Raw genomic sequence first — 72,089 nt, 5'->3', positions numbered from 1 at the left:
TTTTCAGTGTTCTCTTTGTGGACATTAAGCAGAATAGAGTCTTTCAGACACAATCTGATTAGACCCTTCACTTTTTGGTCCATTGTATCATACTGAGCAACTGTAGTAGGATCTGCAGGTCTTGAGACATTCACATCAACAACATCCCACAGATTTTGATCTATTAACAGATCTTCCATATTCAACTTCCACATCTCAAAATTACTTCTGTAGACGTATAAATCATACCACTTTCCTAAGTGAATATTTAATATTCATTTTAACCTCATTCCTCTATTTAATTAAATTCTTTATATTCATTTATTTGATTAAATGAATTACTTAATTTATTTAATTAAGTTCACTTAAACCTTTTTCTAGCCTTTGATTAAATAAATCACTTTATTTAATTAATTTCCCTTTCTCCCCTTTTAATTAAATTTACATTTAAATTGATCATTGCAAGTAAATAAATCTAATTTATTTATTTAGATTCCCCACTTTTATTTATGCAAGTTGCATCTATTTTTGTTGAAATAAAGTAATTTATTTTAATTAAAATTCCCCTCCATCCACTTGCATTTTTCTACATCTCCCACTTGCCTCCCTAAAACCCTTCTAAATTCTTCTAATCACTTCTAATTTATCCTAATCCATCTCCTAAATATTGTCACATCCCTAAGAAAAGAGAAGTCACTTCTCAAACCATCAAAGTCTTCAAGAATTATGTCTTCAACAAGTTAACCTTCAAAGTCTTCATAACCATTAATGGTTAACTCAACCTTATTGCATGATAATAGACTTTCTCTCTAACTCAATTCCCATCTAACCCAAGGGTCTCATCAAGCATTCATGGCTTTAACCTTGGTTATCCTATTAACCCTTGCACAAGAGCTTATCCCTTGGGTAAAAACTTTATCCAATGGATAACCCTAACTTAACCTTAACCCTTACCTCCTAGGGTAACCATCATTTCTTCTCAAGTATTTAATGCTTCTTTCATCTCCTCTCAAGAAACCTCTTGTTGACAATTGTCACTATTTCATTGGTGAGAATTGTAAACATGGATTGATAACTTTCAATCTTGACACTTGTTAAGATTATCCAATCTTGACCATCCATTGCCCTGTTTTTCCTATAAATAGAGCTCTCATTCTCTCATTTTGATATATCCAAGTTTCATGTATCTAATTTATAGTCATTTTACTAAGCATTTAGCCTCTCTTTGATAAAAATCATCTTAATAGCATTTATAAGTAATTTTGAATATCATAACATATCCATGTTAGACTAGTATATATTGTTAGGATATGATTAGTAATCTTTATCATAACATCATATTCATGCTAAATTAATCAAACATCACTCCTAAGTCACTTTGCTCAGTGATCTGAGAGCAAAGGCATTGACTTGAGGGATCCTGTGAGATAGAGAACAATGGAACCTCCCTTGGAAAGTTGAGCTATTCAATATAGCTCCAAAACTTGCACCAAGAGTCCCATTAGTGTGTGGATCTTTTTGAAACTGAATTTTACATTTATGTACCCCACATTTCCCGTACACATTTATGGTGCCCACCGTGGGGCTCAACCCCATTAATCTTATCGTTTTTGATACAGGAACAATTTTGCAAGCATGTAGAAAAGCCGAGTTAGCGCATTGGACCCTTTATTTAGTGCATACAACCCTTTTAGTAGCGCTTCTGGTATACTGTTTAGCATGTAAGACTCATTCATTAGTGCATTTAGGCTTTTTGTTAGCGCCTAACAATTATGGTTTATTCTGTATCATCATAGCGCATTTGGCAAACATAGTAGTGCATTAGGTAATCAACTTAGTGCATAGGAGTTATTCTGTAGTGCCTTTGTGGCTTTTTGTAGCACATCTGTGCAGAAGTCTAACGCGTGACTCTGGAAGAAGTAAAAACACAATTTGTAATTGAGGCAAAAAGTTAGGCTTGTATAAGCTCACATCAGATCTAAATCTTTTACTAACGAGTATTTTTGCTTCAGGTTACTAATCTTTATTTGTAGGTTGGAGGAGTTTCATTTTAAACATTTAATTATTTTTGTTTCTAACTTTTTCAAGTTAGTTTTAAAAATAGTTCATTTTCTTGTTAGTTAAAAAGAACAACCTCATTTTTATTTGATGTTGCTTTATAAAGAACAACAAACTTTAAAAGTTTTGCAAAAAGAGTAAAAAGAACAACCTCATTTTCATTTGGTGTTGCTTTAAAAGGAACAACAAACTTTCAAGGTTTTGCAGAGGAGTAAACATAACAACCTCATTTTCATTTGGTGTTTCTTAAAAATAACTTCACTTTCTTTTGGTGCATAAAAGGATCCATTTTCAATTTTCTTTACAAAGGGATAAAAAGAACCTCATAGTTATTTTGTGCAAAGCAAAAGAGATTTTTCCGTTTGCAACTTCCTTTTTGTTGACCAATATCAAAATTTCATTTGTTGACCAGGATTTCTTTTACTTAGATAGAAAATCATTGCTATAAAGGGGTAAAAAGAACACCATGCTTTTTGGAGCAAAATCTCCAAGTAGAAATTAGAAAATCACTAATTTGAAGGTTAAAAAGAACACTTGTGTGCCTTGTCTCGAAAGTGGAAGGTATATGCTCTCCCCTTAATTGGGTGACCAAAAAGCCAAACCACTCGTATGCTTTCTTCATTTCAAGCATTTAAATCCTTTAGCAAGTTTACTCTCCCGAGTTGCTCTTAGAGCACCATTTAAATGGTCAGTGAGAGGGGAATGACCTAAGTGGGAAACAACTTTATTGCCAAGTGTTCCAACCCACTATAATCAAAAGTGGAAGCTAATGAAATTGCCCTTCAATGGTTTTTCTCAACGATTAGCCTTCCCCCAGTATCTTTAAGATATGTAAAGCCTTTGTTCTAAAGGTTGGGAAGCCTCCCGAGGGAGTTTATCACTAAAGACTGAATGAAAGCCTGATTAAGAACCTTAGAACTAGAAACTTTGAGCCGAGTCAGTATCCAAACATCTTCAATATCATAGTGCAAGGGTGGGGAATAATCGCCCCCCAAGATCACTCACCACATATCTCCCAAGATAACTACTCAATTGTGAAGCAATTCACTCTAAGTTAATTTCTGACAAAAGGCAAAGAAACGAGCACCCTCTAGGGGGTGAAAAGGTTGTTTGAGTTGATGGAGTATCAAGAATAGTGGGCTATGACATTATTGATGACCCTTGAATAAAGAGTCTATCTGATTTGTCTTACTTGTTATCTAAACCTATGAAAACATTGGGGATTTGAACACATCCTCATCGAACATAAACTATTTGTCTAGCATAGGCAAAATTTATTATCTCATTTGTGTGCCATGTTTGCAATTTATTTTTCAGAAAATCATCCATAAAAAATACAAGTTAAAATCCCAAAATGACAGAAAATAAAGAAATCAGGTCAGCTTAGCGCATAGGAGAAACTTCCTAGCGCGTATCAATCATTTTGTAGCTCATCTACACCAAAACTTAGCGCTCTCAGCCTTCACTTTAGTGCATAACCGGTTTCAGATTAAGAAAATTTTCAGTAGCGCTTTGTGATACCATTTTAGCGCATTCGCACATCAGCTTAGCTCACAGGAGGCATACTATAGTGCTTTCAACTTAAACAGTAGCGCTTTTTTAGGAACATATTAGTGCGTAATCTTTCAATCAAAATAGTTTCAAACAAATCTCAATCAACGCATATAAGAGATAACTTAGCACATAGAGAACTTTCTGTGGTGCATCTAGACCATTGGTTAGCGCATCCAGTCTCTGCTTTAGCGCATGGTAAAAACCCAGAAAAATAGAGAGCAAACCAGACCTTTCGAGAAATAATTATCATCAGTTGTAAGTACCCTTTTTGGTCCTCTGTTAAAATCACCAGTCAAAACCTGAACCATATTAGAGAAAACAATTCCAAAATCAAACAAGCATCCTCAGAATAAATTTTTTGAATCTTAAAATAGCTCGAGATAAGACTTCATTCAACCAAAATCAGGCAATACCATCACATTGATCAAAGTTTTACCATCTAACGGATCCTATCACAAACATAATACCAAGTTTAATCCTTAGGTTGTCAAATCAAGTTTTCATATCAGGAGACTCTTATCCATATCATTTGACACACTTTGTCGTGGGGGCGAATCTAACTAAACCTCTACTTGATGAAGTAAGCTTGAGTTTTTCAAACAAAGTATCACAATCCAACATCAAAGAAAACCATTGATCATTCGTGTATGACCACTCCTCATATTTTGAGAAGAACAAGTCTTCATCACAAAACTAAGTTGAAGAAGAGACAACCTAGTTCTAAGACACTTGCAAAAAGGAATAAGTTTCTCTATATCAATTGCTAACTTTTTAAATCACATCGCGCATTCTTGCATCACATGTGATTGTATATTCAAGGCAAATCAAATGAGTTTGACAAAGAACCTTTAAGAAGCAGATCTTATATTCAGAAAGCAACATTCAACCAATGCTTAAATCGTGAAGAAAGGATCAACCTCGCTTTATTCCCACAGTTCTGTATCATATATAATGAAGCTCGACCTGAACCACCAACCCCTGAGAGAGAAGAAGAAGAAGAAACTCCCTTTGTAACCGAAAGTTTTTATTGAGGAACATATTCTATCCACCAAACACCACTAGGAACTCCAGTAGAAATAAATGCCTGTTGTCACTCGCTCTCAAAGAAACAAGAAAAGCGAATCATAACTAGAGTCAAGTATGGGTTGTAGATTATCCAACCCTTTCGAGTATACTAATCTGGGAGATACAGAGATCACTGAGGAACTTCTCCAAGAATGTCAAGAAAACCCCTCATTCCAAAGGCTCATGGAAAGACTTATTGAAGCCGACAAGGAAAAATATATACTCATGCTAACTAGAAAAGGAGTTAGAATTCTTGAAGATATATGATACCGAAAACTTAAGGAATGTAGAGAAAAGAATTTTTAGAACAAGGTCTATAAATTACGCCTATCAAGACCAACAAAGAGAAGAAGAAACACATGGCCCAGAAATCATACATGAATAAAATAACACACCCGAACACAACCATGCCCGAACTCAGGATAATCTTAATGAAAGGGAAGAAGCTTTCCCTCGATGTACAAATGCACCCATGGTCGCTCTTACACAATAAATTCAAATGCTACAAAGGCAAATGTAGGACATACAACAAGGGACCACAGTGCGATACTCCTTGGATGAGATTTGTCCTTATCCCTTTGATAGGAGATTAAACATGATACCTTTTCCCTTGAATTTGGATATACCAAAATACGACAAAAACGATGATAAAAGTGATCCCCACGATCATGTTCGAGAATTTTGTACCATAAGCCTAGATTTTGCTTAGGATGACACTTACTTAATCAAGGCACTAACACTTATCCACAAAATACCAATCAAGGACCTTCAATTTCAAACATCAACAACAATAGCCAAGGCAACAAAAATAACCAAGGCAACAATGCTAGCCGAGGGAATAATACAAACCAAAGAGGTAACACCAACACTTTCCCAAATAGACGCATCTACACACCATTGGGGCAAACCTTAGAATCAATGTTTCAAGAACTCTTGACAAACAAGATTATCACATTGCCGGTCATAAACAACTTTGAACCCCAAATCAAACCACCTTGGTGGAATGACTTGCATTTCTATGATTTTCATCGAAACAAAGGACATCACACAAATGATTGCATGAGGCTTAAGAATATTATTCAGGATATGATCGATAGAGGTTATTTAAAGGTTGATGGTCTCAAAACAAATGGTGACAATGCTGCCTTTAAAAATCCTCTTCCGAATTAGAATAAGGAAGGAACTTCATCATCAAACGATACAAGGGGAGCTCATATAAATCATTTGTACAACAACACCATCAATCACATATCAATAGATGTAAACCAAATAAATGTCATAAAAATTAAGGACAAACAAGACCATGCATCAATCAATGTGACAACCAGAGCTCAAAAATACATCTTGAAAGGGCATACATACACATCCACCACTATCCCCAAGACTCAATATGATTTGGTTAATCAACTATGAAGAACTCTCGCTCAAATATCCATACTCAAGTTACTCAAACTCTCGCCAAAACATAAAGACATCTTAGAACAAGAACTAGTTGAAACAATTGTTCCTCAAGATCTGGACATTGATAAATTCCAAGCCATGGTGGCTCATATGATAGGGCCTCATAATCTCACCTTTTCCAAACATGATAATGTCTCTTTGAGTCATCCACATAACAATCCCCTTCATATTGAAGTCTTAGTCTACAAACATCGAGTTAAAAGAGTATTAATAGATGGAGGAGATGGTCTCAATATCTGTACTTTAAAAATTATCCATGCATTAGGCTTCTCTGAACAATCTAATGATCCACACAAAAAGATCACCATCAAGGCCTATGATGATGAAGAAAGGTCATCCAAAGGAACAGTGATACTACCTATTCAGGTACGACTGATACAAAGGGACACTATGTGCCAAGTCTTAGACATAGACTTAACATACAATATTCTATTGGGTTGTCCTTGGATACATGAAATGCAAGAAGTACCTTCAACATACCATCAGTGTGTCAAATTCCCGTATAATGGACAAGAACTTTCCATATCTGCCGATAATAATCCTTTTCAAGATTGCAATGCTATGGGGGCAACTCAAGACAACTTGGTTCCACACAATAGGGAAGCTCCAACTTCCTTAGCATTAGATCATCATCAAGAAAATCTCAAGTCTTTATCCATGGATTTCAACACAAAAGATGAAAATCAAAGAGCAAGGCATGGGAGAATACTCTTTCGAACCCATGTGTCTATCCAAATTGCCAACATCACCAAAATCTCATGGACAACCTTCTGCATCGACACATCAAAGAACACAGCCCATCACCAAGTTTGATGGCAAATTTATCCAATTGGGCACACTAGCAAATGAATTAGAAGAGAAAGACATCCTTAGTTGGCTATACAAGGATTAGGAAGAGGTCAGAGCTGCTACTTTGGAGGTGGCCATACCAACACAACAATATGGAAAATGATTCCTGATCATGAAACGGATGGGATACAACAAAAAAGGACCTATAGGCAAGAGTCAAGAAGGCATTACAAAACCGCTAGAACCTCCTTCACAATTTTCTCAAGACAAAACATGACTGGGATATGGACATAGCATACCACCTAGGCACAAAAAAAAAAAGTATTAAAAACCTCAGTGGAAAGCAAAGAAGAAATACAACGAGAACTCATGGCAAGAGGCACTACACCAAGAAACAAAAACAACAAGGAAAGAGCGAGAACACTAGGAAAAATAGAAACGACAAGAGGAACTAGCCATTCAAAGGGAAGAAACATCTTATGAGAAAGTGCATCATGTATAGGAACCTATTCAAGACAAGGCAGAGTCATCACCCGAAGAAATCACTGCTCCCCAAGGAGAAACACTATATGAACAAATACAAAGGGTACAAGAAGGCTCTGATTCTGAATCAGAAAAAACTACAAGAATGGTATCAATTATCAGAGATATTTTCTCACCCTACAACATACCTATCAGCAATATTGAGAGACTCTGGGATAGTACTTCTAAAACTGATTCTAATGACTATGAATGGGGTAGTTGTTCAAATATTACCAAGGATGTCAAGGAAGGTACTATCCTTTAGCACACACCCCTTTCTCAGGAGGGACAAGGCATAGAGTCTCGATTACTTGAATTCGGACCACGACATATCTACGAGGCTAAGGAAAATGAGCATTGAGACTATGAACAAGTCTACACCGAAGATGATACCATCAAAGATCTTGACAATATCATTAACCTAGCCAACGTCCCAGACAAATTTAATGCTACCTCTATCATGACACCTACCACAGCTGATCTTGACCCACTAAATGACTCTCTACTGCTCATATTTCCTGATTTGATAGACTAGGAAGAACGTGAACACCTTGATATACCTATTTTCCCAGATGATGAATCTATTGTCTAGTATCTATGTACAGTCAACCCAGAAACAAACTCTATTAGCGAACAAAATAACAATATCTGCAATCGAGAGAGTGCCAAGTCTCTTAGTCGCGAAAATGAAAGAAACAAAGATCTAATGCTGAAAACTAGTCAATGGCAGCATTAGATCACAAAAAAGTCAAAATAAAGGACGCATCTGAGGGTGCAAACCTTTTTAAGGCACCTAAGGAGAGGAGACTTGACACTCTTCCTGAACACTATCAAGAGCGGTCACCCATATTGATTGAGCCAACTCAATCAATAAACATCAGTACAAAATCAATAGCTAAAAACATACACCTAGCAGAATCACTGACAAAAGAGGAACAACCAGATTTTATTAGATTCTTCAAAGAAAAGCAAATCAATTTTTCTTAGTCCTATGCTGATATGCCTGGAATAGATCAAACCTAATCATGCATCATTTATCTATTGCTCCATGAGCTAAGCCAGTCAAACAAAAGTTAAGAAAGATGAATCCACATGTGGCATTAATGATCAAAGCTGAACTAAAGAAGTTATTAGACATCCGATTCATTCGACCTATAGACTATGCTGAATTGATTTCAAACATTGTACCCATTTCAAAACTAGATGGAAGCATTAGAATATGAATTTTTTTAGAGATGTCAACAAAGCCTATCCAAAGGATGACTTTCCTTTGCCTAGCATCGACATAATCGTGGACCTTACAACAGGCAATGCAATACTATCATTAATGGACGGTTTCTCTGGCTATAATCAAATCAAAATTTCCCCAGAGGATCAAGATAAAACTATGTTCACATGTCCTTGGGGAACGTATTGTTGGAACGTCATGCCTTTTGGCTTAAAGAATGCTGGGGCAACTTATCAAAGAGAAATGATGACAAACTTTCATGATATGATGCATACCTTCATGGAGGACTATGTGGATGATTTGCTAGCTAATTCATTCACTCGGGCACAACATCTGAGCATATTAGATAAAATCTTTCAAAGATTGGAGCAATTCCAAGTTAGGCTAAACCCTAAGAAGTGTGTCTTCCAGGTGACATTAGGTAAACTATTAGGTTACATTGTATCTGCAAAAGGCATTGAAGTAGATCCAATGAAGGTACAGGCCATCATGGAGATGCCACCTCCCAGTAACATTAGTCAACGCAGATCTCTACAAGGACGACTATAGTCTATCAGGTGATTCATAGCACAACTAGCAGATAAAAGTCTACCATTCAATCATCTACTACATAAGAACATACCATTCCGATGAGAAGCCAACTGTGCAAAATCATTCTATCAAATCAAGCAATATCTAATGAATCCACCAGTTCTGGTACCACCAATAGCAGGGAAGCCGTTCATTCTCTACATATCAACAATGAAAGTATCATTGGGGGCACTGTTAGCACACGAAGATCAAGTTGGCAAGGAACAAGCTATATATTACATCAACAAAATATTAAATGGATATGAGCTAAATTATACATTCATTGAGAAGGCTTGTTTAGCTATGGTATTCACCTCTCAAAAGTTACGCCATTACATGCTAGCTCACACAATCAAGCTAGTAACAAAAATTGATCCTCTCAAGTATTTACTCAGGAAAGCAACTCTTACAGGTCGACTGGCTAAATGGGTCATGATTCTCAGTGAATTTGATATCCAATACACAGAGCGTCGGGCTATCAAGGGACATGTAATTGCAGATCAATTAGTTGAAGCAACACTACCAGATAAACAAACAATATAGGTGGAATTTATAGACATGGATGTCCTTACTATTACACTCAAGCGATGGAACTTGTAGTTTGACAGTTCCTATACCCAACATGAATCGGGTGTTGGCATCTTGCTTGTCACTCCTGAAGGACACACAATTCCAAGATCATATAGACTCATGTTTCCATGAAATAATAACATCACTGAGTATGAAGCCCTAGTCACAGGAATCAAAATGGCAGTGGAATGGAGAATCACAAAATTAAGAGTCTGTGGAGATTCCCAACTAGTTATAAATCAAATCGACAATGAATATCAGACAAAGGATGACAAGCTGCTTCCATACAAAAGAATGGTGGATGAATTCAAACAATACTTTGTACACATCACCTTTGAGAAAATACCAAGGTTGGACAACAGAACGACCGATGCAATGGCCACTATTGCTTCACTGCTACAAATTCCAGAGCAACAAAGTTGTTATGAGTTCCTGATAGAGAAACTGTTTTCCCCGGCCTATGACAATTTTGCATCCCATGTAATCTATGACTTAACCGGTTCAGACTCCCCTCTATACGGGACAATCTATGAATATCTTAAAACCAATACCCTACCACTTGACCTATCTCGTAATAAAAAATGCATCTTTATCGGGCAAGCCGCCCGTTATACCTTAACCATTGACACACTTACCATCAAGGTCTAGATGGTACTCTTCTTCATTGCCTTGATCATAATGAATGTGACTTTGCTTTACACAAGCTTCACGAGGGTATCTGTGGCACACATTCAAGTGGTCTTACTCTTGCTAAAAAACTTCTAAGAATGGGATATTACTTGCCGACAATGGAGAAAGACTCTTATCAATTTGTAAAGAAGTGTCCTAAGTGCCAAATTCATGGCAATCTTATCCATGCACCGGCACAAGAGTTGCAACCATTTACAACATCTTGGCCTTTTTGTCAGTGGGGACTTGATTTAGTAGGGAAAATCCATCCTTGCTCTTCCAATGGACACGAGTTTATTATCACTGCAACAAAGTATTTCACAAAATGGATTGAAGCAGTCCCAATGACCACAGTAACTAGAAAATAGATTGCCTCATTTATTCTCAATTATCTAATTTGCAGATATGACATTCCAAGTTCCATCATCATAGACAATGGGCATCCCTTAAAAAATAAAGACGTATGAGAGCTATGTGAGCGATTCAAAATCCAACATCGCTTCTCTACACCTTACTACCCACAGGGGAATGGTCAAGCATAGGCATCAAATAAAACAATCTTGAAAATCCTAAATAAAATAGTAAATGATGCAGGTAAGGATTGGCATGTACAACTCAATTCAACACTCTGGGCATATAGGACTAGCATTCAGACACCTACAGGGGCTACTCCATATTCATTGGTGTATGGATCAGAAGCAATTCTACCTCTTGAGGTAGAAATTCTATCACTCATTTGAAAGGCCTCATACTAGATGAGGAGTATCGAGTAAACAGATTGCATGAACTAGAGCTTCTGGATGAAAAATGACAACATGCCTATTATCATCTCAAAGCATACCAGTAGCACATGTGCATAAGCTACAACCACATAGTCATCCCTAGTATTTTTAAAGTCGGTGATCTTGTACTCAAAGAAAATCCTAGAAATCAATAGGATCGAGAAAAGAAGGGAAAGTTTGAACCTAATTGGTTAGGTCCCTATGTCATCATATCAACCTATGGATCAGGGGCCTATCAGCTAATAGCTTCAGAAGGAGATGTACTTGATGAACCAACTAACAACATCCATCTAAAGAAATTATACACTTGAGTGGTCTAATGCATGGAACAAGTGAAAAATACAAAAAATTAAAAAAATAGAAAAATACAAAAAATAAAAAACACAACAAAAAAGTGCAATAAAAATAAGTGGTGAAAACTTGGCAATAGGTGCTATTTGTGAGAGAATAGCTCCTCTATCTATCACTACTCATATCTTTTACATCCATCCAAAGTCAAAGCTAATGGCCATCGCCCAACACTTTTCACGCAACATTATCCTGGACATACTTGGCATAGTCACTGTCCTTGATTATCTATAGATAAGTTCATTATATCGCACCATGGCTTGGTAATCACCATGTATATCCACATCAATAGATATCTATAACTAGGGGCAACATTCCTCTCACTTCAAGCATTCCAACAACGAACAAACAAAAATCACAGCACGCTAAGGAAATCTTGTCAACAACAACTCATCAGGCAAGAAAACAAGACAATTCTCCAACTAAAAACTTTAACACACACATGATGGATGATTTTCTGAATTATAAATTGTTTACATCTAGCATGAAGTTTTGAATATTTTGTATCTTAAAATTTTTGAATCATTAGATCTCTTGAATTTCTCAACAATGCATCAAGCTACAGAAAAGCAAAAGGGGAATCTGATAATTTTTTTGGTTTTCTGTCTGTGAGGCGATCACTTGTACGATGCAAATTTATCTTGAGACATGATTGAAAACATATCATTGAAAACATTGTTCCACTTTGTGCATACAAATGGTTAACTCTTGTCTATTTTATGCAAGCAACACTCAGGTCGTCTTGGTTCAATTATACCTTGATGCTTGTGTCGTCTTGCACTATCAAAATCTTTGTAAGTATTAATCAGGTCATTATGGTTCAATTATACCATTATGCTTGTATAAAATTCCAACATATCAAAATCTCAATGATGACAAACCAAAACAAAGCAAAAAAAAGTGACTAAACATGAATGACAACGACAGAATGAAGGTGATCATTTAGTTGCATATCATTTTAATCTTGCATTTAGTTGTATATCATTTTAATCTTGCATTTAGTTGCATATCATTTTAGAACTTGCATTTAGTAGCATATCATTTAAATCTTGCATTAAGTATCATTTCATTATCATTACCATACATCTCATTTTCAAGATACATCTCACATCATTATCATTATCATACATCTCATTTTCCAGATACATCTCACATCATTATCATATCATACATCAAAGAAATAAAGATAACAAAGCATCATCATATTCTCATTTCATCATGGCCCATACATCATAATCAAAATCAAAAGCATTACTATCTAAATATTACATCATCATCATCATAGAAACATCATATCAATGCATATCATAAATCATCATCCATAACACATCACATGTGGATCAGAGAAATTAGTGCCATATATATATATATATATATATATATCTCAAAAATGATTGAAATGTACAAGGGATATCATGCCTATCAAAATACAATAGAGACACGTCTCTCAGGTACGACTATCTCCTAAGGCTGAAGGTCTCGCAGTAGATGTCCCAGCTCCTAGATCTCCACCAGGTGGATCATGTCAGGGAGGCCCCATAACACCTATGCTCTCTGTCCCCATCTGACTACGAGCAGATTGATTGGCTGCATAGCTAGGAGTTTTGTGCTCTCTAGGGGCTAGCTCCTCATATAACCGCTTGTAGTACTCGACCTCCTTGGTCTTGTATCGTATCTCCCTTAGTGTATCCCACATCAGGGCACCACCTATCTCTCTCTCCAATCTCTCTGCAAGCTCCTCTGCTCGTCCCTGACCCTCTCTCTTTGTATCCCGCTCTGCAATAATCTATGTAATCTGGCGCTTCTTTGCTAGCACCTGTGCCTGTAGCTGATGCACTATGACCTGTAGGGCTCTAATCTATGAGTCTTGTCGATGGGTGGGTACCCTAATCTAAATGCGTACCTGTGTCATGGTCCCACCCATACCTGTCGTTGTTTGAGGCATCGATGGAGGTAGAACATTCGATCTCCTCCTCTGGGTGGGTCACCTAGCATCCTCTATCGCCTCACTGCTACTAACACTGTACCTACCCTACCAGCACCACCAAAACCAAAAAGAAGTCCTCCTCCTCTCCCTCCATCACCCCCTCATCCTCTATCTCCTCCTTTATCTCTCCCACCGTCACCCCCTCCTCCTCTATCTCTAGCTCCTCCACCACCTCCTCCCCCACCTCCATATCCTACCTCCTCTCCCTCCGCATCTCTTTGTGTAACTCCCCCTCACCTCTCTGGATGCTCATCCTCCTCATCATCAAAAGCAGGTAACATCTCAGCTGCATCCAATATCTGTGCCACTGCATGTGCGACAAAGTAGGTAGAGAACTCCTTTGTCATCCTAGCATCAACAAACCCAACTCCATAATCCTAGATTTGTCATTCTAATGTCATATACTCCTCTACCGTTGCTACACTATCCATCGTGGCTCCCCACTCGGGCACATCTTGTCTCCAACGAGCATATAAACACCCTCCCTATGGCATCCCCTGTTGTCTCCCATATTGCCGCTGAACATGTCTATGCAAAAATCACTCAATGATAAAGGGTGCTCGCCTGATCAAATATCTCGACATATACACATAGGGCATCTCTAGCCCGTCCTCAACCCACACCTCACAATCCATATACGGTCTCCAAATGGCTATATCAATATCATCCAATGCTCTCCGTCAGTGCTCTAGTTTGCCCAGCTTACACTGGACAACTATACTTGTGTACCAATAAGCATATGCTTGACCAATTGGCCTATCCCTATCTGCAAGTGGTCTCGACACAAGAATGTGCTCCTAGGCCCACACCTGTAATAATGTCACCCCTGCACACAAACACTATATCCTAGATACACCACTTGGTGAAGCTCTCTATAAAGGTGGGCTAACATACATGACCCCCATGCAAACCTGCGTCCCTACATAACCATATCCTCCAAAACCAATCCCATCCCACAACTAGTACCTTCGACCTATGATTAGGACATAGAAATCCACCAATAAACCCCGCTAGTACCAAAGGCAAGGGAGCATAATCCAGATCCACAAACTCCTGCCATGGGATCTCATATCCACAGATTTGATCATCCTGGAAGATGCGACGAAGAGCCTCTGTCCCACCCTCATCAATCTGCTCATATGGCAACAAGGCCCCCACATTAATGCGATAACAATCCTCAGGTGTGACTGTTATCTCGCTAGTAGCCAAATGGAAGGTGTTCATGTCACTATGCCACCTCTCTGCCAAAGCTGTCAACAAACCTCGATTAATGATATACCAAGGAATGTCTAGTACGGACGATAAACCACATTTCTCAATCACATCCCTATTAGCCTGTGATAATCACATAATCAATGACCACGGTCGTGGAAATTGCTCTCGTGACTGAAATACACCAAGCTGTGCCTGCAAAACAACAAATGTCTATCATCAATTCCCACATCTATCTGATACAACGACACATCAAATCAAAGCACAATATCAAAAATCAAAGCACCATATCAAAAATTAAAGTATCATATCAAAAATCAAAGACCCATATCAAAAATCCGAGACCCATATCAAAAATCAAAGACCCATATCGACAATCAGACTCATATCGAGAAATCATATCAAAGACCCATAACACAAGCAATTCAAAATCCATAACGCAAGCATCACATCAGGAATGATATCAGAAATCAAGAATCAGAACTCATATCAGACATCAAATTCATATCGCAAGGCAAAAATCAAAGATCCATATCAAAAGAAAATCAGGATCCTCATTCAAACAATCAATCAGCTTGGCACTCCATATCGAAAGCAATTTCAACAGACTCCAAATCATCATATCATAAATCAGACAACATCATAACAGGCAAAAATGTTGGCTCATAACCCATCTTGAAACACTCAGTAGGAACCTATCCACTTCTAAGCCATCTACTTCATCTATTCTCCTCACGACGCATTCTTCCAAGTCGTTTCTACCCATTTTTTGGCCCCACACACCAAAACATACCTCCTATGTGCTAAGCTGCTAACTATGCACTATCTTTTTTCACCAATGCGCTAGACACTTTACTCTACGCGCTAAAATCCTATATGCGCTAACTGGTTTTTCCATTGCGCTACCCTGCTCACCCAAAGCACTAATCTACCCGACGTGCTACTCTATCTACACTATGCGCTGATCTGTCTGCCCTATGCGCTAAAACACCCTACGCGTAACCTTAACCTGCTGAAGCGCTGTAGAATGCAACCTAAACGCTAACCTATCTAGGGTAACCCTATGCGCTATTGTTCCTATTGTATGCACTAAAAATATACCCCTATGCACTAAAATGACAAATTTTCAACTAAAAAATGAAAAACGTGATAAAAAAAGCAAAATCAATAAAAAACGTGGCAAAAATTAGATGACTTACAAGTGGGCCATACGCGGTGGGCCTCTGGTATCGACACACGCGCTCGAATCGATGCGAAGCATAGGGAACTGACATTTTCATCAGAGCTCAAATGTCACAATCACAAAGAGACAAATGTGCAAATGATAAAAATAAAATCATTTTTTCATGTCTTTTGGTTTGGTATCTATGGTTTGTGTACAACTTATATTCTTGGAGTTTGGAGTTGTTATACTTGATTTTTATGATAATGGGTCTGTATCTTTGGGTGCAAATGACTCTGTCCCATTCTGGTAATTAAGGAATATGCATCAGTAAATGAATAATTAACTTGAAAGGATCCAAGTTATAGCCGAACTACATAGGGGCCTACTGTAGATTAAAATCAATTAATACAATGTACTAACATATATAGATAAAAAACACTATAAATCACAACTAATATATAAAAATAAATTAATATTATAAAAATAATATAAATCAGAACTAATAATATTATACTTATAAAAATAATATAAATCACAACTAATAATATTATATTAGTTTAATTAATTTATAAATATATTTATTATATTATTAATAATATAAATAATTGCTGAATAATATTATTAATTAATAATATTTATAGGGTAAAAGCCAACACGATTAGTAAGTGGGGCATGCATTTTCCTCATTTTTCTCACTTTTAACCTTATCAACATCATTTTCAGGAGATGAATCATTTCCAAAGCATTCAACACATTCGAAATAATCAAAATGCAATTAATTCAAAAATGCTCATCAAATTAGTAAAATTTTCAAAATCCTTGATTCATCTCTCGAGGGGTCATCATCAATATCGTTAATCAAATCTGGGGCATCATATTGACATCTCGACACACGACATCATATCGATCAAATTTTGACAACATATTCGACAAATTTTCTTTGAATCAACATGTGCACACACGTCACTTCAAAGGGGGGCAAAATGTAGATGTATAAATCAGACCACTTTCCTAAGTGAATATTTAATATTCATTTTAACCTCATTCCTCTATTAAATTAAATTCTTTATATTCATCTATTTGATTAAATGAATTACTTAATTTATTTAATTAAGTTCACCTAAGCCTTTTTCTAGCCTTTGATTAAATAAATCACTTTATTTAATTAATTTCTCTTTCCCCCCTTTTAATTAAATTTACATTTAATTAAATTGATCCTTGCAAGTAAATAAATCTAATTTATTTATTTAGATCCCCCACTTGTATTTATGCAAGTTGCATCTATTTTTGTTGAAATAAAGTAATTTATTTTAATTAAAATTCCCCTCCATCCACTTGCATTTTCCTACATCTCCCACTTGCCTCCCTAAAACCCTTTTAGATTCTTCTAATCACTTCTAATTTAGCCTAATCCATCTCCTAAATATTGTCACATACCTAAGCAAAGGGAAGTCACTTATCAAACCCTCAAAGTCTTCAATAACCATTAAAGGCCTTATGTCTTCAACAAGTTAACCTTCAAAGTCTTCATAACTATTAATGGTTAACTCAACCTTCTTGCATGATTAGAGACTTTCTCTCTAACTCAACTCCCATCCAACCCAAGGGTCTCATCAAGAATTCATGGCTTTAACCTTGGTTATCCTATTAACCCTTGCACAAGAGTTTATCCCTTGGGTAAAAGATTTATCCAATGGATAACCCTAACTTAACCTTAACCCTTACCTCCTAGGGTAACTGTCATGTCTTCTCAAGCATTTAATTCTTCTTTCATCTCCTCTCAAGCAACCTCTTGTTGACAATTGTCACCATTTCATAGGTGAGAATTGTAAACATGGATTGATAACTTTCAATCCCGATCCTTGTTAAGATTATCCAATCTTGACCATCCATTGCCCTGTTTTTCCTATAAATAGAGCTCTCATTCTCTCATTTTGATATATCCAAGTTTCATGTATCTAATATATAGTCATTTTACTAAGCATTTAGGCTCTCTTTGATAAAAATAGTCTTAATAGCATTTAGAAGTAATTTCAAATATCATAGCATATCCATGTTAGACTAGTATATATTGTTAGGATAGGATTACTAATCTTTATCATAACATCATATTCATGCTAAATTAATCAAACATCACTCATTCTTGGAGTTCTCATTCCTAAGTCACTTTGCTTAGTGATCTGAGAGAAAAGGCATTGACTTGAGGGATCTTGTGAGATAGAGAACAATGGAACATCCCTTGGGAAGTTGAGGTATTCAATATAACTCCACAACTTGCACCAAGAGTCCCATTGGTGTGTGGATCTTTTGGAAACTAAATTTTACGTTTCTGTACCCCACATTTCCCACACACAACTTCCATTAAATTTCTTCACCTTTATTCTCCCTGACGAACTTGCCATCTGAAAATTCCTGCAACAAGATCAAGAAGTGTCTTCTACACAAGCTCCCGCTCAAATCTAGATTAGCTTAAAAAACCCAACAACCCACAATTGAAACCAAAGGTGATCAGGCTCTAATACCACTTGTAAGGAAGTTAAGTAGCAGAACAAATTCCTACACTAACCTTGAGAGGAGGGTAATGCAATTTTTTTTAATAGATTGTTACGACAATTAGAGAAACTTAACAAAAATAGACACAATAGCATGCATACCACAACATAGTGATTTACGTGGGGAAAACCCTTTTGGGAGAAAAACCCCACACTCCAAAAGCTGCCCAATATATTATTCAATAATCAATAATACATTACAATATACTTGCAGAGCAAGCTCTTCACAAGAGTACCACTAATGAGAGACTCAGAGGTAACTCAATCACCATAAGACTTTGACACACAACCTTTATCTCATGCACCTCATATACAAGAGATACAATACAAGAAACCGTCAAATGGTATCACAAAACAATGGGATAAAACCACCCAATAAAGTAGAGCCAACCTTATCTCCATTATAGATGCCCTATGACATGTCAAAACACAAATCAACATGTGTCCCTCCCTTTTACAACTCATTTATGTGTTCGATGCATTTTTTATTTCCTATTTTAGGAGTACAAACTTCCGGAGGCCATAACTTGTGAACCGTGTGTCCTATTGATGAACCGTTTGAAGTGTCATAAAGCTCACAAAGTGCTCTATCAAATCGCAGCCCGCTACACTAGTTAGGCCCACTTTTTAGGGCATTTTGAGGCCTTTAAATTCCTCAAAATTAAATTTAAACCTTTCATCATACCCTCCAAAAACATAAACTTTAATACCTTCAAAACTAGATGTGATCTTGCGACGTAACTTTACTAGAATGCTTATCTAGCCAACCAGAAGCTTCGAGGAGAATTTCGCACCATTTCTTTCTCAAATGAAAACTTACTATAAATAGTAACCTCATCTAAATGCAAGGTTGAGGCACCATTTTTCCCATACCCTTGATGCCACAACTGCCACCATTAAGACAAGGATAGAGAGGGAACATAAATACAAGAAAGATTCTAAGGCTCAGTTGTGATAGTACAAGGAACTCCTTATGTAAGTGGCTAGACCACAAGACTCAAGACCTAGAGATGTCCAAAATTCTACATCCACATTGACACAAGAAGTCAAGGCACTCTATGAAATGAAAAAGAAGACAACTGTTGTGGACACTTGGACTAAGGATCAATCGAGTAAAATAAGAATGTTCTTGTAGGAGACCATGGATATTTATGAGGATTCTCATTTCCTTGAAAGAGGTGTGATCCTTCACTCCATCCAATGGGATACTCAGTTTGTTGGATTTGTAAAACAAATTAAAATGCTAAAAATGATTAAAAACCTAGGAGAAGACACAATTAAGAAAGAATATTTGTTGGGAGGTGAAGAGTTCACTACTTTGCAAGCTTCCATTGATGCTTTGGAGTTCAAAAGGGAAGTGATAGGTCAATGTAGAACCAAGGTATTAAAGGGGCATCCTTCTCTCTTGAACCTACTTGAAGAATATCAACAATATGTTGTGAAGATATTGAGTAAGTATGGATTAGAAGTCCTTTGGATAGGCTTGCTGAAACATGAATAAGTACACAAGTAATGGGAAGCATATGTGTCAAAAAATTTCTTTCCCACTATTGAGTTTGATACTAGAGTAATGGAAAGGTACATGTACCTTATTCTTCAATCCTGCCAAGCAACATAGATGGTAGACAATTTGGTTGATAAGATAGAAGAGGTAAGGGAAACACTGAGAGTCTCTAAATTCAGAATTGAGTACGTGCTTGACCCATCATTCACTTCAATAGATTGCTACATAGGAAACTACCAAATTTATAAGAACAAATAGTAAACACGTGGGTGACTTTGAATATACTTCCAGTTATCATGAAGAAGACATGAGCTGGGCAAGAACAATAGTTTTGAAATGAGATCCAGGACATGCTTGTCATGCATGCACACCACCGCTAGGAAAGCACAACATATATGGGAGGTGTAGACACCATTGAATCAAAGAAGACTTACTGCTCTCTTGTGTTTTGTATAAGTTAACTAAGGCTCAAAAGCAGTGAATTGCATGTCAACCACAATCTCCACCATTTTGTAACTAAGTCATAGGCTGTAGTTACTACAAGATTTTAAAGATTAAGACAATATAAATATAAGGATTCAAGTCATTTTGAGGGTTGGAGAATTGATGATTCAAGGTCAATAACTATTACCTTTTATGCAATTTTACTTAAAATACTATTTATTACAGTTGAAACACTTTCAGTACCAGTTATTGTTGGTACCCATTTTCTCAAATTAATACAAGCAACTTGTGGATTGCATGATCTGCAAAACATGTCTTCGTAATTGGTCTCTCTTGCAATTTGATATCTTCTTTCATTTTGATTAGCAATTGAGTATTTAAGCATTACCATCTTGTGAATCATATTGTGCATGTGAATGGTATGAGGGTTAAGTGGTAGTGTGACAGTGTGATCTTTGATATCTTGTTTCGTTTGCATGTAAGTTGATGGCTTTACATGTTTACTATAAATGATGATTTATTGTTGTTCTAAATGTCATTAAAAATATTATGCTATGTGATGTATCAATTTCGTAGTTCATTAAATTTCTTATGATAAATTTCATTATCACTTGTTACCCCATCCTATCTTTTGATCTTTATTTCTTAAGTGAAAACCCCCACAAAAGAGATTCATACGTTTTGTCTAAAAAACCAACAGACCCCTTGATTGCAAAAGACCACGTGAACACTGAGTTTCTACGCATCGTTGTGACCCAACAAAAGAGACCTTGGGAGGTGAGGGGATTTTAAATTCTTTATCCTCTTTCAAGAGAAGATTTGTCTCACAAAGCTTGCATGTTAGGTGTGCCAAAAGGCCCATCAACACTACCTCCATGAACTCATCCAAAATACCTCAATATCATTCCTATCCATCCTTGAATTCCTATGCCCTTGGAAGCAATTTGGATGCTAAGCGTAAACTTAGTAAGTCCAAAAATTCAAATATGTCCAATGATCAACATGTCCCATCTAAGAGACATGTAAATACAAAAAAAATTGATCCAAAATTAAAAAGAAAAGCCACAAAGGCCTATCAAGAAAAAAGAAAAATAAAAAATGATGTGGATTCCTAAGGTTCTTATATAAGCAACACATTCTAAAGAACTAGAAAGGAAAGAAAAATAAAAAACCATGTGGATTCCTAAGATGCTCATTGAAGAACTACATCCTAAGGAAAAATGAAAATTGACATCCAAGATTGGTAGTCTAAAGGCTTCCTTCACTCTTCCCTCTAAAAATCTCCCACCTTTCAAATCTCTATGTCCCAAAATTTAGTATCATAAATCCTCCATAATTTACTTCATCCATTTTTCATCCTTATGTCCCAAAATCCAAATCCACTTGTCCATTAAAATATAAAACTTCAAATTCCATTTTTCTCCATCACTTTACCACCCCTCAAGGTGTGTGCCAAAGTTGACCTTTCTGACATTTCCATCCACCTATTTACACAAATCTTCCAACACCTATTCTCTACCATTTCATCCATATCATCCAATCATTTGCATAAATCCTTGCCACATTCCACCTTATCATTTATTTCATCCCCCATTACAATCACCCTACCAATGTCTTTGAGCATACCTTCAATATCCATGGTCCATTGTAGCACATATTTCAGGGGTACTATCTAAAGAATGATATTCTCAAGTCCTTCCTTCATCTTCTATCATGCATCCATTATCTTTCAAAAAAAATGAAAAAAAAAAGAAAAAAATTGAAAAGGAAAAAGATTAAAGAGAAATAATTCATCCAATAGTAAAAATCACTTTTTGTTGCGCCTTGGGCAAGCACCATGGTGAAACCTAGCAAACATGCATCACGTATAATCCATTTTCCTCTTGCATTATACACTTGATGACAAGTTTCATCCATGCTATCCTATCCACCTCATTCTCCATTATTCCCCATCCTTCATTATCCTTCATTCACCTTATCTACATGCATATTCTCTTTTCCACCTTTGATCTTAACAAGGTTAAGGATCTTCATAAGCCTCATGCATCTTATTTTCTTCACCTTGTCCACACCTTTCAATCCATTTTCATTATCTTATCCATTTATTGCTTCTACCATCCATTATCATCTTTGATCTTGCTTATCTTATCTCTATCCTATACTAAATCCATCCCTAGATTTTGATCAAAACTATGGACATAAAAGGGAAAAACTGCTTTTAGAAAACCTCTTGACATGTCTATTCCTATGGACCACATGCCATTTAATGCACCATGTTCCATCACCTTATATTGTCATATCGAATCCCTTAGCTTGGTAAAATATGTTATCCCATCATGAGATAGTCCTTGAAAATCAAATCAACCTTGATTCTATAATAAGTTGCCTCCATTCTTCACTTATCCATTTCCATCCCATTAGTTCATTCATTCACTCATAATACTTTTATGCCTTGCTAGACACTAGGGGAAATTGAATACATCTTGCTTGAGAATAAATCTTGATATATGTCTTATACCTAGCTCAATCAATGATCAAGACAACTTTTATAAAATTCTAAAATGAAAAAAATTCAAAAAAATTTAAAATCCAAAAAAATAAAAAAACTTTTAAAATCTCAAAAGAAAAATTTTTAAAATCCAAAAAAAACTTAAAAAATCCAACAAAATTAATTTTTTAAAAAAATAAAATTAAAAAAACTTTTAAAATTAAAAAAATAAATTTAAAATCCAAAAAAATCCAAATATTTTTTAGAAAAATCAAAATCCATAATAAAATTTCTCTTGCTAAGACATTGACACTTTGAACAAACATGATCAAAACATCACACAAAACACCGAGCTTAACAAATCATGAATCAACAGATAAACTATTGAGCTATTCTACAACCTTACCAATCAACTTCTTATCAGTTTTAGCATCTTTATCTAGCAATGTGCCTCTATGGATACGTCCTTCCTAGAACAAACAACCTATTAGATATTGTAAGGAAGTTAAGTAGCATAACAACTTCCTACACTAACCTTGAGAGGAGGGTAATGCAAAAACTTTTACAGATCATTACAATAGTTACACAAACTTAATAGAAATAAACAAAATATCATGCATACCACAACACAACAACACAATGATTTACGTGGGGAAAACTCTTTCGGGAGAAAAACCCCACACTCCGAAAGCAACTCAATATATTATTCAACAATCAATAACATATTACAATATACTTGCAAAACAAGCTCTTCACAGGAGTACCACTAATCAGAGACTCATAGGTAACTCAATTGCCATAAGGCTCTTACACACAACCTCTATCTCATGCACCTCATATATAGGAGATACAATACAAGAAACTGTCAAATGGTATTACAAAACCATGGGCTAAAACTACCCAATAAAGTAGAGCTGACCTTATCTCCATTCTAGATGCCCTATGATGTGTCAAAACACATGTATCAATAGGTGTTCCTCCCTTTTACAACTCATTTATGTGTTTGATGCATTTTATATTTTCTATTTCAGGAGTCCAACCTTTTGGAGGCCATAACTTGTGAACCCTGTGTCCGATTGACAAACCATTTGAAGTGCTAGAAATATTATGAATTTCTCTATCACCTTGTAAACCACTACACCGTTTATGCCCACCTTTTAGGGGATTTCTAAGCCTCTAAAGTTCTCAAAATTAAATTTAAACCTTTCATCGCACCCCTCAAAATAAAAACTTTAATATCTTCAAAACTAGCTATGATCTTGCGACAGAAATTTATCGGCATGCTTATCTACCCAACCAGAAGCTTTGGGGAGAATTTTGCACCATTTTATAATCAAACAAAAACTTACTATAAATATAAACCTCATATAAATTCAAGGTTGAGACACCATTTTCCCAACATTCTCCCACTTGTCGAACACCTTGTAAGAGCAAAGGGACTATCAACACAATAAATTAATTGCTAGGGGCCATGAGGCCCATAGATTCTGAACACCATCTGAACTTCTCTATGCTCACAACCTTAGTTAAAGAATCTGCATCATTCATCAGTGAAGATCATGAGATATCTATCACCTGAAATGCTTCTAATTCTTATTGGTCCACATAGATATGTATGAACCAAATCTAACAAGTGCTTTGCTGAGAAGGACTTGCTCTTGAAAGTTGAAGAAGTCATCTTTCCTAATTGACATTCTTTACAAAAAGCATTAACCGGTTTGTCTAGCTAAGGTAGACCTCTTATAGTCTTAGAATTGCTCACTTTAACAATGTTATCAAAGTTTATATGACAAAATCTCCTATGCCAAAGCCATCTATCATCTATTTTTGCAATCAAACAATTGCTAACTTTAGGATTGCGATGAAATAGATTACCTTTGGTCTGTTTTCCGGTTGCAATCAATTCACTTTTGTTGTCAAAGATTTTGCACATACCATTTCTAAACTCCAATGGGTATCCTCTGTCATTAAGTTGTGCCATGCTTAGAAGATTGTGCTTTAGGCCTTCAACCCAATAGACATCATCAACACTTCTTTTCCCATTAAGAGAAATAACTCCCTTACCTTTAACCATACAGGGTGAGTCAATGCCAAATATGATAACACCACCATTGAATTCCTTCAAGGAAATAAATTTGCTTTGACCACTAGTCATGTGATGTGAACAACCACTATCAATGATCCAATCATCAGAGTTATCCATCCTGGACACTCGTGCTTTCTGGTCGGACATCTCTTCCTTCATAGCTACAAACACAATATCTTCACTAGCATCATCATCAGATTCTTCATCAGTAATACCACTATTAATAAGAACAAGGAAATCTCTCTTGCCTTTACCCTTATACTTCTTAAATTTGTCTCTCTTGTATTCATTTTTACCATTAGGGCAATTAGCTGCTATATGACCAATCTTATTGCAAGCAAAACATTTCAACTATAGCTTACCTCTGTATTTCCTAGTGCCTCTAGGCAGTCATTTTGCCAACAATGCTTCAAGCTCCACTAAACTGTCTTCATCATCAGCATCTCTGCTGGATCTAGATTCATAGCTATGGCCGGTATCGCTACTTCTTCTCACAGATGAGTTAGAAACAGAAGCTCTGAATGCAGATTCTGATTTTTGTACACTACCATCTGAACTTCTCTATGCTCACAACCATCTGAACTTCTCTATGCTCACAACCTTAGTCAAAGAACTATGATTGTTACACTTGTTTTGTTAATGGATTTCAGCTCTTGAATAGCTGCAACTCAGATAGCATAGACCGGTAGCAGGGTTCTCAATACCTTACTAATAACTGTGGCATGTTCCACTTTCCCTCCTACATTTTACCAGCTTTCTCTTTTATCCTTTGACCATACTGCTAGATATTCTCACCTTCAAACATTCTCACGTCATCAAATTTTCCTCTTAAACTCTCCTCTTTGGCAATCTTAACATGTTCATCACCGCTATAAATCTCTTCAATTTTTTTCCATACTTCATATGCAGTTTCAAGACCATGAACATGTACATATTCAACATCAGACATGGAACTGATAATAGCCTCTAATGCTTGATGATTCTCTTGCTGTTCTTTCTTTTGATCATCAGTTAGAGTTCTAGTAGGTGCAGTATACTTAATTTCTATATGATCCAAATACTGATTACCAAGACTCTTAATGCAAATCTTCATTCTGTCGCTCCATATCTTATAGTTATCTTTGTTGAACTTCAGACCTTCTTTCTTCATCATGATCTACAAGATCTTTTCCTCAAGCTATTAGGCTTTAGGTTAAAGAGGACCTGAGACACTCTGATACCAATTGATGGTATGATGAAAGAATAAGTATCCGGTAGAATACTGAGAGGGGGGGGTGAATCATTATACTGAAAAACTAATACAAACTCCCAAACTCAAATATAAACATATCAACAAGTAACTCAGTCAAGATAATATCTCAAAGATTACCAACATCAACCAACATCAACCGGTTTAACTGTTATGACAACTTAACAGTAAACAACTTCAATCTTGTAAACATAAAAAATGCTTAATCATATGCCAACATATTCATCTCTTAATGCTTCCAATTATCATGCCTTATCAGAATAGTTAAGTAGTTAATCAAATCAACAAATAAGATCATAACCACGAAAGCATTCACCACTTGACACAAATATTTGTATGTGGAAAACCCAAATAGGTGAAAACCATGGTGAGATGAGACTCACAAGGATAGCTACCTAAACTCTTCTAAAGTTTGCCCTGTTAGGAGCCAAGCCTGTTAAAGCTTTTACAATAAGTCTCGTTAAGAACTAATTCTAGTTAGGAATCACCTGGTTAAGGGATTTACAAATATGTCTTGATGAAAATCACAATACCTATTAGGAGTAACCTCATTGGAGGATTTGAGAATCCAAACTAATGGACCACCTTGTTAGAAGATTTAGAAAGTAACCAAGCTTGTTAGAGCTTACCCGGTTAGGGTATTTCAATTTCTGCTGTAATTGTTAGGAAATAACAGGTTTTCTTGGTTTGTCTGAATAGCACTACATCTGCTTGATTAGATCCTTCTTAAGCTTCAATCTGCCTTTACTCAAACTGCAAATCCATCCACCAGTTAGGCAACCACACACTCAATTGGTTTCTGCCAATCTTCTCAACTTTGCTAACTCTTAACAAAACAATATCATCGACCTTAAATACAAATCAACTAGGTTGGTAACAAAACAAAAACCTAATTCTCATCATTGAGATTACAAACAAGTTGGTACAATCTTGATTGTTAGAAATCATAACAATCTCTTCACGTTAATCAAGAAAATTCCAACCGCTCCATGATCACCGCTTCATCGGACTTTGTAACTCATCACGCGCTATGCATTAGATGCAATCCACTTTTCTCCTTTCCAAGATAAAAAATGTGCCAAATCAATCTGAACTTATCCTCATTCAATGATCACACATGTCTCCATCATTACTGCTCAACATTAGATCTTTAAACCAACAAACTTGATCGGTTAGGGTTTAACAGAAAACAAATGGTAGGGTTTACCAATTACGTAACATAGAAAGGTTTAACCCTTTACACCAGTTCAACTTACATACTACCATATACCGGTTTACTACATCTTCCTCAAGGTTTATCATACCGGTTACAAGACAATAGTAATAACAACAATAACATTATCAATATCATGAATATTATTCACTGGTTCAATTGACATCAATGACAACATATCATTAATGCAATCTATATGCAAAATGCTAACAATCTGAAAATGCCAACACTTTATACTTCTCAATGCTTCCATTTGAACCAATCTTTTTCTTGAACACCCATTTACAACCAACATGCTTCCATCCTTCAGGATATTGTACAAGATCCCATGTATCATTCTTTTTCAAAGTTGCCATTTCTTCTTCCATAGAAATCTTCCAAGATTAAACAAGATGAGTTGGAGGTTCTTCCTCCTCTTCTGAAGATTCAAAGTTAGATGAGCTCTCCTCAACTTCTTTCCTATCAAGTGGTCTCGATTCAACTCTTTTAGGTGTAGAAGGGAATTGAATCACTTCTTCCTATTTAGTTTGATCTGGTTGTAATATAACAAAAGGAGACTTAATTTCTCTAAAAATTATACTTCTACTATGAATTACCTTTTGTGCAATAGGGTCCCAAAGTTTGTATCCTTTCACTCCATAACTATAACCGATGAAGATACATTTCAAAGCCTTGGTCTCCAACTTTGTTCGCTTCTCCTTTGGCACATGTGCATATGCCTCACAACCAAAAACTCTACAATGTCTCAGTGAAGGCTTGTGACCTAACCGTGCTTCCATAGGCATTTTATCAATAAGAGTTGATGTAGGAGACCCGTTAATCAAGTAGCAAACGGTGGCAACAACTTCATCCCAAAACTTTGGTTCTAGACCAACACCACTTAGCATACTCCTAGCCTTCTCCATGATCAATGTCATGTTCATTCTTTCTGCAACTCTATTATGTTATGGAGAATACAGAGCTATCTTCTGTTTGTTAATGCCACACTCTTTATAGAATCTATCAAAATGATTAGAAAAAAATTCATCACCATTATTAATCCTGAAACATTTAATATTCTTTCAATTCTGTAACTCAACCATTGCTTTAAATTCTTTCAATGACTGAACACTTTATATTTACTCTTTAGAAAGTATACGCATGTCATCTACTAAAGTCATCAATAAATAAAACATAATATGTGGATTTTCCAATCAAAGGAACATCTATAGGACCAAAAACATCAAAATGAATAAGATCCAAAACACCACAAGATTTATGAGAACTTGAGTAAAACTGAACACGGTTTTGTTTTCCACAAAAATCAAAGTCAAGATTACAATCATTCAAACCTTCAATAAGGTTTCTATTTTTCAAGGTCGTTAGACCCTATTCTCCAATGTGGCCAAGCCTTTGGTTCCATAACATAGTCTTCTCTATAGTTAACTTTGCTTCAGAAAAAAGAGCACCCTTAGGTACCTAGAAGCCATGTCCATCTACTAAAGGTGAAAACCTCAAATCTTTCGATGGAGTATCCACAGATTTAATTTTTATAGAAGTACTCAATAGTGTATGCCTCTAGCTTATACAAAGTGTCAAACCTGACACCTCTAGTAATCACCATAGCACCCTTAATCATCTTACATCCTGCATTAGGAAAGACTACCTGCACATCTGCATCTATCAGTTTGCTCACAGATAATAAATTTTGTTTTAAACCAGGGATATGAAGCACACCACTAATCCTTTTTATCCTACCATCAGGAAACCTGATTCTAACTTTACCTTGACAAACAATGTCTAAATGTGAATCATCACAAAAGTACACCTTACCTTCATTAAATTCTTCATATTCAGAAAACTAATCTTTATTGGAAGTCATATGAAAAGATGCACTTGAGTTAATTAACCATGCATCATTACCTACATGAGTAGCCAAAACTGCCATGAATGCATCACCATCTTCCTTCTCGAACTTAGAATCAGAATCAAACTTCTTCTTTTTCTTCTTCTTCTTTTCTTTGCAGTCCTTATAGATGTGACTTGAATTACCGCAAATCTATCAAATGACTTTGGACTTTCTAGGATATTTCAATCACCCTCTAGATTTAGACTTATTTCACTTCTCATTCTTCTGGCCTTTTTCCTTAGGTATTCCATGAATAATTAGGACTTCCTTAGAACTAATGTATACCTTCCTCTATAGGGTGCCCACCACATCTTTAGATTTCAAAATAACAGAAGTACTACCAATAGCCATGACAAGAGAATCTCATGAACCAGGCAAAGAACAAAGAAATACATGACATTTCTACTCTTCGTCCATCTTAACACCAATAAATACCAATTGAGATACCAACATATTAAATTATTCCAGGTGGTCTTTAATTTGTGCACCCTCTTCCATCTTCAAGGAATACAATTTCTTCCTCAAGAAAATCTGATTTAATAAAGATTTGTCTTGATACATCTCACCAAGCTTAGTCCATAACTTCTTTGCAATGTTCTCTTCATGCAAAAAGATCTAAATAGAGTCTGCCAAACACAATTTGATTAGACCCTTAACTTTTTGCTCCATAACATCATACTGAGCAGCCCTAGTAGGATCTGCAGATCTTGAGACATTCACATCAACAACATCCTACAACTCTCAATCTATTAGAAGATCTTCCATCTTCATCTTCCACATCTTAAAATTACTTCCATTAAATTTCTCCACCTCTATTCTCCCTAAGAAACTTGCCATCTGAAAATTCCTACAACACGATCAAAAAGTGTTGTCTGCATAAGCTCCCACTCAAATCTGGATTAGTTCAAAAAACCCAACAATCCACAACTAAAACCAAAGGTGATCAGGCTTTGATACCTCTTGTAAGGAAGTTGTTCCACTACTTAACTTCCTTACAAATATCATGTCCTACAAATGCATCTTTCCTACAATGGATATCCTATCAAACGTCATTTTGATAAGAACATTTAACTTTGGCAAGAAGATCTAAATGGTTGTTAACTTCTTTTGTCTAGTGAGTTGTCTTTTATTTCATTTATCTTGTATCTTAATCCTATGCTACTCAAGGATATCCACAAATGGTTAGAGAAGCAAGGATGATCATTATTTTTATCATTTTATTGTTTTTTGTGATTTGTCTTATCTTTCTTTGGAAATGGTATGTGAGTCATCTAGGTTTTATCATATCTAGATGTTTGCATTCACTTGCCATAATAAGCTCAATGATGGTATAACACTATATATAAAGTACATGATTCCATCACCCTCATCCTTCTTATCTATCCATCAATTCCCATGCATAACCACTTCCATGACATTGATTTATTATCTCCTTATCCATTATCTTCTAGCCTTATCTCCCTGTCTTTCCTTTTGAGAGAACACATGTGTTATCCTAACCCACATGTCCTCTCAAGGGAGCATCATCCTATTAACTCCTCATCCTTCCCCATCCTTCCCATGAATGGGGCATCATGCTTCTAGTCCTTGTCCCTATCCTATCCACTATATTTTCATCTTCTTTGAAACAATGCAATAAGCTGCATTATCTCAAAGAGGGGCAAAATGTAAACACCTAAAATTGTCCTTTAATTAAATAAATATTTATTATTTATTTAATTATTTTATTTTAATTAATTCTATTAATTAAATAATTTTTTTAATTCATTTAATTAATTCATTAGCCTCTTCCTCTATTAATTAAATAAATTTATTTAATTAATTCATTAAGCCTCTTCTTTTTTATTTAAATAAATATTTATTATTTATTTAATCCCATCCCTCTTTCCCAAATTAAATATATATTTTATTTATTTAATTATGTGGCCTTTCTTCTATTAATTAAATAAATACTTCTATACATTTAATTAATTTATTTATGTTTTTCCTCTGATCCATATGACAACACGTCTTCCTAAATTACTTACTTCTCAATCTTAGCCCTTCATTTCAATTTAACCTCTTAATCTTATTCATTCCTATCTTTTACCTTTCCACCTCTTAATCTCCTCCCTTCATCTTTACCTACCCTTAAATTTTATTGAGCCTCTTTCATCTATGTGATCATGGCCATTCATCAGTTAATCTTTTAATTTGAATTCTTGATTTTCTTTGATATCTCTATAAAAGGGGTTTCCTCCTATTTTTCCATCTAGAATCAAAAAATCATTTGAGCACCCATATTATGCCAAAATCATTCAAACATACATCATCATAACCACATCCATTCCTGTTTGAGCTCTTGTGCAAGTGCAACCAACACAAATCTAAGAGCAATAACATCAAATACAATATCATGGAGGATGGGAGAACAATGGAGACAAGCTTATTAAACATGTAAAAATATATTGGTTTATTTCATTAGTATTTACATGTTTGATAGATTCTCTATTGATGTTGTGTTGAATTAGTTTGTATATCTAGGGTTTAGTGGTTGGATTTATTAGGGTTTATAGATAGGTTCAAATTCGACATAAACAAAAAGCATAAGACAATATTAATATATTTATTCTAGATATTGTAAATCTATTGATTTTTTATAAGAATAACATATATTGCATGAGCTTCTTTTGGTGTATTTTGGCATTTTTTTGATTCCATGAATTCTCTTTGAAGATTGTGTTGGAGTAATTAGGACACTTTATCTAATTATTAATTACTTAGGTCCCTTAATTACATTTTCACTTAAGCTAAACTTAGGTTCTTTTTCTTTCTATTTAATTAGGCCAATAATAGCTTAAATTGTCTCATTCATTATGATTGTGACACTTGGAAATAGATAATTTAATATTGTATTAGGTTTCTGCATATAATATTTCATTCATCCTTTTATAAGGATTCATTCATTCATTGTAATCATAATCATATGAGCAACCAACGCAAAATTCTCAAGTTGTGTTGAGGATATTATTCTTGCTTGATCTCTTTTGTGTGAAAAGTGTTTTTCTTGTAGATGATTATTCACATCATCAATAGAGATGAAATATTCTAGATTCCAATCAAATATTCCAACTACCTTTTTTGACTTTTCAACAAAATATTCTGGTAGGAAATATTGGTGGCATATTTCGGCCAACTAGGAGAATACTTCATTGAGCAAGGGGGTATTTTCTTGCCAATGAGGGGAATATTTGTCAAAATATTTTTTAACATCATGCTGATGTTAGAATTACATCATTTGTATGGACATGCAATGTGCAACCTCTTTCGAGCCTCCAAACCCTAATTGACCTAGGTTGGTTTTTTGACCATAACTTGGGCATACAAGATAGAAATCAGGCAAACAAGATATCATTGGAAAGCTAGTTTTGTCACCTATCTAGTGGTTAAAGTGGTTTTGTTAGATTATATACCAATAATATGTACCAATCCTCCAAATTCATCTTCGGTTTCATACTTCCAGGGTCATATGTTGCACATCCGATATTTCTTTTTTGAAAACCAAATATTGTTGGAAATTTGGCGGAGTCCTTTATCCAAATCTTAGGTAATTTTTTTAGAGTATTTATAAAGTAATTAGAGATATAAATATTTTTACTTTTGGGTTCCTTTCTTGAAAAACATGCAAATTAGTTGATTTTTTTTGTGATTAAATAATTTTTTTTGGCATTAAGAGGATCTATATTACTGTATCAATATATTTGTATACTTTTTTTTTAATAATTTATCATGGATCTAAATAATATTTCTCCCCTCACTCCATTAAAATACTATGGTTGAAAAAAATGGAGATTCACTTGAAGAAATCAAGTGAACATGGGTGCAGAACTTGAGTTTGTAGGTGTTGCTGAGAAGAGAAAGTGGTTTAATAGGTGTGATGAGGCTTTTGGGATATTATACATGTCTATGTATCTAGATATTCTCTTTCATGTTGAGTCTTGCACCACACCCAATTAGATCTTGACTACATTGGAGTCCTTGTTTGAGAAGTAAGATGCATTGAGGGGATTTTAGTTGGAGAATGAGATTATTAGCTTGAGTCCTATAAATTCTCATAGCATCTAGGACTTATTTACCAAACTCAAGTCTCTTAGATAATAGCTACAATAGTGTTATATTCAGAAGGACTCAGTTGATTCTCTGTATTCTTGCCAAGCTTGGTCCTAGTTATTCAGTTTTTGTTTCTACCTTTTATGCCACAAAAGATGCACTTGCTGCCCATTTCAGCATACCTTCACTTGATGAGTTTTCTTCTCAACTCACTCAAGAGAAAACCAAGTTGTTTCAGCTGGGTCGATTGAAGTTTTCCAAACAAAAAGCTCTTGTTGCTTCTCAAAGTACTATAGACGAGAAGGCTTCACGTGGCAAAGGCAAGAAACAAAAACACAAGGATTCCAAGTCACATGAGCATCCCAAGGACACACAATCATACAATTCTTCAATTTCTTCTTCCTCTTCTAAGAGGTCTTCATCTAAGAAGGATAAGCCAAAGTGTGCCTAGTGCACTAAGGTAAGATACATGATGAACATAGCTGTTATGCAAAGAAGATTGATGAGCTAGCATATCTTCTCTAAAAGAACAATATTCAACCACCTTCATCTAGTACATTATTTTCTACCACTTTAAGACCTACACATTTTGGGTCATCTATGGCATATGGTGAAGACAAGATGAAGGGCCATGCTATCTTTGCATCTACATATTAGTCCAACAGGTGGCTTCTTGATTTGGAATCCTCTCATCATATGGCTTCATATTAAAATAGCTCTATTTGATCACTAAATAAATTATGTACTATCTCACTACTGAACACCATTTTATTCACCATTCACCCTCTAGGTTCCCAATACATGTACAATGATAATGAATGTACTTTGTGGGATGTGATACCTCTACACTTTGTGGATCATAGTCTCCTCCAAAGTGATAAATAATACTATAGTATATTAGGGAGATAGCAACACTAGGACAATATGGTCTTGCTAGATGATAATATTTTGGACCATGAGACTAGATGACATCTACATATCATGTTATATTAGGGTGTTCATAAGGCTAGCTATCATAGGGAGAGTTTCCATCTCTATAGTCTCTTTAATGACTTGTTAAACACACCACAAGACTGAGAGGGGTGGGGTGAATAGTCTTGAGAAAATCCTTAAAATTTTTCAATCATAATAATTTGAATATCCAATTCCATCGTATATATATATACTTCTAGCATCTGTAGTTGTAAGATGCAAGACATTAATTGAACTTGCATTATAACTATAAGATAAGAATTTTTTATTATTTTAAGATAATTCAAATGTGATGTATGTGATGGAAACAAAAATCTACATAATATAAGAGATGATAATGATATACGGCTTGAATAGATACCTATTTTCCTATATTTCTTCTAATTATTGCTTTATTCATATATTAAATTTTAACCATGTTACATTATTTTTTGTATTTTTACATTACAATATATGTATAATTTTTATTTTGTTGTGTTTAAACATTTTTTTTTTATTTATGGTTAAAATTCGAATGAGATTTTTAATTAAATGGAATATATTTAGTAATTAAATAGGCACATTGAACAACTTTTTGATAGATGTCTTAAAGATATTTATGCTAATAGAATTTATTTAATTTACACCCAATTCTTAATCACATTATTCTTTATAAAGATAAAATTATAATTAAAATTTTATAAATTTAACTTAAACAAGAGACACAATAGTGTGGTTAGTTTAGAGTAGAAAACATAAAAGGATTTGGTTAATTTATAGATAGAGGGGGCAAGAGTGAGATAGGGAAAAAGATGAGAGATGGAGTTAGAGATTATTTAAATTTTTTTAAATATATAATCAATTATTTATAAATATAAAATTATAATTAAAATAAATGCAAAAAATGAAAGTTTAAGAGGTTTAAAACATTTTTTAAAACAAGAGACGCAAAGTGTCAAGTTCTTGCCAATAGTATGGCAGAGTAGAAAATAATAGAAAATGCATCTACTTACATGCAAATATATGAAGTTATTATTAGTAATAAAATAATTTGAAATATATTGTGAAATTGTAGATATTTGCATAAGAGGAGCTTAAGATGAATAAATAATCATTCAAAATTAATAAAGTAAAATTGTTCTATTTTATTAAATTTGACTTTTTTTTGTAAATTCATCTAATAATTGTAAAATATAGTAAAACTGTCTATAATTTTGACCATGATGTTGTTTGTGAGAAAATATTTCAATGGATAAGTAATAACCGCAAATAAACTATGCACCCAAATTATAGAGATCCAAACACAACTAAAAGAAAAACCTCTAAATCAAAAAGATAACGTCAAGTTCTTGCCAATAGTGTGATTAGTTTAGAATAGATAAAAGTAGAGAAATAATAGAGGGGGAGAGGAAGGGGAGAGAGATGGATTGAGAGTTAAAAGAGAGGTAGAGGGAAAGATAAAAAATAGATAAAGTGATAAACAAATAAAATTAGAGATAAAGAAATAAACAAATAAAATTAGAGATAAAGAGATAGAGGGAGAGATAAAGATAGAGAGAGGTAGAGACAAAGAGATATAGAGATAAGTGTGTAGGGAGAGGGAGAGATATGGAGTAACTAAGAGCAAAGGATGGATAAGGAGTAACCAAGAGTGGAGGATTGAACTTCAAAAGATGTCACTCTTGAGAAAAAAAATTAATGGAATTTTCAATTGAGTAGAGATGGGATAAATAAATATTTTATTTAGATTTAAAATTTAAAATATTTTTATTGAAAATTAGTTTGATAGGAGTATTTTTGGCAAATATTTAATATTGACATATGGAACAAATTGTTAAAATGTTGATTATTTGTTTAAATTAATGTTCTCTTATATTAAATATTATTAAGAGTAGAGTGTAATGGTATGAAGAGATGACATATAGAACAAATAAAATATATGACTTGTTTTAATAACTCTATAAAATTATTTATTTGAATTATTTTAAAATTATTATATAAATTTAATTAATTTGAGGTTTAAATATTTCAAAGCTTAGATAAATAGAGTACACATTATCTATTTGAGTATATTACATAAAATAGTACGCAAAATTTTAGATATTTTGATATATGTTAGTACATAGTATAAGTTAGTAGATTTAATATACTTAGTAAATAAAATAAAATGTTTTTGATATTAAAAGCAGCCAAAACTAGGGGGCTGACCCAGGTACAGTTAAGATAACAACAGATAAACAACTGTTAGCAGAGAAACAACAAATTCATAGTCTCCTAAAATTTCCTCTATCAAAAACTTTAAACATACTACACATATTGACAAAGTATATAAAAGTCTTAGTTAAAATATGCCATGTAGGGAAAAAGATAGTTAAGTCCAGGATTAACCAGTAGCCATAACTATAAGCCGAAAGACCATTAGGGCCATTCTAAAAGCCAAAAAACTAATCCATAGCAAACAACGCTACTTCTTTTTCCCATGGCTCCTCTTGGGGAGGAGCTTCCTTGCCCATTCTTTGGTGAGGAATTTGAAGAGGTCTTTGTAGTCCTCATCCTCCTTTCCTTTACCTTTGAGGGTGCTTTCCTGCAAGAGATAGAGAGTGGTCACAGAGCTCATGTGCATGACATTCAATGCAAACTCGGAGACATCATGCATCTTATTCTCAATGACATCTATTTTGTTGGCAATTTCCTGCAAGTTCTCAATCATGTCGTCCACTTTCTTCTCCAAATCCATCAGTTTGCCTTCTGCTTCCTCCTTGATGTTGCCCACTTCCTCCACCACCACCATCTTTTCAAACCTGAGAGTAGGGGACAAAGAGTTTGCCCAATATTTGGGACCAACATCTGGGCTCATGGAATTTTTAGGGCTCTTAGACACATGGGTGGAGCTTGCAGAATGAGGGGCTGAGGTGGAATGAAATGGGGCCACATTACCAGAGGGGATGAAATTACCAGCATCATGGGATGAGGAGGAGTCCTTTAAGGGATTCTCTAAGGGTTTAGACGCCAATCTCATAGAGCAACAAGGAGTGTTAGCTTCATTCATAATCTCCACATCGAAGTCGATTTCCTGGATTCTCACTTTCTTGGGGGGTTTTAAATCCTTTGAGTGACAGGCACATTTTTTATTTTTCTTACTAGAGGAGCTAGGTTCGGGAAACCGAGGAGGGCTTATGCTAGGGTTTGCAGTGGCTATGGATGGAGAGTGGCTTTCAAGAATATTTTAGACCGAAATCGTGCGAGGAGGACAGAGGGACAAGTGAAAATTGTAAAGGTAGAGGATAAGGCCTTGGTGGAGAATAGTAAAGTCCTTGCCTTTCTTCTTGGCTTCAACAATATCTCTCACATTAGAATCAATAGAATGCAGAAAAAAAAAGGGATGGAAATAAGATCCTTATTCGTAAGATGGTTAAGGAAAGGGAGGTGATAGTAGTAGAAAACCCCATACCATCCTTCTAGAGTGAAATACTTTATGATGATATAGCAGAGCTCATCCCAAGGCGGCGGAAGCTCTTCATGGTTGAAATTGCCAGCTCGCTTCACAAGATTCTCCCCATCACGGAAAAACTAGTTTAGGCTGGTGGTGTCTGATATGCGGCTCTGTTTCTTCCATTTTCTACCCTCCATGGACATGCTTGTCAACTGAGAAATCACATCTTCGTTAACTTCGAATGAGATTCCACCCATAGTGATCCTTCTGTCCTCCCAGGAAGCCACAAACTGCTTCGACAGTCTCTCGTCATTTCCTTTCATGCTCTCCATGAATTTATTGATGCCTCCTTCCATACACACAAACCAAACCACTGACCTATCTTTGTGATGAATACTAAGAGGGGGGGTGAATTAGTATACCAAAATTTACTGAACTCAAACTTCTAAATAGTTTAGCAGATAACCGGTATAATAGATTCACTAATAAAGCGGTTAAGATAAATGCAAACCAAATAGCAAATAAAGCATTCACCCACAAGAGCACAATCACCATAACACAAGATGTTTGACGTGGAAACCCAAATGGGAGAAACCACGGTGAGCAGAAACTCACAAGTAACTATCTGCAGAAAAGAAACCAGACCGGTTAAGGTCAAACCGGTTAAGGTCATACAATGTTCTTCACCATAATAGATCCTGTTAGGAATCTAGATCTCTATTAGGAGATAAGTCTTGTTAAAGACTACCTTGTGAGAGGATTTCAGATTCACAGTTGTGAACTACCTTGTTAGAGGATTTACAAAGGCTTTGCTAGGCCTACCCGGTTAAGGGTTTCAGACTTGTCAAAGATGTGAGTAATCAACAAGTGAGTGATCTAGATAATAGCATAGTATGCTTGGTTAGATCCTTGATAGCTTACTATTAATGCATTTCAACATTGCTTAAGTCTTCAATATCTCCACACTCTTACTCTTCACACAGACCTAATCTTCTCTTCTATAATCACACATACAAACCCTCATCATTATCTAAAACCCTAGAAATGATGTCCTTATAAAGGAGTTTGATTTCATGTCAGTCCAATAGGATTAAACTACAAGTTCCTAGGTTCAGTGCATCTAGACACATTTGGTAACACGACACAAAATCACCACCAAAGTGTCAGTGGATGATAACTCATCATAGAAATACTGGTTGGTAACTCATCAAAGAGTAATACCAGTTCATACAATTTACCAATTACTGGTTGTAAAAAATGAAGACTGGAAAAACGTTAACTATCGCTTTGTCCCTTTGTATCGCTTGAGATTCTTGAACCACTTGAGGTCTTCAATCAATTTGTGACTGGTAAACATCTTCTGCAAAACACTGATAGTCTAAAGACTATAATACATAATACCGGTTGGAACAAATACTAGTTGAACATAACTCATACATCAAGAAAGTGTACACAAAGCAAGTGTGTGTCCATCAATGACAATCACAACAACATCAAAATGCCAAAAATCTCCCCCTTTGGCATTGATGGCAACACTTAGGAAAGTTTTGACATCTAAGTGTTTTTACAACAAAAATATGCCATATGCAAAATTACTCCCCCTAAGCATATACACTATCCCTTTTGCAGAAATTACAATGTATACTACTCCCTTAAAGAGGTAACATGAAAGTATACATGAAATGGTAACATTCACCAAAATTTTAAATACTACCCCCCCTTTGCCAACAATGACAAAGTACTGCAAAATAACCCCTGTTTCTCATTATCATTAAAATTGAGTAAATGTTTATGACAATAAGGAATGAAACTTGTTAGAAATAGATTTAAAATCCTGCATAAAAGTCTTCATGGCTAATGACCACAACTCAAGAAATGAGGTAGCAACCTCACTTTCAGTCTGCATCTGAGATACCTGTTCTTCCATGGCATCAATGATACTCATCTCTTGAGTTACCATTAAGGCTTCCAGATTGAGAAAGCACTTCTGAAGAATTTGCAGTCTGGGTAATAAGACCAGTTTGGAGCTCCTGCAAACCTCTTGACTGGTTGTTGATCTCTAATTCTATCCTGGCAGACTGAAGCTGATAATGCTGAACTGTTTTCCTATATGTAGTGAAGGAATCATATGGCGTCTTGAATTTGCTTATGTATGCCTACAAATCTGATTGGAGTTTATCTTTTTGTTTGAGCACATCATCACAAAATAGATGGGGTTGGCTGATTTTGCTCAATAGTAGTTTGCCCTCATCCATAGCAACACTTATATTCTTCTGTTGTTTCTGAAGTTAAGACCGAAGCTCATTCAGTTTCTTGACTAAGGCCGTGTTGAGTGCCTTTTCATGCTTCTTCTTTGCATTTGCTTTAGCAACATCTTCCAGGCATTGTACCCGGTCCTCTACAATGGTACATAGAAGTTTTAGTTTAGACATAGAGGAATCAGTATTGGGGAGGTTAGTATTGGGAATCATACTGGTAAGGGTGTCAACCGCAGTTTGAATAACATCCCTTTCCTTCTTCCTCCTCAATGCTTCCAATCATTCCTGTGCAAGCTTTATGCTTTGAAGCAGGTCCGATTCATCTGCAGATTGGAGATCAATAGGACTGGCGATGTCAACCGGTTTGGTTTGACCATTAGTTGCCTTGGGAGTCTCCGCTTGATTGGCTCTTTTTGCTTCCTTCTCCTCTGCGGCTCTTTTCTTTTCTTCTTCTTTCTTCTTTTGTTCCTCTTCTTGTTTCTTCTTCAATTCTTCCTTCTTCTTATCTTCTTCCTGTTTTTTTCTTTTCTTCCTCCTTTTTCTCCTCTTCTTTCTTTTTCTCCTCTTCTTTCTTCTTCTCCTCTTCTTTTCTCTTCTCTTCTTCTTGTTTCCTCATCTTCCACTTTCTTTTTCTCCTCCTCATTCTTTTTCTCTTCCTTGTTCTTTTTCTCTTCCTCTTTCTCTACTTTCTCTTTATTAGCCTTTTCCTTGTCTAGTTTCTCCTTTTTTGCTTTTTCCTTGTCCTGTTTCTCTTTCTCTGCTTTTTCCTTATCTTGTTTCTCCTTCTCTGCTTTTTCTTTATCCCGTTTCTCCTTCTCTATGTCTAGAGTAACATCTTCAACATCCAATGCATCCACATCAATAGTGTCAACCTGTTTTGTAACTCTTTCTCCTTCACCGTCAAATACCTCATCCCGTTTGGCTGAGGATAGGTTAGGTTCTTGTTCAGCCTTCTTATTCGCCTTAGACACTTAATGTAATCTAACAAAAACTTTTGCATGTAGATAAGTGTCCTTCTCCACTTTAGAGGTTCTACCTTCTAGCAGCTTGAGTCTTCTTCTTCTCATGAAGAAGAAACCTTTATTCTTGTCCATTATCTCAAACAATTCAGAATTGGAGGCATTAGGAAAGTACTGAGAAAAGACTTTCTCCCTTATTTCCCGTTCTTTCTCAATGGCAATGCACCATTTATTATCCAAAGAATTGTATAAAGAATCGGGTGTTTGATCTAATTTCAGATGGCGACCGGTCATTAACACACAAATATTTTATCATTTCCTACTCTACTTCTTCCTTCTCATTATCTGAAAAATCATCAAAATATTCTTTTAAGTCATCAAGCACCTTTCTCTTAATATTCTTTAAAGTCCTTTAGTAATGTGTCAAAGGCTTATAAGAAGAGATGTCTATATTTACTAGTGTTGATGATATAGGTGCATTACCGGTAGACTTAGCCTTCTTGCTTGATTGCCTGGTTTTCTTAGGTTGCACTTCCGGTTCGGTATCCTCTGACTTCGGTGAGTTGTTTTTGGTTTTCCACTTCCTCTCAAATGCTTTAGCGGATGCAACTTCTGGTTTCTTCTTGGCAGGTGATCATTTGGTCACTTTTGGACTTGCTGAGGTAACCGGTGCCAATACCGATGGCACTGCCTTGCCCTTTTTCACTGTAGGATCTTCAATCGGTGTTACCCTCTGTAAGTAGGTGCTGGTTCGCTTTTTATTTGCATCTAAAGGTGAGGCAAGTAGGGTAGAGGCATACCCATCCATCATGTCATACATCACTTCATACCCCATAGGTTCTACTGCTTCCTTTCTTGGCTCTGCCGCTTCCATTATGCATTCATCTACCTTTATGATAAAGAAGATGTCATCTTCATATTTCTTTACAATATCTATAGGAATCCTCATCCTCTAGCTCATTTTCTGCTTGAATTCATCAAAATATTTATTCAGAACCTCAGGATATTTGGTTCCCACCACTTGGAGACTTTCCTTGATTTTCTTAGTGACCGTTTGCTCAGTAGACCATTGAATATCACCTACTCTAGGAAAATAGCCTTGAAAGTAGAAAAATAGGCTGACCAAAAGTTGTCCAAACCTGAACCTTAAAGCATTATCCTGTTTAATGGACTTCAGGTTCAATAGCAGTTGCTTCTACAAACAGGTACACAAATCAAATGAGGCATCTTCCTGAATCATTTTGTAGGCGACATTCACTGTAGTAGTGGGGACAAAGTTTATTTAGCTGGCATAAAACACTCGGTAGCGAATCACAATGCAAGAATACTTAACCAAATAATCTTTGATGGTGTTGACAATCATTCCCTATTGGTCACTCAGAGAACCGGTGAATTTTGTCATTTCAGTTTTAATGACCTTCCTTAGAGCTGGAACCTCTCCAATGTTACAGAAACCGGTGATGACATGAATTGCTTCCAGTATAATATCATGCGACCTCTCGAGATACATTTTGTCACCATGTACTCTGCTCAGGATGATGCGGATATGATCTTCAGTGAACTCTTCCTCTCTAGGATGCTATATTCCAGTTTGATTTTCTTGTCATCCCCACATAATAGACCTAGCTGAAAATGAATCACTAGGGATCCTAGGTCTTCCAATTTTCAATCAATATATCCTAAAATATCTTCCTCAACTATAACTCCAGTGGGTATCTGGGATAGGGCATTGTATTTCATCTTCTTTTAAATAAAATTTGTTGAGTCTACAGGTGCACTAGGGCTGGAGTGCGATGCAGAAGCCATGATCAAATGATAGACAAATTTTTTTCAAGAAATACCTTCACACTTCAAAATTTAGGGTTTTGCAATGTCACTCACAACACACCACTTCGGTTGCTGGATTACCGCTTGGTGTTCTTCACTTGATTGATTGAAAATGATCTCTGGATTCTTCTGCAAGATTTTCAATTTACTTTGAATCACTAGACGAATCGCTCTTGTCGCTCTGCACTTGAAAATTCTATGCTCGAAAATAGATAAGTGAAAATGGCATCAAAAATCCCTTTTAAATGATCTTTCACCTACCATAATAAATGCTCCACCGCTAGGGTACAAACCCTAATTTTGCCTTTTATCGCTTCAAAATCTTCTGTTGATTGATAGGTAACATATATCGGTTAAGATATTTACCGATATAAATTGGGGGTTCAAATATTTAACCGATATGCTCCCCCTAAGCTTTTCTAAAGCTCAGTTTGCCGGTTCAGAGACTTCCACACTAGTTGCAGAAACCGGTTCATCTTGTGACACTTCTTTAGGTTTCTTTTTCCATGTTTTATTCATTCTTGCTTGAACGGTTTCAACATCAATCTTCCCTTATGGAGTGATTGGTATATTATCTGATAGGTTCTTTCTCATTCTGCAAGTTCTGGCAGTGTGTCCTAGTTTTTGCAATGATATCATACCATTCCAGGTGTTCTCCATAGTCCATTGTTCATACTACCATTCTTCCTTCTGCATGTTGCAGTAGTGTGACCGCTACCATGACATATCAAATAGGTTGCTCTCCAACTAGTTGCCACTTGATAGCCACCACCACCTGACTGATGGTCATAGGCATTATACCGGTTTGGATTCTGGTTCACAGTGGGTTTCAGGATAACTCATTGAGTCCTTGGAGGGTATCTCCTAGTGTTGTGCAAAATAGACTTGCATTCAAATGCTCTATGCCCAAACTTGTTGCATGCATAGCAGTTTCCATTGAATCTATTGGATCTAGGCTTATTGTTTAGAAAATAAGGAAAGTTATTGTAGGCCTTGCTTCTACACACATTAGCAGTATGTCCTTCTTTGAGTCAATTAAAGCAAACAGGTTTAAAATTTTTCTTACCTTTATCCTTTGATGTTTGTTGCTTCTTTGATGCTACATCTTTTGTTCCAGAGGTCTCACCTTTCTCATAATTGGAGAAACCAAGTCTAGTGGTATTCTTTACCGGTTTTGCTGATTCAAGCTTTTGCTCTAGCTTAATAGTACTCTGATTGAATTTGACAAGTATCTCCTTTGTCTCAATAAGTTCTTTGGAAATAGAAGCATTGGATTCCTTCAAGGTTGCATTCTCATAAATAGCCATGTGTAGTTCACCTTGCATTTCTTCTTTTTCCACTTTACTATCTTGGAGATGAGCGGTAAGGGCACTGATTTCTTGCTTCAGCTGGAGATCTCATGATATTTGTCTCTTACTAGATCTTGAGCTTTCCTTCGGTTCTCAAACTCTTGACACATTCTGATAGTAAGTCCTTCTAGTTCTCTTTTTAGGTTGGCATTAGATTCATTCAATTTTTCAACTTCTTCAACTAGGGCATCCATGTCTACTTCATTAGAAGAACTATTTTTAGTAAGCTCCATTAGTTTCTCAGCATGCTCTCTTCTTTTGAACAAATAGGCTTTGTACTTGACTTTGAGTTCATCATAGGCTCTCTCAGTCTGAGTGAGATGATGAGTAAGTTCCCTCACAATGTATTCCCCCATATCTCCTTCCAAGTGGTTAGACTTATAGAAAGGTTGGCTCTAATACCAATTGATGAATACTAAGAGGGGGGGTGAATTAGTATACCAAAATTTATTGAACTCAAACTTCTAAACAATTTAGCAGATAACCAGTATAACAGATTCACTAATAAAGCGGTTAAGATAAATGCAAACCAAATAGAAAATAAGGTATTCACCCACAAGAGCACAATCACCATAACACAAGTTGTTTGACATGGAAACCCAAATAGGAAAAACCACGGTGAGCAGAAACTCACAAGTAACTATCTGCAGAATAGAAACTAGATTGGTTAAGGTCATACAATGTTCTTCACCAGAATAGATCCTGTTAGGAATCTAGATCTCTGTGAGGAGATAAGTCCTGTTAAAGACTACCTTGTGAGAGGATTTTAGATTCACAGTTGTGAACCACCTTGTTAGAGGATTTACAAAGGCTTTGCTAGGCCTACCCGGTTAAGGGTTTCAGACTTGTCGAAGATGTGAGTAATCAACAAGTGAGTGATCTATATACTAGCACAATATGCTTGGTTAGATCCTTGATAGCTCACTATTAATGCATTTCAACATTACTTCAGTCTTCAATATCTCCACACTCTTACTCTTAACACAGACCTAATCTTCTCTTCTATGATCGCACATACAAACCCTCATCATTATCTAAAACCCTAGACATGATGTCCTTATAAAGGAGTCTGATTTCATGTCGGTCCAATAGGATTAAACTACAAGTTCCTAGGTTCAGTGCATGTAGATACATTTGGTAACACGACGCAAAATCACCGCCAAAGTGTCGGTGGATGATAAATCATCACAGAAATACCGGTTGGTAACTCATCACAGAGTAATACCAGTTCATACAATTTACCAATTACTGGTTGTCAAAAATGAAGAATGGAAAAATGTTAACTACCGCTTTGTTCCTTCGTACCGCTTGAGATTCTCAAACCGCTTGAGGTCTTCATACCACTTGAGGTCTTCAGTCAATTTGTGACCGGTAAACATCTTATGCAAAACACTGATAGTCTAAAGACTATAATACATAATACTGGTTGGAACAAATATTGGTTGAGCATAACTCATACATCAAGAAAGTGTACAGAAAGTAAGTGTGTGTCCATCAATGACAATCACAACATCATCAAAATGACAACACCTTAAATTCATCTATTTTATCAGGTTGAAGTCTTAGTCTGTCACCCCTCATGATCATTTCCTCTAGCTTAGAAGTGAGAAGCAGGGCAACGAGGATAGAAAGTCGTTCAAGAGAAGAAGCAGAGTTGAGAAGCAAGCTCAACAAATTCTAGAATAAAATCATGCAATAGTCACTGTGATTATTGCAAGCCATGTTTAAACAAATTTCCCCATCATGAAATCTATTACGCTCGTGTTAGCCATCATTCCACCCAATGTGATTTAGCCGAGACCAGCTATTGCCTTCATTACCACCAATGACATTCATACCGATGATTTAATAAAAAAATGCCTTTCCTGATATCGGTACTTCACCAATAAGTATCATCATTATTTAAACCCCCTTGAGACTGATGACAAGGCCATATGGAGCTACGTGGCATACCCAACCCATAATGGGTGGGTTTCCACTCCAAATTCAAAATTTAAAAATTAATGCTCCTCATCAGATTACAATTAGAAAGACTCATCATTAAGACTTAGTTTTTTCTTTCTCCAAGATCTCCTTGGCGATCACTAGCAGCAGATCAATGTTCCTCCAACACCGTAAGCTATCTTGTAGCCTACGAACAACAACCATAGAGTCAACAACCACATTCCCTTCTTTGAAAAATGTGGCAGATAGTGAAACAATCAAGGTTAGCCAGAAACATTCTTGCATCCCTCAAAATAGATTCCACTTTCCAACCTGCTACAGATCTACCACTGACAACTTCCACAATTACTTTAGAATCACCTTCAATTTCTAGTTGTCTAATACCTATAGCAGTGGTGAACATTAAACCCCATAGGAGGGCCATTCCCTCATCTTGAGTGACAATATGATTCCTAAGGCTACCCGCATAGGCAACAATAGTAGTCCCCTGATGATCACGAATAACTCCACCTCCCGCTTGCTAGATATTTTGAGTTGACCCATCAAAATTTGGTTTATGCCAAGAGGGACTTTTTTTTATATGAGATGACCGATTGTTTCCCACAAAAAATCGAATTTGAAAATCAGCTACCACAAATGAATGCATTCATATTCCACATTCAAATTATTTTATAAGACATAATTTCCCGTGTCACTTTCATTACAATCCAATTCACTGTAAATCTGTTGAACACCCATAACAACCTTCCCGCGTACACATTATGGGCCCACTTGGCATGAATTAGCACCAACTACATTGCCCTATAAACTTTTGGAAATGAAGACTTTTTTGGGGCATTTTCATTGTTTTCTCTACCAAAAAACCTTGTTCTTTTGATGCCTGATAATATTATTTACAGTAGGTCCTAATAATATTAGTTACAGTGAGTATATACTCACTGTAAATAATCTTATCAGGCATACATATTGTATAGATTTTAGACAACTTAATAATATTATCACTCATACATATTTCTAATAGAATATCGACAATATCTAGTTTTTAATCACATCATAGTTACATATTTCACTACTGTATCTTGTGCTTCTATTTTTTGTCCTTGTGATATAAAGTTTCAAGTTTTGTGCCTATATGGTTATTGTCCATATATATATATTGTAAAGCGGAAAAAATCGAACCCTAGTCGTTCTCCCCTCCCCAACTCCAAGGAGAGAGAAGGGAGAGTCACTAGGGTTGATGGTTTTCACTTAGGACAGACTTTACATTCAAAAGAGGGGTTGAAACCCACAAGATCCAATCCCACGCAATGCAAGATTGGATTCTATATGAGTTTCAAGGGTTGTGATAGCGAGGATACCCTCTTTTGTAAAGAATGTGGATAGAGTGATTAAGCTAGGAATGCATAGAAAGTAGGAAAGATTCACTTATAAACAGAGATAGGGATATGATATGAAGCTGCAGACCTGGAATTAGCAGTAAAATGTCAAGACGGCGCTGTCCTACAAATTTGAGAAAAAGTTGACGGGACGATGGCGCCCGGCGTGCACACGGTCCTTCGAAAAATCCGCGAAACGAAGGGGGATCTGTTCGTCTCTGCACAAGGATTCCAGATCTTCAATTTCAGCCGCGTACCTGCAACCTTGTTGTAAAATGTTTGTATTCTTACATGCGAAGGTGTAGATGTTGTTGTATGTTGTATGTTGTATGTGGTATGTGATATGTGATCTCCTCTTCAATGGTTGAATCCTTGTCTTGAATGCAACACTTAGCCTTGAATGGAGACTTAGAATGATCAATTGCTTGAAGGAATGCTTGAATGCTTGAATATCATTTCCACATCTTGTACACATATGTCCTTCCTCTTTTTTTCATCTACCCCTAATGGGAGAGGAAAATGTAGTTTATATACTTGTCAATTAGGGCTGATAGACTGATTTTTCCGACCTTGGGCCGACCAGGAAGTGTTATTTTCCAATTTGCAAACTTAAAGACCCGAAGCCTCATAGGAGACCGGGCCCAAAATAGGGCCAGGGACCAGGGCGCTGGGTGCCATGGTCCTAGGGGACCAGGGCGCTGGGCGCTCTGGTCCCACCTCCCGGGATAGCAGGGTGCAAGGAGGGATCAGGCAGGGTGCTAGAAAAATGCAGTTTTTGATGTTGTGGACAAGTTTCGGGGTCTCTATTCAGGTTCCGTGTTGCATCGCCATCGTGAAGACCCAAATGCAGTCAAAATTGCAAGTGTCACAATTTTAGGATGCTACATTTAGCCCCCACTTTAGTGGGAGTATAAGCGTACGCTCATACTTCCGGTAAAGTACAAGGAAACAACATTGAAAAACTTTCACCATGTCAAGGAGGCAAGATACACCAAGCCCCCAGTGGACTAAGGATCTTACGACTTCGATTGACAATGTAAAAGGGAAGATCACGAGGGAGAACCATGACTATCAGTAGTAAGGTTCCCTCACTATGAGTCATGCAAGAAAGATGTCAAAAATTTTCAAGACAAAGCTAAATTTGTCAAGAAATTTTCAAGTATCTTGAAAAGATATGAACGGGATGTATGCCCCCCTACGTTAAAGCGATCACACACGCCTCATCGGGGGTGATTGATTTAAGGTAGTGATACATATAAGAAATGAGAAAGGAGCACGTTATCACAAAGATTTAGCCCCTAAGTGTGAGATAAGCCCAAGGATAATAGACACAAAACACAAAGCACAAGGTGACTTCGCTTTCCTCGGGGTCAGTATGCTGTATGATAATTCATGTATATCATATGTATGTATGCATAATTGTTCTTTATTCCCCAATCAAGGAAGGTCACCTAGAAGAAGGAAGCACATGTGTCTTTTGAGTCAACATGAGAGAGACCAAAAGAGATCTCAATGTTTTGCATCGTCCTCAAGTAGACAACACCAAGGACAACAAATAGAAGAATGAGAATAACATATAGAAGAAGTAACAAAAGAGAGGAGGAGAGAATTTGCTATGCTAATGAACTAGTCTAGCACGTCATCTACCCCCCGATCTTGCTGATCAACGTTTCGGGAAGGCAGGGAACACGCTAGAGGAGGAACATTCAACACAGTAGATGGAGCTATCACAAGATCCAAACAAGGGCTATGTTCATGTTCCAAGCCACGTTGTTCTTGTCTAGGAGCTAGGATAAGTGCTTTAGAAAATTCATTAGATAAATGGTTATCAATATCAACAAGTTCATATTCACTATCAGAAGCAAGAGAAGTAACATTTTCATCATGAATAACATTTTCATTTATATCATCATCAAGATTTATAAAAATAGGATCTTTAACTCGCACAGGATCAAGACCATCATGCATCTTATATTTAGGAGATTTTGGCTCAATTTCTGGCTGAGGAGAAAATGGAATAATGCTTGTTGAAGGTGTTTTTGGGGATTGCAAAGTTTGAGAGGCAGCTGCCTGAGCTCTAAGACGACGCTTTCATCGGCGTTCACGTGCAGAACGATTTCGTCTAGTCTTAGTAGGAAGTTGAGAAGATTGAGGAGGAGGAATGTTCTCATCCTTATCACTTGGGTGTTTAGGTTGTGGTCTCTTAGGCTGAACAATAGGAGAAGAGGAAGGTCTCTTCTCTCCATAAGAGGAAGGAGGAGGAACTGCTCCATATAAGGGAGGAATACTCGGTTTAGGAAGGAGACCAAGTCCATCATGACGAGGAGGGATAGGTCTACTTTTAGGAAGTTTATTAGATATAGGCATAGTCACATCCATAGGGATGGGTTGGGAATCTTCTTGAGGAAAGACATTAGTTTTATCTTTCAAAGGAAGAACTTCCTTCTCAAGAACGATAGGAATATCAAGTTTTGGTGTTCTAGGTTCACTTAGAGATAGGATCATATCTTTTTTCCACTTTTGATAAGATTTGAAAAGATGATCACTTCGCGGAGGAAGGGGTTGGAATTGTTTAGGCCAAAAATAATCAAGAGGAACGCTAGAAGTTCTTTCGGCTGGTTTAAAGAGACTATGATTGATAGTAACAACTTCACCATTATGGGGAAATTTCAAACACTTGTGAATAGGAGAAGCACTAGCTTTCATGGAAGATAGCCAAGGATAGCCTAGCTTCACACGAAATTGTTTGGATGATGGAATAATAGCAAAGCTTACATCAAGGGATTTGTTATGGACCTCAATAGGTAGTGTAATAGAACCGATTGCAGGAGAAGAAAATGCATCAAATAATTTCACAACCACATTTGTTTCATCATAGATCACTTGATTCAAATGCAAAGTAAAAAGAAATTTTTTAGTAATGACATTAACCATGCAAGAAGGATCAATAAGCACTCCACGGCAAGGTGTATTTTTGACTTTTGCAACTATATATAAAGGACCATCAGGTGCCCTGATAGTTTTGCTAGAATCAAAGGTGATGGAAAGTTCTTTAGGGATTTTTTGCTGCTCCACAAAGTTAATCACATTCGGAGTCATGGACACAAGATCATCAGGTGAGACAGAGGAATCATTAGTATAAATCATATTAGAGGTATGAGAAGGTAATGGATCAGTAAAAATCTGAAGATTTTGGTTAGGAGGAGCTACAGATGTGTTGCCTTTATCATTCACTCCAGAAACAGAGATAGTATTATTATCAATCAAATCTTGAATCTTACCCTTTAAAGCAAAACATTTTTCAGTATCATGCCCAGGTTGACGATGAAATTGACAAAAAGATTTGTTATCAAAATAGGGTGAATTAATCTTTGCAGGATCTATTTGCCTTATAGGAGGAAGAGTAAACACATTTTGTTCCAATAACTTATTCATAATACTGTGCAATGATTCATTCAAAGGAGTAAACTTTCTTTCTTTCTTAAAAAACTTAGAAATAGGAGGCACACTTGATGCTGCATTCACATTGTTGTTGATGATGTTTTCATTGAATTTGATGGAATCTCTGTTCGGTTTAAACTTCCCAAATGGTTGTTGACTACTATCACCCTTATCACTCGGAGCCATAGGATGTGATTGTTCCATTTGGCTCACAGTCAGTTGATAATTGTGAAGAGTTGCGCACAACTGTTGGAAAGAAGTAAACTCAGAAAACAGGAGTTTGTCTCGAATATCTTTTTGTAAATTAGAAATAAATATTCTTTGAATATCATTGTCAGGCACTGGAAAAGCAATTTGAGCATACAAATGCTTATATCTACCAATGAAATCAGTCACTTTTTCTTTAACACCTTGTTTACAATGCATTAAATCAATCAAAGTAACTTTAGGACTTATATTGTTTTGAAATTGTTGAATGAAAGCATTTGCAAGTTGTTCGAAAGAAGAAATAGAATAAGAAGGCAACGAGCAATACCATTGTAGGCCTTTGTCTCTTAATGTTCTAGTAAGTAGTTTTGCAAGCAACCTTTGGTCATAAGCAAAATCAGTACATATTGTTTGAAAGGTCTTAACATGTGTTAGAGGATCACCCTTACCATTATAAAGCTCCAAATGCGGAATTTCAACATGTTTAGGGGGAATAGCTCGAACAATGTCAATAGAAAGTGGGCTCGCAACATCAAATGTGGGCACACTGAACTTAGATTGATTCATAGAGGCAATTTGTTGCTGTAAAGAAGAGACAGTTTGTGCAAGATTGTTAATGGTCACTTCAGTCGAAGAGTTCATATTAGATGTGTTAGATTGTGATGGAGGTGTTATGTTATTGAAAGAAGGTAGAGAGTAAGGTGGTGGGACACTATGATATTTAGTCATAGGAGATGATTGGACAGGAGGAACACTACAAGGAGGAATGGAAAACGAATTGCCCCCTTGTGTCATGTTCATTTGTGGTGATATAATAGGAACACTTATTGAAGGAATGAATGAAGAAGTCGGATTGAATGAAGGAAGAGGGTTGATTGAAGAAGAGGGATTTCCCCCATGACTAGTGATCATAGGAGGAATGTCTTGTATTGAAGTAGTCATTATGTTTGATGTAAAAGTAGGTATACTAGCAATAGAAGTCGTCAAAGGAATAGAATGATTGTCCTGAGTAGGAGGTTGTGTATAACCTAAGGTTTCGGCACAACTTTTCATAGGCATCACATTTGAATCCACAATGTGTGCAATACCACGCAAAATATCAATTCCATTCTTATCACTTTGAAGCATACGTTTTAGACCCTCAATTAAAGGAAGAGCTTGACTATCAGGGTATTCTTGAGACATCCATTGTCGAAAATCATCAAATTGGTTATCCAATTTTGAAATTTGTTCTACAGAAACCTCATGGAGAGCTTCTTCACCATTAAGAGGATTATAAGAATTACCCATGTCCTCGTTAAAAAGGCCATTCAAATTAGGTTCCATCTCCTCAGTAATTAAACCTTGGAAGGACTTAATTCTAAGGCTTCGTCTAACGGGAATAGTGTAAGTAGGACTTATTGTCGTAAAACTCATGCACTAAAGAAGGAGAGAAGATTTTGAATTTTAGAGGTAGCAAATTTCAGTAAAATCAGCCAATCTTCTAGATTTAAGCTGTTAAATACAATCAGGACAATCTCCCGAAATTTCGGAAAAAATGTCAGGGACCGTGGCGCTCGGGGTGCACACGGTCCTCGCAACTTTTTTCGAAATTTGCAAGGATGAAAGTTATGATGATTTTAAAGCTAATCTAAAAAAAATTGAGTGATTTTACGATCTGTAGATAGGCCAAATTAAAGTTGCAATCTCAAAATTGAACCCTACCAAGATTGTCGAAAAATGCAAAATTTGAATTTTGAAAAAGAGAGGGAAACTGAAATTTTGGATTTTATGATTTTAGAGGGAATACCAAAAGCAATGCAAGTTTTGAATTTTAAAAACTGACTCGATTTCACGCAAAATTCAATTTTGAAAGCGGAAATCAAAGTTATTGTAATTAAGCACTTAATTTCGAAAGTTACAAATTGCAAGAATTTGAATAAAGCACTGAAATTTCGAATGAATGCCAACACACTTTTCAGATTTAGGATAGTAAGGAACACAATTTTGACACAAATTTCAATTTCAACAATTTTTTGAATGATTAGAAGCCTTAAACCAAGCAATCGCTAGACCAACTTTGACTGTAATTTTGAAAGTGTTAGAATTGATGAAATCAGCCAAAATTCTGGATTATAGCAGAAAAATATAGTAAGATCTAGCTCCCGAAATTTCAGAAAAAATGTCGGGGACGATGGCGCTCGGAGTGCACACGGTCCTCGCAACTTTTTTCCAAATTTTCAGGGATGAAAGATATTATGATTTTATTGCGGAATCCAAAGTTACAGCTGATTTGGAGATGTTTTGATCAGTGAAATTGTCGGACAAAGGTTGAATCAAGAGGGTTTCAAAAATTAGGGTTTTGACACTTAACCACTTAATTTTCAAAATTAAAGCACAAATGTGAATTGATATTTTGTAATAGAAGGGCAGATCTGAAACACGCATTAACAATTAAACATTTCACAAGCTCAATTACTAAAAAGAAAATTTAGGGTTTTTATGCAATTAACCTCTAAAATTTTGCAAAAGGTCAAACATGGAAATGTAATCAAGGCATCCAATTTTCAGATCTAACCATGAATAATCAGAAAGGATGTTCACGTCAGGTTCACCAAAATGTAAAGCGGAAAAAATCGAACCCTAGTCGTTCTCCCCTCCCCAACTCCAAGGAGAGAGAAGGGAGAGTCACTAGGGTTGATGGTTTTCACTTAGGAGAGACTTTACATTCAAAAAAGGGGTTGAAACCCACAAGATCCAATCCCATGCAATGCAAGATTGGATTCTATATGAGTTTCAAGGGTTGTGATAGCAAGGATACCCTCTTTTGTAAAGAATGTGGATAGAATGATTAAGCTAGGAATGCATAGAAAGTAGGAAAGATTCACTTATAAACAGAGATAGGGATATGATATGAAGCCGCGGACCTGGAATTAGCAGTAAAATGTCGAGACGGCGCTGTCCTGCAAATTTGAGCAAAAGTTGACGGGACGATGGCGCCCGACGTGCACACGGTCCTCCGAAAAATCCACAAAACGAAGGGGGGTCTGTTCGTCTCTACACAAGGATTCCAGATCTTCAATTTCAGCCGCGTACCTGCAACCTTGTTGTAAGAATGTTTGTATTCTTACATGCGAAGGTGTAGATGTTGTTGTATGTTGTATGTTGTATGTGGTATGTGATATGTGATCTCCTCTTCAATGGTTGAATCCTTGTCTTGAATGCAACACTTAGCCTTGAATGGAGACTTAGAATGATCAATTGCTTGAAGGAATGCTTGAATGCTTGAATATTGTTTCCACATCTTGTACACATATGTCCTTCCTCTTTTTTTCATCTACCCCTAATGGGAGAGGAAAATGTAGTTTATATACTTGTCAATTAGGGCTAATAGACTGATTTTTCTGACCTTGGGCCGACCAGGAAGTGTTATTTTCCAATTTGCAAACTTAAAGACCCGAAGCCTCATAGGAGACCGGGCCCAAAATAGGGCCAGGGACCAGGGCGCTGGGCGCCATGGTCCTAGGGGACCAGGGCGCTGGGCGCCCTAGTCCTGAAGGACCAGGGCGCTGGGCGCTCTGGTCCCACCTCCCGGGACAGCAGGGTGCAAGAAGGGATCAGGCAGGGTGCTGGAAAAATGCAGTTTTTGATGTTGTGGACAAGTTTCGGGGTCTCCATTCAGGTTTCGTGTTGCATCGCCATCGTGAAGACCCAAATGCAGTCAAAATTGCAAGTGTCGCAATTTTAGGACGCTACATATATATATATATATATATATATATATATATATATATATATATATATATATATATAGACACACATAGTAGCATTTTATTTTGTTCTAAGATATTCAATGATGGATTTGTTCTCATTGGTACCTGCAGAAATTGATTTGTTTTTCATCAGTTATCTCAATGACCTCTCTCTCTCTCTCTCTACCATATGGTTGTAGGTTAGGTGAACAACATGGCATGAGGTAGAAAGGGAAATAAATTCATTAGACGCCGAACAATTAGAGTCACTCGTGGGGTGCACTTTACTCACGAAGATAGTATGACCCAAAATGAAGACATAGTGACTCCCGATTTACCCAATGCAGTGAATAATGCAACTAATGTCGAACCTACTGCTGTAGATGAGCCTTCTAGTGTAGGTTGCAATCCTATTCCTGAAACACCGAATGTGCTTCCCTCAAAGGTGCCAAATAAAATGGAGCATATCCAACATGAAAGCAACAATAACATGTATAGAAGACAAACATATGTCTATTTTATCCACATCAATGAAGTATGGTGTCCCCATTACCTCTATGAGGGCATGGCTGATGGGAGTTACAAGTACAACTATGAGGGGTTCACGCACCATTTTATCAGAAGAGGAGGAGGCTGAAGTTGTCCAATGGTGCAAGGACATGGCTGAAATTGGCCATGGTCTACAAATAAGTCAACTACAATCAACTGTTGGCCAAATTAGTGGGAATAGGCCCAATCCATTCAGAAATGGGATGCCAGGGAGGTCATGGTGGGCAAGATTTAGACAGAGGCACCCAGATTTGACAATGAGAACAAGAAAATGAGTGGATTCTGATAGAGCCATTATGCTTCAACCTTGTATTGTTGCCTCTTTCTATGACAACTTGGAGAAGATGTAAAACTTGAATCACTATGGATCCAGTCGAATTTGGAATTGTGATGAGATTGGTGTGCAAGCTATGAGGAATTGTGGAATGAGAGTGATAGCCAAATTGGGGCAGAGGTTTGTACCGCACCTTATTTTAAAAAGTAGAGAGTGGATTACTGTTTTGGCATGTGTTAGTGCATGTGGGTTTAGTATTCCTAGTTTTTACTTGTTCAAATCCAAGAGGCATATCCAAAACTACAATGCAAACTGTGATCCAGGAGCATGCATGGCAGTCCAAGAACATGCATGGATGACAAAGGAGTTATTCCTCAATTGGTTGGAACATTTTGTATGTTTAGTCCTTGGTGGGGTTTAACCTGCTAATAGGGCCCTTCTGATCTTTGACGGTCATGGCAGTTGTAGCGCCCACCAACAAGCCCCAAGGAAACTTACTACAACTAGATCCAAAAGAGGAATAATTTTTTTTGGTTTACTAACAAGGTTAGATCTAACACAATCTAGACATTAAGTTTATGATTTAGTTCAATAGTTTAAAATTGAACGTTAAGTGTTCATCTATTGCCTCATACATTACACTACTAACACAAGTGAAGTCATGTTTACAAGGTTTAATAGCTTACAAGGTTCCATACTTTCCCCAGGGTATTGACGTCACTACTAAGTCGTACGCTAATTATAGTTTATGGTCAATCCGTTTAGTTCACCATTATCATATTAGTTTAATTATATGATTCTAATGATTTACCCTATCATGGAACACAACTACAAATTCATGTATGCATATTAATCTATATCACACACTTCACATGATATGCTACTATTACTGTCCACTATTCAATGCATCTACCAAGGCATGCTCATTAACCTACTTATGAAATCTACATGTTTATAATGCTATTTATGCAACATTAGTTTTATGGAAGCCATAACACAATTATATGAATTCTAATTTAGCTCTTAATGATGTCTATGTACTAAGTCCCGTTTTAGTTTTCAGTCTTAGAGATTTCCTAGTTTCCAAGAATCCAACTACATCTTCAATGATCTTGTATTTCACATGCTTTACCAATGATAGTTTAGGTTTTTGTTTAATGTCAATGTTCATACCATTGATCTCATGAATTTATGCTAACATTTACTTAGTTTACATCCATATTCATATGAAAATATTGAAAGTACAAGAAATAATTCATCTCCATTGCTAAAGATATAACATGAAGAAAGAAACAACATCCATATTTCCATCACATCTACATATCTTCTATCTAACATTAATTACCACATAAATAATCATATTGTTGATTCAACTATTTGGCAAAATATATTAAAATTACAACAAACTAATCTATCTCATAAACTAAGCATGACAACTTCAATCATGTCTTATGAGTTCAAATTAAGGAATATAAATGATTAACAAATAATAAGACACAACTAGCAAGGGTATATCATTTTCTTCTTTCTTTCTACTTACATTTGATTAACTCATATTATTACTTACATTTGTATGTACTCAAGGGTTGAAGGTTTGATAGATATGTGCTTTGTCTTAGAGTGCATAACAGGATTTTTTGAAATATTAATGGCACTAGTATTGTCACAGAATATAGTTACTGGCTCGGTAACTTTCTCATTTATACCTTCCAACAGTTGTTTGATCCATGCAATGTTGGTACAATTCAGTGCTGCAGCTACGTATTTAGCTTCTGCTATTGACTGTGAAACACATCCTTATTTCTTGCTAAGCCAACTCACTAGTCTTTCTCCTAAAAAGAAAGCTCCTCCACTTGTGCTTTTTCTATCATCAATGTTGCCTGCCCAATCAACATCAGTATAAACTTTTAAATCAAAATAATTTCCTTTCTGATATACTAAGCCATAATCCTCAGTGCCTTTCAAGTATCTAAAAATTCTTTTGATTGTTGTCATGTGTGTTTCCTTAGGATCTGCAGAGAATCTTGCAACTATACCTATTGCATGTGCTATGTCTGGTTTGCTGTGAACAACATATTGTAGTTTTCCAATCATGGATCAGTAAAGTGTCTCATCAATAGATGCAAATTCATCATTCTTTGATAATTTACAGTTGGTAGTCATAAGAGTACTTACTAGTTTTGAATCCTCCATTCCAAATCTCTTCAAGATTTCCTTTATGTACTTGGATTGAGTAATGAAAATCTCATTTTTCATTTGCGGTAACTGTAAACCTATAAAATACTTTATCTCACCGATTAATGACATCTCAAATTCTTTGCTCATTTCATTTCTAAAGTTCTTGCATAAAGAGTCATTTCCACAAAATATAATATCATCAACAAATATGGCTGAGATCAGTATTCCATTTTCATCATTCTTCATGTACATATTGTTGTTCTCACTTGTCCTTATAAAACCAATCTTAATCAAATAAGAGTGCAATCTTTCATACCATGCTCTTGGTTCTTGTTTCAAACCATATAAAGCTTTGTTCAATTTACATACTTGATCTTTATTATTGTCTTCAACAAATCCTTCAGTTTGTTCAATAAAAACTTCTTCTTCTAATATTCCATTCAGAAATGTAGATTTGACATCCATTTGATATACCTTGAAATTCTTGAAAGCAGCATAGGCCAACAATGTTCTTACTCCTTCAAGTCTAGCAATAGGTGCAAAAGTTTCACCATAATCAATTCCTTCTTCTTGAGCATAACCTTTGCAAACTAGTCTTGCTTTGTTTCAAATGACCTCTCCTTTTTCATTTAGCTTGTTTCTGAAAATCCACTTTGTACTGATTACATTCTTGTCCTTTGGTCTTGGGATTAGTGTCCATGTGTCATTCTTCTTGATTTGATCAATCTCTTCTGTCATAGCATTTATCCAATCTTCACTGTTAAATGCCTCTTTCACTATTCTCAGTTCAAATTCAGATATCAAACATGTGTTCTGTCTTAGTTTGTTCCTTGTCATCACTGGATCATCCTTATCTCCTATAATCTGACTTGGTGCATGATGTCTTTTGACATACTTGGCTAATATAGGCTCGGTAGGCTCTGTATGATCTTCTTCATCACTCGGTAACTAGATATTCTCTTCATTTTCTTCAACAGTCTTCTTGGTAAGACTTCTCGGTTGAACATAGACAAATTCATCATAGTCTTCTGGTTCCTTGGAATTTCCTTCATCATTTCTTTCTACAAATTCATCAATTTTCACATTTGCACTTTCTACTATTTTGTTAGATGATTTGATCAGACATTTAAATGCTTTGCTTCTAGAAGAATAACCTATAAATGTTCCTTCTTCACTCTTCTGATCAAACTTGCCATTTCTATCATCTTTATGAACATAGCATATACTTCCAAAAATTTTAAAATAACTTACATTAGGTTTCTTATCATACCAGATTTCATATGGTGTCTTCAAAGTACCTTTCTTCAATTGTAGTCGGTTCAAGGTGTAAATTGCTGTGCTTATTGCTTCTCTCCAAAATGTTTGTGGCACCTTCTTTTCAATCATCAGTGTTCTAGCACAATCCATAATAGATCTGTTTCTTCTCTCAGCTATTCCATTCTGCTGTGGAGTTCTCGGTGCAAAGACTTGTCTTTTAATACCATGATCATTGCAAAATAAGTTGAACTCATCAGATGTGAACTCTCCTCCTCTATCTAATCTAAGACATTTCAGTTGTTTTCCTGTTTCATTTTCAACTCTTGCCTTGTACCATTTAAACATTTGAAAAGCTTCTGATTTTTCTTTTAAAAACATTACTGACATCATCCTTGAATAATCATCCACAAATAATATGAAATATTTATCACCATAATAACTTTGAACTTTCATAGGACCACAAAGATCAGTGTGAACTAGATCTAAAATTCCCTTAGAAGTGTAAGAATTTTGCAAAGCTCGATCTTGTCATCTTGCCCATCTGGCATCCTTGACACATAGCATTCTCAGGTTTTTCAAGACTCGGTAGACCTCTTACTCAGTGCTTCTTGCTTATTTTGATTAGATTATCAAAATTTACATGACAAAACCTTTTATGCCATAACCAGGCATCATCTATCTTTTCATGCAAACACTTATTCTGAGTTGAGTCAAGGTGAAAAGTATTACCTTTTGTTTGCATCCCGATAGCAGCTAACTTTCCATTTTTGTCATGAACTTTGACAATTCCCTTCTGAAATTCTATTCGGTAACTTGTGTTGTTTAGCTATGCTACACTCAACAAATTATATTTCAAACCTTCAACCCAATAAACACCATTGCATCTTGCATTGCCAAGAAGTGTTATAGATCCTTTACCTTTCATCGGACATGGTGTATCATTACCAAATCTAACATAGCCTCCATCATAATCTTCTAATATAAAAAACTTGTGTTTATATCCTGTCATATGATGTGAGCATCCACTATCTATGATCCAAGAATCATTAGTGTTTATATGAGATATTAGGGATTTTTCTTCATACCTTTCTTCATCTAATCCATCTTTGATAGCCACATAAACTAATTCCTCTATATCAGTCTCATTTGATTTATCATTCTTAGATTCCTCATCAGCTATTAAGCATGTCTTTCTATCTCTTCTTCTGAAGTCTCGGTGTCCTCTGTAATGATTATCTTTCTGTTTGTCATCTCGGTAATCTCTCTTTTCAGTAAAATCTTTGTCAGGACAGTTAGAAGCCATATGTCCTATCTTATCACAATTGAAACATTTCAAAGGTAGCTTCCCTTTATACTTACCTTTGCCTCTCGGTAACCTTTTGGCTAGTAGTGCTTCAAACTCTTCTTGCTTTCTGATTTCCTCATACAGTTTGTGTATTGCCTCCATGTTCTTATGAAATCTTTCACTTGCTCCACTGTGATCTCCTTCAGAGTACTTATACTTTCTTTCATTGAAAACATTAGATTCATCAAGATGAAAAGAACTAAATGCAGATTCAACTTTATTTACCGAAGAATCACTGTTATCAAAGTTACTTAACTCAAATGCATGTAGCTTACCAATAGTATCATCTAAAGAAACTGGCATATTAGGTATAGACCTTAGTTCATTGATTGCAGAGACTCGGATTGCATAAGTTGGTAGAAGGGTTCTCAACAACTTACTTGTTATATCCTTTTCTTCAATAGTTCCACCCGCTCCTTTGATTTGATTGACAATCTCCTTTAGTCTTGTACTGTATTGAGTTATGTTCTCACCTTCATTCATCCTCATAGATTCAAGTTGTCCTCTTAGACTATCTACTTTTGCTCTTTGAATATGTTCATCTCCTCCATATACTGATATGAGCTTATCCCACATTGCCTTTGCATCATTGCAGCCTTCTAGATCATTAAACTTTGAATCGGTCAATGCAGATGTTATTTCAATCATTGCTTGAATATGTTATTTCTTTGCCTTTATCTCTTCCATAGTCAATGGATAGGTGCTTGGTGTAACAAAATCATTCTCCAAATAGTATACAACATATTCTCCAACTCTTGATAGATGTAGCTTCATCCTTTTTTGCCATGTAGAGAAACTTGACTTGTTCAGCTTCTGTGCATCCCTCTTATACATCTTTGGATCTTTAACTCAAGTGCCTTTAAACTTTCCTTCCAGAGTCCAAAGCTCTGATACCAATTGATAGTTCTGATACTTAATATAAGTACAAATCCAATAGCCAACAAGATGAGAGCGGGGGGGGGGGGGGGTGAATCATACAAACTTAATCATCCATAAAAACATCGGATTCAACCTCGGTAACATATACTTCAGTAATATAACCAAAATTGTCAAACATGCAAACTCAAAAGCATATAAACATCATAAACCTCATAACACCAGATTTAACGTGGAAACCCAAATAGGGAAAAACCACTATGGGATTTCAGACCCACTAAGAAATATACTCTTCTAGTGTATGCTCGGTTAAAAGCAAATCCTGTTAAAGATTACAAACACATTGCTAGATGTGACCCGATTAAGGGATTTCCCTTAGATCTGTTAAGATCTTCACCTTGTTAGAAGTGACCTTGTTAAAGGATTTCAAACACTCAATCAGAATGTCACCTTGCTAGAGGGTTTTACAGATAAGATTGTTAAGTCCACTCGGTTAAGAGATTTTCTGTCACTTTCACAAAATAATAGTAATAAAAATCTATCTGCAACTTTACATCTAAAATGCTAAAGCAGATTCCTATTTGTTCAATACAATCTAGACATAGAACTAATCTTGTTATCTGCAGGGCTTCTATACTCTGTTATTTTAACAGGTCTTCAAGCTTCTATGCTCGGTAATCACTATGTAGCATCCCTGTGCATACACTTGCCCGCATACATTGTTTATCAATAATTTCTTATTTATAAACAATTAGGTAACCGCTTAATCTCCTTGATCACATTTCCCATGACCAATCATAGCCCTCAGATCTTCGATCTTGTCTAGGTTCAATGCATCTTTTGATCTGAAAATGTTTTACCCCACCTTGGAACTTGTGCTAGGGTATTGCGGTTTAATCTGAGCTGTAGATCTTCATGCCAACTTTCCTTTGCCTTAGATTCGTTAACAAACTTCTTCCATGGCTCACCAATCATTTAATCAGTTCCAGCTCATTAGCTTCCTTCATTAAATAACACATGCAAACATTTATGCATTCTATTATAGCTCGGTTACAACTCGGTAACAACTCGGTGAATACTAAACTTCACTCGGTAGACATTCCGCCTTCATTAACCGATAGCAATAACCTTAGTGTTTACCGACTAGGTTCTTTACTTGATAACATAGTATAGTATTAACCTTTACAATTTACAACATATGTATGATGTTAAAACAATCTAAAACATCATGATCTCATCATTTTCTGACTCAGTACTAGTTGCCCATTGAATACCTTATTCATCCCCTTATTCATCATATTCTTTCCCGTGTCTTTTACCAACATCTTTATATTCTTCATATCATACTTCTCAAGATATGGCAACATCATACTGAATTAGAAAATCAATTTCTTGACATCAATGACAAAATAATAATATCAAGATAGTAAACATCCTGAATCAGTTATATCCATAATCATCAACAAGCTTCTCAATATCCTTATTGAAATGCCAACAATCTTTCATTGTCTGTTATAATGCAATATTGCCAACACAAGGCACTAGCCTATGACATGCTGTAATGTCACCAAAATGTAATGGTGGGTGAAAAATGTGTGAATTAGAGATCAAGAGGAAAGCTACCCTTTCCCTCCAAGAAGAGATGAGAGTTTCACTATAGATTTCCCTTCAAACACTTTTCATGCATTATATTGGAAGAGGGGGCGCGGTGGGGAAATACATTATATTCAACCTCCAAAGAAGAAGATATAATTTAAATGAAATGAGAATGATAAGTTAATCCCCTCTTCTATTTGGAATGGCAAGGAATTGATTGAATTATGTATAGAGACTAAGTGCAAAAGTGGCAAAGAACTGATTATTGATTATAACTTGAGATTAAAGTGTGGGTTAAAGTTGTGCACCTAGATCTAGTAGTAATACGCTAAGATGAAGCCACCCTGTGAATTTGAGGAAAATTTGCCCGAACTATGGCGAGAATGTACACAGTCCTCTGAAAAATCCGTGAAATGAAAAGGGTTTTTCTGCCTCTACAAATGGAGTCCAAATCCGAAAGTATAGCTACACACCTACAAGCTACACATAGAAAAGAGAGGAAAAGGGGTTGGGATTGTGGGTTTTCCTTCAAGTCAAACCCTAGTTTTGGAATTAACCAAGCAATCAAAGAAAGTACTTGCAAGTAAATGTAACTAAAAGACTGTAATGTAAATCACCTCAAGGGAGGTTGTAGAGAGAATGTAGGTAGAAATGCTTGTATGAAGTTGAATGTTGGAATGAATCTCCACCTCAATGGTTGAATCCTTGACTTGAATACAACACCTAGCCTTGAAGGGAGACTTGAGAATGCCCAATGCTGGAAGAGAATGCTTGAATGCTCTTGAATACTTGAATGCATGATCTCATGTATCTATCTTATGCCAAAATGGAAGGGGAAATGCAACTTTTATACTCGTCAATTAGGGTTAATGAAACTGATTTTCATCACAGGCCGACATCGAAAAGTTTAACAACTCACTGCACAAACTTCAATGCAAACTTAGGAAGGGTCCTACCCCAAAATAGGGTAGGGACAGGGGCCCCATGCCCCTATCCTACCCTTTTCTCCAGGAAAGAGTGCAAACAGGGTCGCGCAGAGGGAAAGGGAGAAGCAATGTTCAGGGGTTGAGCAGTCTTCGGTCTCCGATCAGGCTAGGAGATTCGATTTTGCATGCGTGAGGACGCTAATGTGGTAAAAAAAATTTAGGGTCACAATTTTATGACACTACATTTAGCCCCCACTTTAGCGGGAGTATGAACGTATGCCAATATTGCTGATAAAGTACAAGGAAACAAGATTGAAATAATTTTACAATGTGAAGGAGGCAAGATGTGCCAAGCCCCTAGTGGATTTAGGATCTTACGAATTTGATTGACAAAGTAAAAGGGAAGATTGAGAAGGGGATAACCATGACTGCAAGTAGGAAAGTCCCCCTCACTATGAGTCATGAAAGAAAGGATACCAAAGATTACAAAGCAACAAAGTTCACTAAGTAATTCTAAGTATCAAGAAGGAAAATATGAGCGAAGTGTATGCCCCCACGTTAAAGCGATCGTGCATGCCTTATTGGGAGCGATTGCTTTAAGGTAGGATAAAACTAAGAGAGAGAAGAGAGGGAGCATGTTATAACAAGGATTTAGCCCCCAATCAAGGAATAAACCCAAGGATAATGACCACAAGACATGAGGTAGTTTCGCTTTCCTTGGGGTCAGTATGCTGTATGATTTAACTTATGTATATCATATATGTATGTGCATATAATTATCATCTTTCCTCAAAGAAGGACACTACCTTGGAAGAAAGGGAAGAGAGGATGTCTTTTGAGTCAACATGAAAAAGACCAAGAAAAGATCTCAATGCTTTGCATCATCCCCAAGTAGACATTAAGGGAATAATAGAAGAACAGGGATACACATAGAAGAATGGTCACAAAAGAAAAATAAAGGAGAGAGAGAGAAGATCTACAATTCTAATGTTGCTAATCTAGTATGACATCCACCTCCCGATCTTGCTGATAACTATTTCTAGAAGGCGAGCAACACGCAAAAAGGAGTGACATCAAGCACAATAGATAGATCTATCACAAGATCCAAACAAGGACTATGCTCATGTTGTAAGTCACTTTGTTTGATTCTAGGAGCTAGGATTAGGGTTTGTGAAAATTCAGTTGATAAATGCTTGTCCACATCAACCTATTCATACTCACTATCAGAAGAATTAGGAGTTGTATTACCATCATGAATAACATTTTCACCCATTTCTTCATCAAAGTTTAGAGAAAGAGGAGAAAGAACATGAATAGGAGTAAAGCCATCACATGTTTTGTGCAACTTATAATTTGGAGATGTAGGTTGAACATCTTGCTTAGGAGAAAAGGGAATCATGTCAACTATTGGAGTCTTAGGAGATTGAGTATTTTGAGGGACAACTTCACGAGCTCAAACATGACATCTTCGTTGGCACTCTCTCGCACAACAATTTCGTCGAGTCTTAGTGGAAGGCTGAGAAGGAGGAGGAACACTTGAAAAAGGAGGAATATTTCACTCCTTGATAGTTGAAGGTTTAGGTTGAGGTCTTTTAGGCTGAACAAGAGGAGAAGTAGGCCTCTTCTCTTGATAAGAGGAAGGAGGTGGAACTGCACCATTCAAATGAGGAATATTAGGTGTAGGAAGGAGACCAGTTCCATCATGAGGAGGAGGTACAGGTCTAACCTTAGGAAGAATATTGTTGTTCTTCTTAGGAGAAGGTATAGTCACATCCATAGGAATAGGTTGACGATCTTCCTTAGGAGGGAGATTAGTTCTATCGGTGAGGGGAAGAACTTTATCTTAAAGTATGATAGGAATGCCAAGTGTTGGGGATCTAGGAAGACTTAAGGATAAGATCATATCTTTCTTCAATTTTTTAAAAGATTGAAAAAGAGCATCCCTCCATGATGGAAAAGATCAAAATTGCTTAGGCCAAAAGAAATCAATAGGAACACTAGGGCTTCTTTCGGATGGACAAAATAAGCTTTGGTCCACGGTTATGATTTCTCCATTGTGAGGAAGTTTTAGACACTTGTGGATTGGAGAAGCAATAGCCTTCATGGAATATAACTGAGGATAGCCCAACTTCACATGGAATTGCTCAGAAGAGGGTATGATAACAAAGTCGACATCCATGGATTTAGTATGAACTTCAATAGGAAGGGTGATAGCACCAATGGTAGGACAAGAGAATCCATCAAATAACTTCACAACCACATTAGAAGCATCATATATTGGTTTATGAAATCGTAAAGTGAAAAGATACTCCTCAATGATGACATTAACCATTCAAAAGAGATCAAAAAGGGCACCACGACAAGGTATATCCTTAACCTTTGCAACTATGTATAAAGGACCATTGGGTGCTCTAATGGTCTCACTAGGGTCAAATGTAATACAAGGATCGTTAGGCGTATCTTGTTTTCTATCATATTTACCAAGTTCGAAGTCATAGAGGTGAATTCCTTCAGAAGAGAAAGAAGTAGGTGTAGACACCCAAAATTGTCCAGTCTAATTAAATAAATATTTTATTTATTTAATTATCTAAGCTTAATTCTTCTATTAATTAAATAAATCTTTATTTATTTAATTAATTCATTTATCCTCTTCTAGCCTTATTTCTCATTTAAATAAATACATTTATTTATTTAAATTATTCTTTTCCTAAATTAAATAAATATCTTATTTATTTAAAATTATCCCACTTCCTCTATTAATTAAATAAATCTTTATTTATTTAATTAATTCATTAACCTTTTCTACCCATGACACATGTCATTCATCTCTTAATTCATACACTACCTACCCTCTCATTATTTTATTATTTCTTTTACCTACCCTCTAATCATAGCCGACCTCCTTTTACACCTCTCAATCTTATCCCTCCATTTCTTATGGTGTCTTCTATATAAGGAGATGCTTCCTTCATTATCAACCCTAACTAACTACTTGATCAATTTGACTACTTGGCATATGCGATCCTACTTGCAACCACATTCCGTTCTTTGTTGAGCTCTTCTGCACATAAAATCTGAGAGCAAATATATCAAGCAAGATCAATGGAGACAAGAAGAATGGAGATCCAAACCCTATTGGACATGTGATGGTATAATCTTTGTGATTTCATTTGATTTGCATTGTCTTAGGTAATCTTCATATGTTATGGTGGATCTTTGTTGTTGTTAGGCTAGGGTTTTGTGGTTGAATTCATTTAGTCTTTCAATATCGTTATTATTGTTATCCATTTTCACCATAAATAGTAGGCACAATCTCAATAACGTTAGAGGTATGAGAAGGCAAGGGATTAGTGAAAATGTGAAGATTTTGATTAGGAGGAGCTATTGATTTATTCCCTTTATCATTCACACCTACCACAGATATAGTATTATTATCAATCAAATCTTGAATCTTATTTTTCAATGCGAAACATTTCTCAGTATTATGACCAGACTGACGATGAAATTGACAAAATGAATTGTTATCAAAATATTGGGATGCAAGTTTAGAAGGATCAACTGGTTTTATAGGAGGAAGTTTGATAACATTTCTTTGCAACAACTGAGACATAATACAATGTAAAGATTCATTTAAAGGAGTAAACTGTCGTTCTCTTCAGAAAAAAAATGAAATAGGAGGCACACCTGTTGTAGCATTCACATTGTGGTTGTTGATTGTATCATTGAACTTGATGAAGCTTTTTGTTGGTTTGAACTTCACAAATAGTTGTTGAACACTCTCCCCCTTATCACTCAAAGACATAGGAGTGGATTTTTCTATTTGACTCACAACCAGTTCATAATTGTGGAGTGTTGCGCACAACTACAGAAAGGAAGTAAACTCAGACAAAAGAAGCTTTTCCCTGATATCTTTTTGTAAATTACAAATGAAAATTCTTTGAATATCATTATCTAGTATAGGAAAAGAAATTTGAGCACACAAATGCTTATATCTACCAATGAAATCAATCACTTTTCTTTAACACCTTGTTTACAATGCATTAAATCAGTCAAAGTGATTTTAGGACCAATGTTGTTTTGAAATTGTTGGATGAAAGCATTTGCCAGTTGTTGAAAGGAAGTGATAGAATAAGAAGGAAAAGAGCAATACCATTGTAAAGCCTTATCTCTTAGTGTTCTTGTAAACAATTTTGCAAGCAATCTTTGATCATAAGCAAAATCGGTACACAAGGTTTGAAATGTTTTGACATGCATAAGAGGATCACCTTTTCCATTATAGAGTTCTAATTGAGGGACCTCAACATGTTTAGGTGACACGACTTTAACAATATCAAGAGAAAGTGGGTTCACAACATCAAAGGTGGGCACACTAATCTTGGATTGACTCATATAAGCAATTTGTTGTTGTAAGAAAGACACGGTTTGAGCAAGATTGTTAATTGTCACTTCGGTAGAAGAATTGATGTTAGACATAGCTGATTGAGAAGGTGGTGTGATGTTATTGAAAGAAGGCATGAAATGAGAATAAGGTGGTGGGACATTATGATAAGTAGGCATAGGTGATGATTGGGTAGGAAAAGGGACACTTAAAGGAGGAACAAAGTTGTTGAAGGAATTGCCCCCTTGTGTCACATTGATTGGTTGAGGGATAAGACAAATACTTATGGAAGACATAGGTAAAGATGGATAATTAAATGAAGAAGAGGGATTGCCCCCATGACCAATTGTTGTATACATGACATTTTGAGTTGAAGTAGCCATGATGTTGGAGGTAAAAGTAAGAATACTAGTCATAAGAGTAGTCAAAGGAATATAATGATTGACTTGTGTTGAAGGTTGTGAATAACCTAGGGTTTCGGCACAAGTCTTGATAGGCATGACATTAGAATAAACAATATGTGCAATTCCACACAATATATCAATTCCATTCTTATCACTTTGAATTATGCATTTAAGACCTTCAATTAATGGAAGAGTTTCACTATTAGGGTATTCTTGGGACATCCATTGTTGAAAGTTATCAAATTGATTGTCCAATATGGAAAGTTGATCTATAGAGACCCTAGTTAAAGCTTCTTCTTCATCATGGGATTCATCAATGTGGTGAATAGGCACATGATTAGGATGTGAAAAATTAGCATGATCCTCATTAAAGAAGCCACCCAAATTAGGCTCCATCTCCTTGGTAATTATACCTTGGGAGGCCTTAATTTTAATGCTTCATCTAACGGGGATAGTGTAGGTCTAGGACTAATAGTGGTAAAACTCATGCACGAGAAGGAAAATTGAAATTTTGAATTTGGAACAAAGCTTACAAAATTCATTAATGTAAAATTTAAGAAAATACTGATTAAACAATTTGAACTTTGTTGGAAGAAGAGGATGACAAAATTTCCAAAAATGCAATAAAATTGGAATTTTAAAATTAGGGCCAAGGGAATACCACTTAATTTTAAAATCGGAATTTTTAAAATCACGACAGACTATACTTAACCGCTTAATTTTAAAAATTTTCTTGAAATTTGAAATGTTGAATTTTGGAGGTATTTTCAATTCTAGAGGGATCAAATATTGAGAAAATCAACCAATCTTTTGGATTTAGGCTATTAAATACAATCATAATAGTCTCCTGAAATTTTGGGAAAAAAGCCAAGGACCGTGGCGGGAATGCACATGGTCTGACTAACTTTTTTCGAAAAATTTTCAAGGATGAATATTACGATGATTTCAAATCTAATCCCCCAAAATTGGCGAATTTTATGATTTATAGATGGGCGAAATTAAGGTTCAAATGTAAAAATAGGACCCTATTTGGGTTTTGAAGAAAAAGAGGAATTGAATTGCAAATTTGAAAAATGTCAAACCTAATGGATAGGGACACCTTGAGAAATGTTTAGAAATCTGAATTGGACTGAAATTGATTGAAATTTGCACAAAATCCAATTAAATTTGAAAATTAGGGTTTTATGACCTAACCACTTAATTTTGAAATTTGAATTTTGAGAAAAAGGAGGGAAATTAAAAATTTGAATTGTAGGAATGAAAACAAGTTTGAGAACAATCACAAATCTGAAAATTAAACGGAAATCCAATTTTTGCACAAGTTCAAGATGATTTTTGAAAATTAGGGTTTTAACAAGTAACTGCTTAATTTTGTAAATTTGATTTGCAAACTGAACAAGACAATTAGGAAATTGAATTTGACAAACAAAACAATTTTCAAATCTAAGATAACCACAAACAATTTTTATCAATCACAAGTTCAATATAAATTTAAAAACCTGGGTTTTTAACGATTTAACCACTAAGTTTGTAGAAATTTGAAACTTGCAAATGAAAAACATGCAATTTTGTTCAAAGGAAAGCATGCAAGACATCGGGTTCACCAAAATGTAATGTCAGCAAAATTTAATGGTGGGTGAAAAATGTGTGAATTAGAGATCAAGAGGAAAGCTACCCTTTCCCTCCAAGAATAGAAGAGAGTTTCACTACGGATTTCCCTTCAAACACTTTTCACGCATTACATTGGAAGAGGGGGGGAATACATTAGATTCAACCTCCAAAGAAGAAGATAAAATTCTGAATGAAATGAGAATGATAAGTTAATCCCCTCTTCTATTTGGAATGGCAAGGAATTGATTGCATTATGTATAGAGACTAAGTGCAAAAGTGAAAAAGAGCTAATTATAACTTGAGATCAGAGTGTGGGATGAAGTTGTGCACCTGGATCTAGCAGTAATATGTCGAGATGAAGCTGCCCTGTGAATTTAAGGAAAGGTTGCTTGGACTGTGGTGGGAATGTACACGGTCCTCCAAAAAATCCATGAAACAAAAAGGGTTTTTCTGTCTCTGCAAATGGAGTCCAAATCCAAAAGTAGAGTTGTGCACCTACAACCTACACACAGAAAAGAGAGGAAAAGGGGTTGGGATTGGGGGCTTGCCTTCAGGTCAAACCCCAGTTTTGGAATTAACCAAGTAATGAAAGAAAATACTTGCAGGTAAATGTAACTCAAAGACTATAATGTAAATCACCTCAAGGGAGGTTGTAGATAGAATGTAGGTAGAAATGCTTGTATGAAGTTGAATGTTGGAATGAATCTCCTCCTCAATGGTTGAATCCTTGACTTGGATGCAACACCTAGCCTTGAAGGGAGACTTGAGAATGCTCAATGCTGGAAAAGAATTCTTGAATGCATGATCTCATGTATCTATCTTATGATAAAATGGAAGGGGAAATTTGACTTTTATAGTTGTCAATTAGGGTTAATAAAATTGATTTTTGTCATAGGCCGACATCGGGGAAGTTTTCTCGCTCACTGCACAACCTTTAATGAAAACTTAGGAAGGGTACTGCCCCAAAATAGGGCAGGGACAGGGGCACCACACCCTTGTCTTTCTCTTTTCTCCAGGGCAGAGTGCAGACAGGGTGGTGCAGAGGGCAAGGGAGAAGCAGTTTTAAAGGGTTGAGCAGTCTCCAGTCTCCGATCAGGCTAGGGGATTTGATTTCGCATGCGTGAGGACCCTAATGTGATCAAAGATTGCTAGGGTCACAATTTTATGACAACACATGCAGAGCCATCTCGATCTTGAGAGAGAGACCAAGGGAGATTAGCTTACCATCTCCATGGTCTTCCCATGCTCAGCCTAAAACATCCTCCCTAGGACTGAGTCATGAGGCACTAATAAGTTATTATCTTTTTTTAAAAATTATCTAACTATCCATACCAATTCATTAATTAATTGTCACTTGATTAACATATGGTAAAATTCGTTATGCCCAAAAGGTCTATACTTCACGCATCCTTACAAGGAACCTCGTGAAAGTCCATCTCTCATGACCTCCGAGTGTCATAAAGGAGACCACTCCTACATGGATCCGAAAATAATAACACAAGAGGCTCTTACACAAGCAAAAATTGGACACAAAGCCAACAATGCCAAACAATAACATACACGAACCCAAAACTGAACAACAACACATGTGAAAGAACAAGGCTCTTAACCAAGGAAATACGACTAACTCATGATACCACTTCTCTAAAACATATCAACATCGCGAGGTCTTCACACTCGCTACCACAAAATAAGTAGTATGGTTATTTTCTCTTCATGGCAAAATCATCACGAGGGCATGTCAAAT

This window comes from Cryptomeria japonica, chromosome 11 (assembly GCF_030272615.1).
Source record: "Cryptomeria japonica chromosome 11, Sugi_1.0, whole genome shotgun sequence".
In the NCBI taxonomy this organism is placed as follows: Eukaryota; Viridiplantae; Streptophyta; class Pinopsida; order Cupressales; family Cupressaceae; genus Cryptomeria; species Cryptomeria japonica.
This window is presented reverse-complemented; position numbering follows the sequence as displayed.